This window comes from Labrus bergylta, chromosome 2, assembly GCF_963930695.1.
Source record: "Labrus bergylta chromosome 2, fLabBer1.1, whole genome shotgun sequence".
Taxonomy (NCBI): Eukaryota; Metazoa; Chordata; class Actinopteri; order Labriformes; family Labridae; genus Labrus; species Labrus bergylta.
This window is the reverse complement of record NC_089196.1, coordinates 891,485-962,038: the sequence shown is the minus strand read 5'-3', so window position 1 is coordinate 962,038 and position 70,554 is coordinate 891,485. Positions and strand designations below refer to the sequence as shown.

Here is a 70,554-nt window from a genome sequence, read left to right as displayed (position 1 = left end):
GTAGCAGTAATGATAACAGGTGCAACGCTTGTGGAGGTGGTAGTATTTAAAGTAGGTGTTTGCGTGTTTCACGTCATATAGAGTTTGAGACGGAACTCAAGCTCAAAATGAAATTCATTCCCATCGAATTAGATATATAAGTGGAGGAGGCAGGTTGTATGGGGTATGTGCCATCACCTTAGAAACAGATATTATGAATATGACATTACATGCTCTTGTTGTCTTGAATGTGAAGAATGATTTTACAAAGCATCAATTATATAATTCACACCTAAAAGTCAGACATCACCATATTCACCGTCTTGCAACTTTGATAAAGTAAACTGTTCCTCAGAATGAGTGAGTCGAGTACTGTTCCAGGATATGTGGCCATGACGTTTGTAATGACGCCGTTGGAGTCACAGACTACCTGCACATTTAAGGAATGTGTATGCTTCCGATTTCTGTACACATACTCGAAGTTTGAGGGGGGGGACAAGCTGCACATTAACTTAATGTACCTAGCCATCCTTCTTAACAAAGCATTAATGACCTGGGATAGCATCCCTTAAAAACTGATCTGGGAGAGGCCAGCAGAAACAGCTACAGTACGCTGGAATGACTCAGATGCTAAGAAATACAGGGATGCAAGGACTTTTGGCATGGCATGTATAGCGTGACTCTTTCGTTGGTTAAGACTTGAATGGCGTGCAAAATGGGGGGTCAGCCCTATGTTCCCACATTTCTAGGACATTTTCAAAATTAGGTCTTGTGTTTCTACATTTCCCTTCAATTTAAGCCCTATCCTCCCATAAGATTTTGTGGAAGCACTTTATAGTAAATTAATGAATGAGTAATTTTATTTCAATCAGCAGCAGCAGAAATCGTCACAATCATTACAAGAAAAAACAAAATAGGCTGATGAAAAAGTACCGTATTTGTACTTCGGCTGAATAGTATATACATGTAATACAATCACATGCTACATATATGCATATACACGAGGACGAAATTATTAGCCCCCCTATGAAAATTTCATTTTTTTAAAAGTATTTCCCAAGTGCTATTAAACAGAGGAAAACATTTTTAACACAGCTTTTTCAAACATCCTAGTTTTATTTTGGATGCTTACATTATTTTACTTTGCACACAGAAACAAAATTGTTTCACAAAAATCAAAAACTACCAGGGTCAAAAATATTAGCCCCCTTAAGAACTGACCTTTTTATTGAACCATAGCACAAACCACTGTTGTGCAATGATGTGCTTTAACTTTGTAATGCTCAAAGCTTGTAAAATCAAGTTAAAATTTAGGGTTATCTCCCAATTTACACACAGTATAAAAACGTCTTTGAGCTGTCACTTGAGAAGCATCATGCCAAAAACAACAGAAATCAGTTTAGACTTGAGAAAAATAATTGTTGATGCTCACAAAGCAGGAGAAGGATATACAAAGTTATCACAGCGTTTCCAAGTGTCAAGAACTGGAGTGAGAAGTATCATCAAGAAATTCAAAGAGAGCCACACAGTACAGAACAAGCCTGGCAGAGGTAGGAAGCGAAAGATTTCAAAGACTCTGGAAAGAAAACTAGTGAGAGATGTGTCTAAAGACCCCAGAACAACTGCCAAGACACTAGTGAATGACTTAGCCAAGTCTCAAAGAAGACAGTCACAAGAGCTCTGCACAGGAATGGACTGCGAGGTTGCAGACCAAGAAAAACTCCACTTCTGCAGAAGAGACACCTTCAAGCCAGACTGAAGTATGTTAAGGACAACCTGGAGAAAGATTATGCATACTGGAAGCATGTCCTTTGGTCAGATGAGACGAAATTAGAGCTCTTTGGCCATAGAGACATTGCTTATGTTTGGAGAAAGAAGGGAGAGGCGTATAACCCAAAGAACACCATCCCCACAGTGAAACACGGTGGTGGGAGTATTATGCTGTGGGGATGTTTCAGTGCGTCTGGAACTGGGAATCTCGTCAAAGTGAAAGGATATGTGAAGATTTTGAAAGAAAACCTCAAGCAGTCAGCAGCAAAACTGGGTCTGGGTTGTTGCTTTGTCTTCCAACACGACAACGACCCAAAGCATACGTCGCTCCTGGTGAAGAACTACCTCCAGAAGACCAAAGTGAACATTATTGACTGGCCTGCACAAAGCCCTGACTTGAATCCCATTGAAAATCTGTTGGGTGAACTGAAGACCAAGGTCCATGCCAGAAGGCCATCAAATCTGGAGGAGCTTGAGAGATTTGCCAAAGAAGAATGGGCTGGGATTCCTCAGGAGACGTGTCAGAGACTTGTTGAAAACTACAACAAACGACTGCAGGCTGTTATCCAGCAAAAAGGATACACAATTGACTATTAGCATCAGGGGGGCTAATAATTTTGACCCTGGTAGTTTTTGTTTTTTGTGAAATAATTTAGTTTCTTTGTGCAAAGTAAAATAATGTAAGCATCCAAAATAAAACTTAGATGTTCGAAAAAGCTGTGTTAAAAATTCTTTGCTCTGTTTAATAGCACTTCGGAAATACTTAGGGGGGCTAATAACTTTGTTCTCATCTGTACATACCTGCATAACTTGTGAGTCTATGAACAAGCAAATATCAAACAAAACAGAAAAAAAATAAAGAATCGTAGAATATTCTTTATTTCATTTTATTAAAAACACTTTTACTCTCTTTAATATCCACTGGTAAACTATTCCACTGTTTCACTCCATAGACTGATATGCACATACTTTTCAATTTGGTACAAAAACTTGGTTGTTTTAAGTTCCTTCTCTGTTACATTCAGGGAAAATGCAGGAACTGGACCCACGTGCAGAATTAACAAAGTATTTAATAATCAAAAAGGCCAAAGGCAAACAAAAACTTACTTCCAAAAATTCAACAACAATAAAACACAGGGATCAAAAACAGGGAGCCACACAGGAGCACGAGCAAAAACTGATACCAACATACAATGAACTGACATAGAGGACAAGAAACACAGAGACTAAATAGACATGGGTAATCAGACACAGGTGAGACTTATGACACAGGTGAAGACAATCAGGGTAATCAAGGCAGGGAGAAACACAAGACCAGAAACACTGACAATACAAAATAAATCATGAAACACTAAAGACACACAGAACTCAAGAGTCTAACAAAAGACACTAGAACACAGAGATACACAAGGATAATAAATGACAAAATAAAACAGAAAACACTGAAGACAAAACTAGGAAACCATCAACACTGGGAAACTCAAATACAAAACCAAATCATGACATTCTCCCTCTTAGGTTGTACCCTCCATCTCTACCCAGGGTTCCCACCCTTTCCTCAATGTCAAATTTAAAGACTTTTCAAGGACTTTCCAGGTCCTCGTCGCCCAAATTTAAGGACCCCTACACAGCCTTATAAGACGCTAAATCAAGGTCGATTTTTTCAACATGGCACTAATTAATTCGTAGTTACAGTAATTAGCTTTTGATGATGTCCAAACAGATGAGTCAGGACACATTTGCAATCTTGCTTGAGTGTTACTTTACTAATGATTGATGACTGAGAAAATTTAGAAAATTGTAGCACACTGAATGCTATTTTAATACAGTTTCAGACAAAAACTTTCACTTTCAATGACTAATGTACATTTATGTCTAGTTTCAAAAACTTTCCAGAGCCTTGAAATAATTTTTTTCAAATTCACAAACTTTCAAGGATTTCAAGGACCTGTGGGAACCCTGTCTATCCTCTAACATTTTTGGAATATTTCCTGGAAGTAAATTCTGCCTTGCTTTATACACAATTTGTACAATTTTGCAGTCAACCAGGTTTTCAAACTTCAATACCCTTGATTTTAGAAACAATGCATTGGTGTGTTCGTAGTACCCCACATTGTGCATTATTCTTATAGCTCGCTTTTGCGATGGCTTATAAGTTCCCAACTTCTTATTATGGATGGTTACTATAAAGTGCTTCTGAGTTTTCTCAAAATGTTGCCACATTTCTAAGATTTTTTCTCTGTGCACATGTTATTATTGTGACAGTTTGAAAAACCAAATGCACAATTGCTTAAATACTACAACACAGATTTCCACGACATTTAGTGAAGAGCTAAAGCAAACAGGACCGACCCCCTGGTCCACAGTGTTTGCTCAAATGGCTGCTATTCATGGAAGCTTGATCCTTGGAAACCGTGGAGGAAAGGTTTAAGTTGTTCAGAACTTTCGTTTCCACAGACATGAAACAAGAGACGAAAAGATTCATTTCCATTTTGCTGGCGCCAGAACTGCAGAGCAAAGGTGTACACTAACCTGCTGAATGAAGAGGATGACGATCCAGTTATCAGAGTGATTGGGTTCCATACCCATTGAGGACCATACCCACCACCAGGATGAAGCCATGGTCAGCAGAGCTCAATTACGACAAGATGTTGTGGCTCAAGTGAGGCAGGATCCAACGGTGCCAGTGAGACGAGTTTACGATGCAGAAATTGTGCGACATCGTCGGACAGTCCAAGAAGGAGGTGATAGACCACCAATACAGGCGTTTCAATGCCAGAGATCCCAGCCACTGTGGATGAAGTGGAGGTCACAGGCTCATGGGCCCAAACATGGGCCAAAGACCTTTTTTGCTACATGCTGACAATGATTGGGGCATACTGGTGTTTGCAACAAATGAGAATCTGACCCTGCTGCAACAATGCAGAACAACTTACATGGATGCTACCTTTAGGAGTTGCCCTCGACCATACAGACAAACCATCATGGCTTTGTACTGCCTCTTGTTCATGTGCTTATGGAGCAGAGAACCATTGGACACTACAGGCAAGTGCTCCAAGCTGTCAAAGTGGCCATCCGACGAGTAACCCACCCCAATTGGCACCCTCAACTTGTCGTCTGCGACTTTGAAAATGCCCTGAAGACAGCACTGGAAACGGAGTTCCCTCAAGCCACGGTTGGAGGTTGTTATTTTCATTTCAACCAATCCAGATCCAAGAGCTCGGATTGGCTGTTCCCTACCACAAACACCGCACCCTTGCTCGGGTCATCCGCAAACTCATGGCACTGGGTTACCTACCACTTGCTCTGGTTCAAATGAACTTTAACACACTTGTCAATGGCAGGCGCTGTAGACGTCTTGTGAGACACTACGCTGAAATGGAAGAGTTCATCACCTACATGAGGAACACATACATCCGCCACCTTTCCACCAGTTATGTGGAATGTCTTCAAGAGGGACATGGACCAAAGAACGAACAACCATGTTGAATGTGTGCTGTTGCAAAATGTCTGTGTGCAAGTCATTTTAATGTTTGGTCTTTCTATAATTGTTTAATTCTAGCTTACCACCGGACGATGAATGAGACAGTGCAAGTGCGCCATCCCTCTCTGTGGCTATTCATCCGTCACCTGAAAGACCGACAGACGCTGACTGAAGAAAGCATCATGCTGGCAGAGAGAGGTGATGCACCCCGATGGTGATGCAAGTGGAGGATCTTAGAGGCCACACTGGTCAGACTGAAGGGACAGTATAATGGTGGCAAACTAAATATTGAGTCCTACTGGAGCACTATCAGCCACTGTGTTGTGGAAGCTGTTTAGAGTTCAATTCAATTCAATTTATTTTTGTATAGCTCATAACAAGTGTTATCTCAAGACACTTTACAAAAAGCAGGTAAAATACTTTACTCTTTGTCTGTTAACATTACGAAAGAGCAGGTAAAAAGACCTTACTCATTGTTATGTTACAAAAAGCAGGTAAAAGACCTTACCTTATGTTACAAAGATCCGGCCTATCCATCATGAGCACTTTAGCAAAGCAGCAAAAGTTACAGTGGTAAGAAAAAACTGCCTTATTAAAAGGCAGAAAAGAGTTGCCCTGGCTTGTGGACATGTGCTGTTCCCTGGCATCATTTTGACACGTCCTTTGCTAAAGTGAAGCTCATTATAGTAAATTGAACTTTGTATTTTTTTGTTCTTGAAATAGTCTTCAGAGGACATCACTTGCAGAGTGCCTGTTCCTGGCACATATAAGGTTGAAAAGTACTAGAGCCCTTTCCAGTTTTAAGTGAACTGCATAAATAGTGAAACTTTTTACTTATTTAGATTGTTTGAATGTGTACTGTTCATTAAAGAATTATAGAAAGTTAAATGCGCTGTGTCTAAATTGCACTAACTCATGGAGGTGAGTTTAATTTCGTTATGAGGGTTCGTCACTCCACAGCAACTCCATGTTGGAGTAACGGTGTTGAGGTCGAGAGAGTTTGGAAGCTAGCTCTCTCCTTCAAATCGCCAGCTGTGGGATTGAGCGGCGAACCCTCAGCTACCGGGAGACGATTGATTTCAAAACACAGGACAAGATGTAAATATCCTCTATGTGCCAAAAACACTCACCAAGAGAGTAGCGCAGTAGACTTGATGACACTGACAGGTTGACACAGAGGAGTTTTCAAATAGGCATCCTCCTTCCTTAACGTTTCCTCAATGAACCTATGATGCCTCCAGAGGGCTGGAAAGTGACTCCAAGCATCCCAGGAGCACCCCCTCTCTATGCCAACCCGGCTTTCCAGAGGTATTGATGCACTACAAACTATGGTTTGCGTCCAGTTGCTGCGCTTCATTCGACTGATCTGACCTGAAGCTAGTCAATGCGAGGCCTCTGTGCTACTTAGTTTAGTTTGTTTATTTAAAAGGACAATGTGCACTAACATTAAATGTTTGCAATAAACAAAGAGATGGGAGCATCAGATTTAGCTAAAAGCTACATTCCATCTGTAGTCCATTGCTACTGGATAATATGTTGGGTGTAATTGGCTACCAAATTGGGAGAAAGGGGGATAAAATCTGATACAAATTTATGAAAAAGGAAATGTGGGAACATAGGGCCTAATTTTGAAAAAATCTTAGAAATGTGGGAACATAGGGCTGTGGGCCCAGCTATCGTCTCTGTGTGGGAGTCACTAGAGACTAAATATTTTTAAACAGGTTGTTGGTATAAAGTTGTCATTTTTATTGTACTGCACTTTTTTTGTTTGAGTGCCTGTTCCAGTTCCAGCCCTTAGTAGTCCTATAGTGTGGCTGCCAACAGTCAATAATAAATAATATTATTTTTATGAATATATTTGCCTCCTGCGTAAAATGTGTGTAGAAATAGGCCTACAGTGTATTTTAACGTCTACCATAATGGTGGTACTTGGAGAGCCAAATATTTTCGGAGGTGGTACGCAGTCTAAAAAGTTTGAGAACCACTGGTCTAGATCATTTCAGAAGAATTGCTCCTGAAATCCTCCTGATCTGGTTGTTCACACATGCAAGAGACTATCCCTGTCAGACGGGGGGCGTGAAGTAGCAGATGAAGCAACAGAGTCCTCTATACAACACCATTATCAGAATATTTGTCTTTATATCAATGCTATGTGTAGTTCAATTGGAATCACACCAGCAACAAAGTGCAGAGAAGAACATACTGGAGAACAGGAAACATATTGCAGCCGTTTAATTAAGTGCACGGAGATCGTAGCAGTCGCGTGCAGACACTGCACTGTGTAGCAGTCACAGTAGATAAACGTCACCACCCCCTCCGATTGGCTCGAGGTGAATTCTCCAGAGAATATCCTGCTGTCTTCTCACATCAGCTCACTCTTAGTTGCTGCTGAAAAAATACTAGGGGCCCTGCAATACGTGCACATGTTGCAGGCCAGGGAAGCATGCACAGAAGAATTTACTGCTTTAATTTACCATCAACACATTGGACTGCCACTCAAAGTTCTCCTGGAAGACCTCTGATTGGATGAAAATCCACCAGCCAAAATATTCAGTTCCCAAGCAGTGGATGAGTGCACAGAGGTCTCTCTCTCTCTGCTGTTCATCTCACCTCACTCACTTCTCACCTCTCTCCCTCCCTCATCATGATGATTGAGACAGTGGGTGGAATAATTGAAGCCAGGAGATGAATTGCATCAGCTGAAAAAAACTCAGTGGCCTGAATGCAGGATGTGCGCACATCCTAATAAGCTGTGATTAAGATAATGTGGACATGGATGTTGTTGTGTTTATCAGGAGGAGGGGATACAGACACAAACACACTCCTGCTCTCAGTCTCTGCAACCTTATCTCTCAGGGAACATTTGGATATGCGGAGGCTCTGCATTGACATCACCTGTTGCAAAGAACACAAGTAGTGAGTCCAGATAATGACATCAAATTGATGCATCTACAATTCATTTATCAGACGCTTTTATCCAACATCAGACAGAGAGTAAAAACAACACAAGCAAGGATCTAGAGGAGGAAACGACGTCAGTAAGTGCAAACAAACAGCAGAGCATAAGCAGCATGTAACAACCTAAACACATTGTGAAAAGAAGAGAACTAAAAATAATGTGGTATGTGTTGAGCAGCAGAAGAAGTGAGCAGTAGAATCTGTCAGAAATCTGCCTGATCTTGAGTTTTTTTTAAATCCAAATTGTATTACTTGCTGTCATGTATTCTCTGACATCAAGAAGAAGTGACATTTGTGATAGAAAGTGTAAATTTGTGAACAAACTGAAAGGAAACCAGGCTCAGGCCTAGCAGCCTGCTTCCACCACCAGGCCAGGCTAAGGCCCAGAATCAGCCAGCAACCACAAGGCTAAGCTCAACCTCCAGAAGCAAACACCAGGCGTAGGCCCAGAGGCCTACAGGAGCTTTTGTCTTACAAGCTTTCTTGGATCTTTCAACTGTAGTCAAATAAGATGGGACCCAAGAAGATAAACACAATCACAGAGGAGGAAGTGGAGGAAATAAAGAAATCTTTTAATTTCATGCCAGAGGAGATTTCTAACATATCGAAACAACAAAAAGTCATCATGGACTTAATGGGCGAAATAAAAGAACTGAAAAAACAAAATGTCGAAAAGGACAAAAAAATAGCCATGTTGGAGGCCCATGTGTCAGACCTGGAGCAATATTCAAGGATAAATTATGTAATTGTCAGCGGCTTGGATATCAAGCCCAGGTCATATGCCAGGGCAGTACAAGCTGATGGAGAGCCCACAGAGCCGGAGCTTGATTCCCTAGAACAACAGATGATCAATTTCCTTGACAGCAAGGGGTTAAATGTGGAAACCCGAGATATTGAGGCATGTCATCCTCTGCCCCAAAAAAACAAAAGCATGAAACCAGCCATCATAGTTTGCTTTGTGAGCAGGAAACAGAAGATAGCATTTCTTAAACAGGGGAAAAAGCTGAGAGGAACAAATGTGTATCTAAATGATAACCTGACGAAGCAAAACACTGACATTGTCAGGAATGTCCGCATTTTGTGGAAACAAGGCAGGATTCAATCAACATGGTCATACAACTGCAAGATCTTCATAAAACTGAATGGATCACCAGAGGAGGCCAAAGTGTTGGTCATCAAGGACATCACAGAGTTGGAGAGGTACCAAAGGAATCATCCCATGGGAGATCAGTAAAGGTAACAAAAAACAGAAAAACCTGACTTACAAATCAAATGACTGGACTAAACAGCTGTAATTTCCCTCCAACTGGAGGTTTTGATCAATAAGATCTGATGCAAGAATTTGAAACGCTTGGACTAAAAACCTTTGAATTCACTGATCATAAAGATCATGATATTGAAAATGAAGTTGACCCTGACAACAATTTTTACATCAACAGGCAGAAGCACTGTGCATACTATACTGAAGATCAGTGCAACAAAAACTTACAAACAGCAGGGATAATATCAATTGTACACTTCAACAGCAGGAGCCTGATCTCAAACTTCTCAAAAATCAATCGATGTTTAAAACAATTAAACAAGCAGTTCACTGCAATAGCTATCTCTGAGACCTGGCTCAATCAGGAGCAAACTGATATGATGAAGTTAGAAGGATATGAAACAAAAAAGGACACAAAAAGGGGAGTAGTAGCTCTCTACGTTGATAAAAACTAGTAAAAATATTGAAAGTATGTCTTTAGCAGTTGATAAAATCATGGAATGTGTCACAGTGGAAATACAAACAGAATTAAAACCGCAAGTGGTGATGAAAGGCCCTCGCACCCCTGTGCATGTCGGGGTGTGTCGTGACCGCGGGAGTGCAGCAGCTGCGGAACGTGGCTAAGCAGCAGGCCGTGCAGGTTGATTTGTGTAAAAGTCGCAGTACTGGCATGTTGAAATAGGCAACGTAATGAAGATCACATAAAATTTATACTTGGAGCAGTTCAGGCAGTCACTGTCATGACAGCTCTGAAATTTGGAGGAAATTGAGCATTGTACATAGGATGTAGTACTTACTCTTTGCTGTAGGGGGTGCTATGATTAAAGTTGAATATTATTATGTCAATGTGTTCAGAGGCCATCCCTGACCATACCTGGGAAATTTTAAGCAGATCCGAGAAAGTATGTATGATGTAGTACTTAGTCCTTGCATTAGGGGGCGCTATGGTTAAACTTTATTATTGTTTTGTGTCACTGTGTTCAGAGGCCAACCCTGATCATACCTATGTAATTTCAAGAAGATCAGACAAAGTATATTTTACAGCCACTTCCTGTTTGATGGTGATGTGATTTATGGACTTCCTGTTGAGTTTTGGGTGTGGGTTGAAGAGTCTTTTTTGTAGGTTTTGTCATGTTGGAAAGGCATAGTAAAATTCAGAATTGTAGGTTCAACTTCCTGCGGGGGCTGAATGTTTGAAATATTGTAGGGGGCGCCACTGAGCCATTAAGCCACGCCCACTCACTTAAACAGTATAAAATGTTTGACTTTACTACCAGTATCATATGTATGAAGTTTCCGGACAGTACGACTATGTTAAGCATGTGAAAAAATGACTTCCTGTTTGATGGCGAGCAACGCGTCCGTATGGCGACAGCGTTGGACGTAGGCATTTGACCTTGAAAGTGTTGTATGGCCAAGGTGTTAGCATGGTCCACACCAATTTTGAGGGGAAATTGAGCTACCGTGTAGCAATGGCTAATGCTAATTGAGAAGCAGTAACTTCCTGTTGTCAACAGGTGGCGCTGTGACTAATCAAAAAATGTCGGTCATGGATGTGTTCAGGGCGAGTCCCGTATCATGCATGAGAAATTGTAATATGATTCAACACTAAATCGCAGAGATATAAGCATTTACTTTTTTGGCAACTTGCCAAAACACTCCAAAAACTTAAAACGCACGTCACGGCCACGCCCTTTGACGAAATAACGTGCGGAGCACAACGAGATATGCTGAGCCTATCTAGAACGCAGACAAGTGCGTTCAAATAGGAAGGCTGAAATCGGCGATTTTGGGCCATTATCTTGAAATTCAACTTTAATTTGTGGACTTCCTGTCGGGTTTTTTGAAACGCCGCAAGAGGATTTTTAGTTTGTCCCAAGAAGCTTAATATGCGTACCGATTTTCATGAGTGTACGTGAAAAAAGTCTTTATGGGGAGGCCATTTTGAAAATTTCAAGGGGGCACCACTGAGCCATTTTGCAATTTTTTTTCACGAAACCACCAAAATATCAAATTTTCGTAGAAATTTTGGTGAGTTTTCGGGCATGTTCAGGCCCTCAAAAGTGGCCGCAAAGAGGAGGAACAATAAAAAGAAGAAGAATAATCGCTAGGGTTTCAAGAGGGTCCTCGCACGGTTCGTGCTCGGGCCTTAAAAATAATAATCGCTAGGGTTTCAAGAGGGTCCTCACACGGTCCGTGCTCGGGCCCTAAAAATCCCAAAACATAATAATACAGAACTCCTGGGTCATGTGTCGATGTTTTTAGAGATCAGTTGGTGGGTATGTATGAAAAAGTGAATAATAAGAAAAAACTTTTTGTTTGTGGAGACTTTAATATAGACTTATTAAACCCACAGCAGCATAAAAGCACTACTGATTTTATAGATTCAATGTACAGTATAAGCTTAAACCCCACACTCACAAGAGCAACTCGAATAACAACACACAGTGCCACACTAATCGATAACATTTTTACAAATGTAATAGATGAGAAGGTAAACAGTGGAATAATTATAAGTGACATAAGTGACCACCTGCCAGTGTTCACAACCACACAGAGTAACACAGAGACCAAAAGAGAGATTAAGACTTACAATATAATGAATAAAAAAACGAACGGGCAATGGACTTATTTAAAAAAGATCTCACGAGCCATGACTGAAACAAAGTCTATGTGGAAGATGCCGAAGAAGCATATGACAAGTTCCTCTCAATAACAACTACTCTCTATGATAAACACTGTCCTCTGGTAAAGAAAGTAGTGAACCAAAAAACTGCCAAAAAACCTTGGATTACAAAGGGAATATTAAATGCATGTAAGAAAAGAAATGTGTTGTATAAAGAATTTCTAAAGATGAGAACGAATGAAGCAGAACACAAATATAAGACATATAAGAACAAACTAACAAGAATTATCAGAATCAGTCAAAGGAATTACTACTGCAACTTACTGGAGGACAACAAGAATAATATAAAAAACACATGGAATGTACTGAATGAAATTAATAGAAAAAGGTCTGGAAAAACAGGATACCCAAACTATTTCCTATCTAAAACCAATGAAACTATCAATGAAATTACCTTAATAGCAAATGAATTCAATGATTTTTTTTGTTGGCATCGGGCAAGGTCTGGCAAGAGAGATTTCAAGCACTAGCAACATAAATGAAGTAGAGAGTGAAACTATGAATATAATAGATACCATGTTTTTGAAAGGCACTGATGAAATAAATTATTGATGTTGTTAAAGGTTTCAAAAGTAAGAACTCAACAGACTGCAACAATATTGATATGACATTGATGAAAAGTATAATTAACTCTGTGATAAAACCTTTCACATATATTTGCAATCAATCCCTGAAAAATGGTGTCTTTCCAAATAACATCTTGGAGTTATTGTAGACAATAACTTATCCTAGAAATCACACATACAATACATTAAGGCAAAACTATTGAAATGTACTGCAATTCCAAAGGACTTGGTCGACTTTAAAACCACTCGAATCATGTACAAAGTTAAAAATGACCAGATACCGAACAGTATAATAGTAATAATAATGTAAACTTTATTGATCCCGCGAGGGGAAATTCGTTTTTTACACTCTGTCTAGTTAACATGCTACACAAACGTAGGCTGAATTACACACACATGCACATGCACAAACAGGATCCTATGGACATGCACTAATGGAGAGGTTTCAGAGTGAGGGGGCTGCCCACAGTGGGCGCTCCTGAGCTGTTGGGGGGGTTTAGGTGCCTTGCTCAAGGGCACCTCGGTATCCAAAAGTCTTTTCAGCAGAGGGACAGTAAACAAAATCTCAGAGGAATATTTATATTAAAAAAAAACAGAGGTAAGGACCAACATGAAACTACACTGTATTATAACTACGGGTGTTAATTTATAGAACAGCTGCAGTGATGAAATGAAAACATGTAAAACATTAGGACAGTTTAAACACATTTTCAAGAATGACATATTTAATAAATATACAATTGAACAGTCAATGAGAAAAATGGAATCAATATCAGTTGTAAGGTCTGTACCATCTACCAATTAATGTGTGTAATACATTATATCTGTTGCTTTTGTTACTTCGTTATCGGTATTATTCGACTTTATTTTTAAAGCTTAGTCTTGGATTAATTTATTAAGCTAAAAAGATAAAAGGGGTAGGACTGGATAAGTTATTTAACTTCATCCTACACCCTTTTCGAAAATGGACTGGTTAAGGAAAAATAATCGAGCCACTACAGAAAGTATGCTTTGATTGCTGTTTGCTTTGTTTGTAATGTATATTTTTATTTTATTTTTAAAACATGTTCAAAATAAAAAATAAATTAAAAAAATTAAATATAAAGTGGTGCTGCTGGCCTAGTGGTTTGTTTGCGCGCCCCATGTACAGAGGCTACTGTCCTCAAAGCGGGCGGCTCTGGTTTTAAAACCAACTTGTGGTCATTTTGCTGCATTTCATTCCCCACTCTAGAGATAGAGATACAACATAGGTCTCTTCACGTCTACATCATGTTAACCCATGGTGTGCTGTCACACCCAGCATCCCATCATTGTCTGTTCACTAACACTTTTTCCACCACGCTATATATTGATCAGCTGGTATATTGAGGTATGTCGTATCGGTTGTTGGTGTCAATCATACACTGAAACAACTTCCTGCCTGGAGCTGCTGAGTCCTTGTTTGCCTGTTATTGAACCAACCTTTAAAAGAGAGCGGCAAAGAGAGAGCGAGTCAAACAGACACACAGGGACGAATAGAAAGGAGCTTCTTCTCTCTTTGCTGACTTTGTACCACTCAGAAGTTTGTTGGAGCGCCACTGGCATGTTTCCATTGATGCGACCCTACGAGCAGCAAAGGCATCTCCGGCTTTCACTCTTTCTAGCTGACAACCAATAAGGTAAGATGGCTCATTATTTTTACTTATTTCCATCCATGATTTTTGATTTTCCTCACCCAGCAACTTTTTATTATCCAAGCCATGAGATGATGTGTTTTGATAAGTTATGAACTGGACTATAAGGTCAATCACAGCGTCACAGTCAGTGATGTGTGAGAACGAAATACCAGATGTTTAGGTGAATAAACTCAAATTTAAACAAAAGTATGACCTTCTATGACTGCCAGTATTTGGCTAACAGACAAGACTGTGACTGAATTAATCAAAGATATCAGAAGTCCTGAATAAAGTCTTCATCTTAAAAAGACTAATATCAACTTTGTCAGTAACAGTAGTGAGCATGATTTCTATTACAGAGAGTTTGATGGTTTTAAATGAAGAAGTGTAAGCAGTCACTTGTGGCTATGTTACCACCAGTTTTCAGAATCAACCAACCTAACCAATCTACTGGAGTCCTTTCAAATCAAAGACACCAAAATATCATATTTCTGTTTCAAATAATACCAACTTTACAACACTGTGTCGGCTGATGAGCCTCAATGCTTCATGTTAATTAAAGCAGATTGGTTTTTAATTGATGCAAAACAGAAAAACCTTCTCTTGACTTTATCAGTACCCAGGAGTGGTCCTCCCTGCTCCATGAAATATTGTATGTATGTATTCATATAGCCTCAGTGTTTGTAATGAGTTTTACTGAAGATGTCTTTAAATTAACGATCTCTCTGATGAACTAGCTGCATTATGTTTCCTGTTCTCCAGTATGTTCTTCTCAACTCTTTAGTTCACATTGAGATTCTGTTCAACTTCATGTAGCATTGATAGAAAGACATATTCTCATTATAGCGTCGTTTAGAGGACTCTGCTGCTTCACCTGTTTCTTCTGTTAGTAGTTGTTTTGTTACATCATGTCTGGCCTCAGGAGACCTCTCCGCCCCCGCTCTTCCCCTGGGATAATCGCTCACTGTGAGGTTCATGTATGAACTGCCTGGTCAGGAGCAGTTTGTCCTAAATTATTGATTTCCAGGCGTGCGTATGTGAAAATGGCTCCTGACTGGATAAACAAAATGGCCCATGTTCTCTTCATGAGAGTTTGGTTTGGTCTGTTGGTATTTCAGAGACTTGTTCCCGTTTGCAATTCTATTAGAAGAGCACATGAAACCCATTTCCAATGTTTGCACATTGGCATGTGAGTCTGTGTTTGTGCATGCGCATGTCTTTATGAAGCAGTGGGTTTTGGAGGCAGGACAAGCCCATTGATCAGGATGGGAGGGGGGGCAAACCCACATCCCTCGCTCCAGTTGCCCACTGGGTGTGAAGGGCACTGATGTGACAGCAATAATTACAGAGGCAGGAAGCCAGCACTATAAACATTCACAGCAGCAGCTCAGACATTTTACAACTCTTCCCTCCTGGCTGTATTGTATTTTAAGAATGGCATGCCAATGTGAGATATCACCCCCAGCCAAAGAGAAGAGACAGCGCTTTAACTTAAAGAAACCAGACATGCTAGAAAAAGTGAAACTTCAACAAAACGGAAATAAAAAAAGAAGCCTCTGCAAATCTGAACAATTGTTTATAATTTAATCGTTGAATATCTGTAGGATTTCAATCAGGTGCAGCAGCAGTGGAAATAAATCCAAAACCATTTGATCCAAATCTCCCACTACATTCAAACACATGAATGTTGGGTTTCTAAAACATAAACACATTTTGTCCTCAAAATAAAATCAATTTGAAATCAGATTCAACCATTACATCAGCAGTACTCGTTCATTTTTCCTGTAAGAGACCAGGACAGATGTTTCAAGCATTTCTCATGCTTTTAAGTGTAAAAGAGCATAACAATAAGGTCAAAGTTTCCGGCATAAAACGGCCTCAGCACTTAAATGAGTATTAGGCTCCAGTGTTTCAGCAGCACTTTAAGTTCACTCCGGCAACAAAACCTCAGATGAACGTTATGGTAGCAGACAGGTGGTCAACATCAAAGTTGGTCAGATGAGCTTCACTAAAGGAGGCTGACAAAAAGTATTCACTTGGAACAGGAAGTAATCAAATCATCTTTTGAGCTTTGGTATGTTCGTTGATGTGATCTCAGGCCTGGTTGGCTATTTTGTATTAGCTTGAGTCATTTCAATCTTACATTCAGACTAATGTAAATAATAAAATGCATCAAGTCTGCATTAAAACCAGTGGGGATACCACTCTGTATAAACGTTCTTATGACATCTCTCTAGTGATGACTGGTTGGTCTTTAACCTCGCTGGTGGCATTCGATGTGTGAACTGGTGCCATGTGCAAAAGGCTCCAACCGTTTGTTTTAATTATGCACATTTCCATCGACTTGGTCCCCTTTTAATTATTTCCACTTCGATCTGCATCGTAACTCAACATGCAGGTCAGTGAACAAGAGCTCCCAATGCTGGAGGCTCGAATCCCAGAAATAGAGCGACGACTATTCATAGGCTATGTGGGAGTGCAAAAAACTGCAGTATAGATAAACAATATACTTATACATTTACACACACACATATATATATACTGTATATCTCAACTTCAACTTTATTTGTCCCCGAAAAGCGATTGGCTTTGCAGCAAGGCAGAACAACACAGCAAAAAGACAAAAGTACATCCAAAACACAGCAAAAATACACTGAATACAGCAGCCCTCAATCAATTCAATCAATCAATTTTTATTTGTATAGCGTCAACTCATAACAAATGTTATCTCAAGACACTTTACAAAAAGCAGGTAAAAGACCATACTCGTTATGTTACAAAAAGCAGGTAAAAGACCATACTCATTGTTATGTTACAAAAAGCAGGTAAAAGACCTTACTCTTTGTTATGTTACAAAAAGCAGGTAAAAGACCATACTCATTGTTATGTTACAAAAAGCAGGTAAAATACCTTACTCATTGTTATGTTACAAAAAGCAGGTAAAATACCTTACTCATTGTTATGTTACAAAAAGCAGGTAAAAGACCTTACTCATTGTTATGTTACAAAAAGCAGGTAAAAGACCTTACTTATTGCTATATTACGAACAAGAAACTCAAGAAACCACCGAGATCCTTGACTGAGGTTCCCAGCAGCCTTCAATACCTACAATATCTCCGTCTGTCCTCCTGTCTGTAGTCCTTCAGGATTATAGACCTACAGGTCCTATAAGGACATCTTCAACACATTCAGACACCCACAGCTGTGACTCATGTTACATCACTTGGAACTGTTTTTTCACCTGGACTCTCTCTGTCCTCTTTACGGTAACTCTTGGTCTGTCCTCTTTACAGTAACTTTTGGTCTGTCCACTTTACGGTAACTCTTGGTCTGTCCTCTTTACAGTAACTTTTGGTCTGTCCTCTTGGTCTGTCCTCTTTACGGTAACTCTTGGTCTGTCCTCTTTACGGTAACTCTTGGTCTGTCCTCTTTACAGTAACTCTTGGTCTACACCAGGATGGAGCATGGAGACAGAGGGATGGGTGTCTCCCATCTTCGCTACGAGGAGGAGGAGGGTGAGTGTGTGGATCAGATCTTTCCTCTGCAGAGATGACCTTCAAACATTACACTCACATTGTTTCTTACTATTACCAAGAGCCAGCTGATTACTCTATTGACACTGTTTTATTTTTTTATTTTATTTTAAAAATGTTCTCTTAGAACGTGTGTGGGCAGATACTGTCAACTGGCTACAAACCCAGAGTTATTAAAAGTTAGTGCATTGAAGGATGTCTTTAAGTGTGTATTTTAGGTGTTTGGTTTATTTGATTTGTATGGTCATCAGGTTAGCACGTTCACTTCTTTATCCAGTATTGATTAACCTCAGCTTTCTTTTATGTTTAGTTTTGTGTGCAATCTTGTAAAAGTGGAATCTTAATTTCCAGAAGATAAGCTGTTCCACAAAGTCTATTTTTCATAGTTATAAAAGTATTCCCTGGGTATAAGGCATTCATTCAATGCACTGCACATTAGACAATCTTTCAATGCTGCTGGCGGCTATGAGTCAACTCTTTGAGGCATTTCATGAAACATTCATTCAAGACACTGATTCAGACAAAAAGTGTTTCTCTCTATGTTTCCATGTTGTTCTTCTTCTAACCCATCTTTGCTTAAACCATCAAGAAGTCTAGTGTGTATTCCTGTTAACATCCAGGAACTTTCCATATCTGTCCCCAGACCATCAGTCCATCTACATCGGTGTCCCAGTGCCTCGAGGATACAGACGCAAACGCAGAAGACGGCGTTCTAGTCGTGATGTGCCTGACATGGACAGGGAGCGACACTACAGCCATCAAAGACACCACGAGCAAGACCACTACAGAGACATCGAGGAGGGACTCATGGACTCAACTGAGCAGAGTCTACAAGACATTCACCGCACAAGTGAGTCAGACTAGATCAAGCAGCAGCTTCCTCAGAACCATGTATAAATGATGATGATGACAAAGAGGATGTTGATATGGATTCTTTCCTCTGGATTCTTCTGTTATTTAAAGTATTGTCTTGTTATGGGTGTGATGTGAATATGGTGACTACTTTATGGAGAAGCTCAGGAGTCTGCTCTACATGACATATTCACACACGGCTGCCAGGATTTGACTTTACTTCATATGTGTTTAAAAAAAAAAACTCTTAAAAGATTGTCCACACCTGAGCTGACATCTTGCTAAATTGTTGTTCTTAAAACAATGGCAAAGCAGCAGTGAAGTTTATCTTGTCTGGATTTTAGCACTCACATGTTGAGTATTTAAGATTTATTTCTGGGCTTTTGTGCCTCTATTTCTGAGATAGGACAGTGGATAGAGTCAGAAATCAGGGAGAGAGAGTGGGGGTTGACATGCGGGAAAGGAGCCACAGGCGGGATTTGAACCTGGCCTGCCCGCTTGGAGGACTACAGCCTCTGTACATGGGAGGCGTGCACTAACCACTTCACCACCAGTGCCCCACATGTTCAGTATTCTAAAGTGTGATGGACATAGTACATGAATATTAGTCATGTGTATGATGTCATCAGCAGCCATTGACCAACAGAAACAGATAATTTGACCTTGAACACTCCATGTGTCGCGATGGAAAAATACTTAATCCGGTAAGTAGGATAGAAGTGGGGATAGCTGGACAGCAATGGGTGACTTACACTACTTGGAGGCCGTAGAAGGAAAAAGAAAAGTATCATCCTCTCTCCAACAGTGAGGATGAAGGTGCAGCTAGAGGAGACTGTAGACCAGCATTTAGTCCAGTCCTCTTTCTCAGTTCAATGCCCACAGATCTGGATCACCCGACCATCAGAAATAAAACATGACCTGACTCTAAAGTTTAAAATAACAAGGTGAAGCGATGAACAAAAAGGGAAATGTATTTATCCTCTTCTTGTTTCTTCTTAGTTTTTATTTCAGTTTTTGTTCTTCATTCTCATTCTTAGTCTTTATCGTCAATCTGCTCTTCTTTGTCTGCTTTACTGTTAGAGTTTTCACATGTATGTCGCCGCTTGTCTGTCTGCTTTACTGTCAGTTTTTTATGTCTGTTTGTTATTTCCTAAAACCCAGACAGGGACCAGGTTTGCATATTAGTCATGGCTAGTATTTCCTACACACATCACATCCGTCTTTAATTAGTACCACTGGCTCCATGTATTGTCCCTGACAAATAAACTGATAAATAAATACGTTCAGCGAGCATCCAGAGTAGCAAGAAGAAGTAATCTCTAACATAGTCAAACATTTTGTTAACTTTAATATTTTTACAACTGTTAATCTTCATTTTCACAGGATCTTTTCCTCTCTCACATTTCATTCAGAACAACATATAAGTGGAATTTACTGTTAGCTGCTGTCAATAAAGCACTTCAATATTATTGACCTGCGCTGTACCATACAGCCTCGTCTATAGGTTAACAGCACAAGGCCAGCTGACAGATAATAACCCTGCAGCCCCATTCATGAATATGTGTTTACACTGAAGCTAGCTCCATACCATGACATGGATTGTTCAGTGATTGAATTCCTATAATCCGGAAGCAATGTGCGATCAGGATGTGAGCTGCATGAGCCAACAGCTGGATGTCAACAAAGTGTGAAAATGACTCAAAACATTCATATTTCTTATTCTTATTCACATCCATCGTTTGATTTAGACTCTGAGCAAAGGAAAGGGAATGAAACTGCAGATTTGGGACTTTGTGCCTGTAGAGGTTTTGAGCACCATCATCTCGTCTCTCTTGTTTCCAATGAGGAAAGAGAATATGTGGCAGAATGCAGCCGCCCGGTGAACAAGCTCTCCAATAGGGATGCAACTATACAGCCATCAATACATGGATCAATACGCACCTCGGTTCTGTGGTCGCAGTTTACGGTTTGGTTCGGTTCTGATGGTTGTAGGAGTGTTTTGGTTTTATGTTTTCAGATTGGTAAAAAACTGATAAAATACTAACTGAAACATTAAATAAACAAAGTCTATACTATTTATGAGCATTCATTATTATATCAGACAGACAACCTCTGAAGGAGATCCTGAAATAGAAAAAGCACCAGCGCTTGGAAAAATTGGAACAAAAAACAGATTTGAATCGATACATACAAAAAGCATAAATGGATGGGAAAAAAAACAATATAGTTTGTTTTCATGGAGTCCCAGTTATGAGTCTTATCCCGGTGTAGATCATCAATTAGTCTTAATTTGTAAAGCTCCATTTCATAACAAGTGTTATCTGAAGACGCTTTACAAAAGAGGGATTATATGCAGGAAGGATTTCTCCTTTGTATTCCTCACTTCCTGGTGACACAGTCTGATGGTGGAGGCTGGGCGTTGGTTGTGGGGACGACATAGCGTATGGTGTTTACCTGCACTCAGAGACACCTGGTTATTTATATCCCTGTACAGTATACATGATGTATGTATCCTGCTTCATGATAAGTGCATCTTATTTGTTCAGGTGCCTGTAATGTTTATTTTTTACAACACGATGCTTCCCCTCCCGACGCCATGTTTGTTTGCTGATGAGTCACTTGGGGCCGGGGGGCTGTGCAGGTAGTCGGCAGCTGTAAGAAACCGGGGTACGGAATATACATGCCACAGTGCCAAAGTCTTCTTTTGGAGAGCTCCAGGTACCAAAATCCGGTTTCCCAAAATCAGCCAGACTTCTTCTGGTTTCTTAAGTCCAGACATGTAGTTTGCATGTACAAACAGGATCCTTAAAAAAACTCATCTAGACCAGGACTCTGAAGTCCATGTGAACTCATAGTCAATGCTGTGGTCCTGTTCCTTCCACTTGACCTTGATACCTTCGGTTACTTCCAGTTGGGGGTCCTCACTCCACATCTCTGGATCCCCATCTTACCCCCCCCAGGAACATGTTGTCGACCATTTAAACTGTGTGCATCCTTGTGTATTTAGTTTGTTTTGAATTGGCCTGCTGGTTTTTCTTTGTCTTCTCTTGTCTTTGTCAGTGCTACTGCTTTCTTCGTTGTTGCTTCTGCACAGCACTTTCTTTGCACAATTAACAAAAAGAAACAAAACTCAGGTGCAACATGTCTTTCTCTCAGCGCACAAACACTTCACCTGAGAATCTGTGCAATCGTTTTCTGCCTGAAAAAATACACTTAAGGGCCAAAAGCCACCAAGGCTTCAACGCCGAGTATACGACCACGTTAAAGCAATGTTTTACTTTTCATTTCAATAAAATGTTTTAAGATTAAAATGATATACAGATTGTAAACTTGTCCAATACATTCCTCTGTTCCATCGATCAAGTGTCTCCAGCGGCAGAGAGGCTTCGTTACATTCTGAATGAAGAAGACGATGTGCCCACACCGACCCTCTTCACAGAGATGGACACGTTACAGCGAGAAGGAGATGAGCTGGAGTGGAAGGAGTCTGCCAGGTTGGTGATGCTATGGGATACTGTTTGACTCAGCACTGTCCATTTTAAAATTTATTGACATGGATTGTGAAAACAGGAGAAGTTCATCAGTTATCTAAGTTACTCCTCAATGTTTGCTTCACAGAAAATAAATGGGATCTTGGTTTACCAAACTAGTGGTAGATTGAGCTGGGATCAAAAGAGAGACAGAAGTTTTGGTTGTTTAAAAGATTCATAAAAGTAACTCATCTCCTGCTTCACGTTCATGTAGTGACATACCTGAGAGCTCAAGTCAGTGGCCAGCTAAGCTAAGATACCAGGCTCAAAGATATCAGCACCTTTGTGTGTTATGTGTTTTGCTGTCTCCAGGTGGGTGAAGTTTGAAGAGAAGGTGGAAGAGGGAGGAGAAAGGTGGAGTAAACCACACGTGTCCACCCTGTCCCTGCATAGTCTTTTTGAGCTCAGGACCTGTCTCCAGACAGGAACGGTGCTGCTGGACCTGGAAGGCTATTCACTGCCTCAAATAGTTGGTGAGATCGTTAAATTCCTTTTCTGATTACTTGATGTGTGTCAGGATGTAGTAGGCATCGCTGATATTTACGTATATGTTCATTTTGGACATGCAGGTCCCATCAGGTCCTTCGTATAACCCATGGAAACTTGTTAAAGATATCAGAGAGAGGTGGGGAAAAGATTCTTATCTTATTAGATTTTAAATAGATTCATAACTTCCAAAAATCTTCCTTTTTTTTGGGCTAATCAGTCCCTCCATACTAAGTGCTAATGCTAGCTCTGTAACTCAGTAGAATGCCAAATGGAGCAACAAGAAATTCAGCCAGTCTCACAGACGACTGGAGTAGATCCTGAAGTAGAGACAAATTCAAAAATAGACTTTGAATCATGAGTTCAGAATCAAAGAATCAAAAAATAGATTCTCAATCGAATCGTTACCCCAAGAATCGAAATAGAATCGTTAGACACCCAAAGATTCCCCGCCCTGCTATCAGCTGGAATGAATACGTTAACCAAACTCCTCCCTAACACTGTTTAGGACTTGTCGACTGAACTCTGACTGGAAATTACATCAACAAACTCTTTCAGATTTGTTTAACCTCAGGACACACCTGTAGGAAAAATAATGATTCAGCATGATGAACCTTTTGCCTCAACCTTTCTAAATGACACTTTACATTCATTAAGTGGATTTGTTAAAGCCATGTGTGTTCTTGCTCTGAAGCGATAATTTGGGCTTAATCCCAGAAAATGAGGGATAACCCTTTTTATTAGATTTGAATAGTGTCACACATTTACTTGTTTTAACTATTGGAGCAGTTCTTTCATGTTTATTCACTTTAATTAAAAAGGATATTAGTGTTATTTTCCATAGGCCTTTCTATACAGAACAAACCAAATTACGTGTTTTTGTAGGCCAACCCAGAAGTAGCATCACCATGGGGTCTAAAGAGAATTCTCCTATGGGATTTTTGTATTGGATTTTGGATCATTGCAGAAAATAAGCTCTGTGGCAAACTCACGTTTCTGAAGCGTAGGCATTTTGTTAAGCAGGATAATCTTCACAGATGAACACCATTTTTATGATGTTTGAAGCGTTAATGCAGACGACAGAAGTAAAAAGCTAACGTTAATGCTACAAGCTAACTACACCACGGCCGGATGATGGTGAGGTCACTACCTTTATGCTTTAGACGATTTCTGATAAACTAATCCGCAGTTTTGACAAGCTAGTGAAACCGTCTGGAAAATATTATAAATTGATAAATCTACAAGACTTTTGCAAGAGCCATGAAAAACACTTCTAGAGGCTGTAAGGCGGACTAGTGAGAGGCGTTTATGTCCGCCGTGATGACGTTTAATGTCCCCGACAACCACTGTAGTCACATTTAGCCACTTGTTAGCAACCGCCTTTTTAAAGACGCGTAAAAACTTCAAAATTCACAAGTGGGGGTATTACCTAACATAGTTTATGTGCTCTAACAAAACACCAACATCTCTTAACCACAGACCTTATTTCAGGCGTCTAACCACAAACCCATTCAAAATCCCCGTTGACTTTTAGATGTTAGACCCCATGGAGCTCAAATGCTAACTTACTTCAGGGTTTTAGGACTCAGTCCTGTGGTGCCCTAGTGGCACCATACAGATTGCACACAAATTGGTTTCACACTGGCTCTACATGCACACCTTTACAGTGATAGTATGATTTTAAGAGAACTTCTGCAACATCTAGTTTTGTAAAAACAAGGGCTTTGCTTGAGTCCAACACGTAGTTCCCTTGTTTCCAGTCACCACCACACTGACCTCCTGGCTCAGCCTCCGTGAGTGTTTTACCTACAAGAGACCTCAGATGTTGGATTGGCATTAGAACAATGACGCTGACCTCAAGTCAATGTCATTATCATCATTTTACCACATTAATAACGAAGTTAGTTCATGAACTAAGATTACTCAGCTCCCAGCCCCAGAAGCTCCTCCAAAGAGGGTCTGAGGGCTCCTGAAAAAAGTCTTGAGGTTGAACAATGAAGGAGCCGTAACTCCTAGAAGAAGTGACAGAGCTTGTTTTTACCAGATTACAAAGCACATAGGATAACTGCAGATGCATTAGTGTTGAATGGTTGATGAATCGATAAGATAATCAAAAGGGGAAAGAATCAATGGCATTGGTTGCACAGTAACCCAGGTTACATCCAGGGTGGAGTAGGCCGGTACGGTCCGGTACACAGTACTGGACAGAGGGGAGAGCAGCTGCTTGATAAAACTCACATTCAGAACCAGACCCAGTCACACCTTCAGCAAGAAAGCACATCTGCTAACGTAATCTTAAACAACACTTTGTCTCCTTTCTAATTCTTTCTGAAGCGTCAGTGGTTTAATACCTACCTCAGCTTCATGGTCATGCTTTTCGGTTCACTTAAGTTCTGATTGGCGTTTTCCATTTTTAGGAGTTTTAGGCAAATTTTTCAGGAACAGCAAGGGTAAGGAGGACTTATTTTTGTTTTGTTGTACTTTTAAGAGAAAAACCCCATTTCCATTCATACACATTCTTGATCAATCAAACAATCTTTATTTGAAAAGCACATATTCAAAACACCTTGTCTCAAGACACTTTACAAAATAGCAGGTCAAAGACTTTACTCTCTGATGTCATAAGGAAATGTACAAGTAGGAAGACATTGAAGTATTTTAAAATGTGTTTTTGTTTAATATTTCAGACTTTTACACAGAAAATGGTCTTGTGTTGATATTTCATTTTGTATGTTGACTGTGTTTCAAACGTTGTGTGACACGCTGCAGATGTTAGCCTGCTGTAGTCTGTTTCTGTAAACTTTGAGCTAAACTCTGTTAGTGTTTCCATTGAGAGTGACGATCATGCAGTCCTTTTTTTATTTTCCGTTTTCACTCTCTTGTCAGACTCAATGTAAGATGAATAATCTCCTCATATAGATGTTTGGTTTTTTTTCAGATGACATCATTGAGCGTCAGATTGAGGAAGGCATGATATCTCCTGATCTGAGAGAGAAGATCAGTTTTGTTCTTCTGAGGAAACATCGACACCAGACAAAGAAGCCAATCCACCGCTCACTCGCCGACATGGGAAAGTCCAGCTCAGCTACCAGTGAGTGTCCACTTCCTGGTTATTAAGAACCATCATCGAGTACTATAAGAGGAGAAAACCATACATCATGTGTACTCACAGTTTATGGTAGTTCAACCAGGAGAGACAAGTGAATTAAGAACATTATTTATTACAATGAATAACATGGAAATGTGACTTGGCTGGGCGATGTGCAGAACAATGATAGGTTGAAAATGAGGGAGGAACGCCATGCCAAAGGTTAGATGAGACCGCTGACGAGACAGCTGATTATCCAATGAACGCCCCAGAAAATGACAGCTCAATAATGACAGGAGTGAGCGTGCAAAAAGGATGAATGAGAGAGACCCGATGGTGAATTATATAGTCCTCCTGACTGAACTTACTATAGAGCTTAATTTCACTGACTTTTATCTGACATAATAAAAATGTTCAGGTGAGTCATCAGACACTGCTGGGTTAATTTGTTACTCTAAATGTTTTTTTATGATTAATGATTGTACCTATAGTGTTTGACACCAAGTTATATGACATGCCATAAAACCAAATATCACGTTTGTTGATATCAACATTTCATAATAAAGGATGTGTCCATAGTCGTCACATCAACGCCTCGCAGAAGGCTTTTTGCATATACAGTTACATATACATATGAGTCAGTTGGTAAATGAGTGAACACACTCCTGCAGCCAACGAGGGGACGCATTAATGTTTGATGAGTTCATTACAGCTGAAGCATTTCCTCATCTCATCCAGTCAGGACTCTGTAACAGTTTGAGTCTGTTTCTATGTTCCTTTCCTCACAAGACCGCAATGTAGGGACCAGAGGAGGACCGGGTCCAGGGCCAGCTGCGGGACCACTGCCCAACTTTAACCGATCCACAGAGGACCTCAGGATGAAACAGCAGCCTTCCAACTATGGTCGCCTGCGTGAGTGTCAAGGGTTCACATGTTGTGGTATCAACTCACATCAGTGTTTTTTAAAGGTTTTACAATATCTCCTATGATTCCTAATTCTTTATAAGGAACCAGGGTTTGTTTAATATTCAACATTTAAATCAGCCTCCAAAAACAACACTATGAGCGTCACAGAACTCATGATTCATGACTCATGAAAAACTTTATTGTCCATCACATAGTGACAACTCTGAAACTAATTATAAAACTTTTGTCAATCCTTCACACTGAGTAGTGTTTTTCTTTGGGTTAGATGTTTATTTCAAACTAAACTCTGATAGAAATGGAATAACTGTTTCCCGACTAAACGAAGTCAGGAAGGAGCCTTTATCTAATCTGTGGTGTAAGCCAGAGGATCTCAAACTTTTAACAATAATAATAATAATACATTTATTTATAAGCGCCTTTCTGGACACACAAGGACACTGTACAACAATCAACATTTAAAAAACAGCGATGGATAAAATCAGCATACAATAAAAGAAATGAAATGTAGGACAGTGTAATCGCAGTTAAAATGTTAGAGTGAGTAGACGATTTTGATCAGATGGGTTTTGAGTCTGGATTTGAAGATGGGGAGAGAGTCAATGTTTCTTATGTCAGGTGGCAGAGATTTCCAGAGCTGGGGAGCAGAGCAGCTGAAAGCTCTGCCCCCCATGGTGCTGAGGCGGGCAAAGGGCACGGTGAGGTGGATGGAGGAGGAGGATCTGAGGGTCAGACCGCGGAGGCGGTTGATGTTTCGTAGGTGGAAGGATGCAGACCGGGTAATGTTATTGATATGGGATTTGAATGATAGTGTGCTGTCGAGGATGACACCTAGACTCTTAGGTGTAAGAAACTGAGGAGCTGCCAACTTTGGATAATATGGATTTATTTCTTGAAGCAATAGAATATTTTAGTCTCCATCTTTCAATAAATCAGTCAATCATTATTTGTACAGCGCCAATTCAGACGCTTTACAAAAGAGCAGGTTAAAGGCCATACTCATTGTTATGTTACAAAAGAAAATGTGATAAGATGCATGAAGGATTTCTCCTTTGTCTTCCTCTCCTTTGTATTCCTGGCATTCCTGCGTCTCTATCTTTGTATCTGTTCAACTCAACAATGCTAACCATCCCTTTGGGGATGAGGATGGTTTTTGGTTTGGACACGGGGATGTATAATGTATTTGTTGATAGTTAGTGTAGGAGATGGACAGGGCCATTACTGAATCTAGAGTATTTCAAGAGAAACCCATATAGCTGTAAGTGAGCACGTTTTTTAACTTTTTTATTAGCGCTTTACTTTGCTGTCAGCAAACCCCTTTGTCTAAAGACCCTGACACACCAAGCAGACGGCAAAGAACTGGTGGTGGGGAAGACCGACTCTGGCGTCGCCTCACATCTTTGTCAAAAAGTTGCACTAGAACACACCGCAAAGACTACAGCCAATCACCACGTATGTTCTGCTCATGAGTTAGAGGAAATAAATGGCGCTGGCGTTGTCAGAGCTGGAGAGAAATTAAACCTCCCAACAGCCAATCAGAGAGATTCCTCTCACCAACGCCACATGTTGAATCAGCCAAAAAAAGGCAGACGGGGGCCGACTGGTAGCGATGGAGCCGGACACACCTCAAAAACTAGGGGGACGATCGCTCACAGACGGTCCAACTAGGGCCGACGATCTCCTTGGTGTGTCAGGGCCGTAAGCCAGTGGTTCCCAAAGTGGGGGTCGCAAGACACTGAGAGGGTCGTCGCGAGATTCCTTTCAAAAACGTATGAAAACAATTTTACCCATGTAAAATGTATTTAAAAAAAAAGCAGTTACAAGTTGAAACTCGCTGACAACTTCTTCATTTTGTTTTTACTTCAAGCATGTTGAAAATATACTGTTGACCTGAACCTAGAAAAATGACAAAAGGACCTCTTTGTATCCGACACCTTTTTATTTCTTAGCTGCTGCGTACAACAAAAGGACAATCTCTCTCTCTTTCTCTCTCTCTCTCTCTCTCTCTCTCTCTCTCTCTCTTTCTCTCTCTCCCTCTCTCTCTCTCGCTTTCTCTCTCTCTCTCCCTCTCTCTCTCTCTCTTTCTCTCACCCTCTCTCTCTCTCTATTTCTCTCTCTCTCTCTCTCTCTCTCTCTCTCTTAGTTTTAGTGTATTTAAATATTTGTACGATATTTTGACTTTGGACTGTTTAAACTGTTGGATCACATTATATCTTAAAATGACTCTAATTAAATCCAAATATCCATCTTCTGTCCTGATTGTTGTTTTTGTCTTCCAGGTCACGCCCAGAGTAGAAGTATGAATGATATTGCAGATACTCCCAGCACGGACCAGGTGACTCCTTTTTTTTTGTCACGTCCAAACATACAGTAAGCATAGAGCGTGATATCAAATGAGATATTACAGGTTTGTCCTTGTTTGAGGGTTGTTTGGATATGGCTCGATCCCCCAGTGTGTGACTTTGAGCTCAATGTTTCTAAATATCTGTCAGATATGGAGTCATAAAAGCATCCTCACATCTTCCCCTGATCTGTCTTTAATAAGAGGTGACATGATTACAGTACTTGAATAGAATCTTGAGCTCCAACTTATTTATTTAAAGTCTGCTCCTCTACATCAGTGACTGAAATATTTACATTTTTCATTGATCTGTTGTCATTAGTAACTCATTAAAAATGGACTAAACCTATGTTATATATATTTGTTGAGTTCTTACATCACCTCAAATATTTCCATCAGTTATCAAAGCCATCATTTCAGATTTGTAATGGGGCGTATCTTATCACGCTGGACACATCGACAGAGCTGCCATGACACCATATGTTTCTTGTTGCTGTGGAAACACTTATCCTGACGTTAAATTTTGTGTTTTTTGCTACTACCCATGATCAGCCCACTCACTCTGTGTGCCATACGATCAATCAAGTCTGTGCTCTCTCCATCAACACAAAATTCCCCGTTATAAAAAACTGTAAGCTAGCAGGCCAGATGGCTCAGCATCTTCCTCTTCTGCCTGTGTTGTGTCAGTAAGGCCTTTACTCAGAGCCAGCTTTGTCTGATGAGGTCACTGCAAACACAGCTGAAGGTGGCAGCTAGTGCTACACATGACTCATCTCTGGTTTCAGCGTCACAATGTGGCTTCAACTCAGCGACACTCGCTCAGACAAATGCAGGAGTGAGCTGTTGTTGCTTTGATTAGGCTGTAGTCTTTGAAACACAGAGGTCAGGATTAGGTGTCGTTACAGTGATGATGAATGCCCAAAGAAGAATGAAAGAGAGTTTGTTTTGGAGTGTATGATATGGACTGTGATATTTGCTCGTGTGTTGATTTACGGAGAAAAGCACTGGCTATGCAGCGCAGTTCCAAGTGCCCCAGTTATGAGTGCTAACTCAATGTTCAACGTGTACCGTCCAACAGTAGGTCAAATGTGACAACGGACAAGTGATAGTTTAATACTCTGTGTGTGTGTGTGTGTGTGTGTGTGTGTGTGTGTGTGTGTGTGTGTGTGTGTGTGTGTGTGTGTGTGTGTGTGTGTGTGTGTGTGTGTGTGTGTGTGTGTGTGTGTGTGTGTGTGTGTGTGTGTGTGTGTGTGTGTGTGTGTGTGTGTGTGTGTGTGTGTGTGTACCACATTGTTGGTGTCCATATTGAGCTGGCACTGGATAAAAAATAGATCTCATTGTTCAGTCCGCGTGCCTGGCCCTCACATGTAACCACAGATTGGGGTTGTGGGTATTCAGCAAGAGCCTCATTATTGAGTGTTATTGTACTGTTGTCCTATTTCCTGCCACACCTTTACATGCAATCACACTGGAAACATAATGGTACAAAAGACAAAAGGGAAATACGATCTCAAATCTAAATGCTTAAAATCTAAGCAGAAGCATAACATGTGACATATTCCATTGGAATAACACAAAATCCTCTTATTGAAGATTGTTTTCTCACCATAGTTTATTTTTTTATCTTCACTTTTCTGTAGCTGAAAAATAAATTCATGAAGAAAATTCCAAGAGATGCAGAGGCCTCCAACGTCTTGGTGGGTGAAGTTGATTTCCTCACCAAACCTTTTGTAGCTTTTGTTCGCCTGGCTCAAGCGACAACTCTTGGAGGTCTGACTGAAGTCCCTGTTCCCACCAGGTGAAACTACCCACACTCGTCCATCACTGCCCTTTTCACAGATTCCTTTCCAGAAATACACCCCTCACATGTCTCTCCACTGTGCAGGTTCCTGTTTATTCTCTTGGGACCCCAAGGAAAGGCCAAGTCCTATAATGAGATCGGCCGAGCCATAGCCACTTTGATGGTGGATGATGTAAGTCTCTGACGTGTTTCAAAATGTCTCCACTGCATGCCTTCTCTTGAAAACAGAAAAAATGTGTTTAGACTTTAGGCCGGTTCATTGCAAAATGTCAAGTGTGAGTTTACAGCTAGGGTACATGAGAGTCAGAGGAGGTGCAAAGTCTTTGTTTAGCAAGTCAGAGTTAAGTTTCAAGTCCAGAGTAATGTCCCAGTAATGACAGGCAAGTCTCGAGTCAAGTCCTAAGTGGAGACAACCAGGTCCACACTCTAGTCCCAACTAAAGACAACCAGGTCCACAGTCAAGTCCCAACTAAAGACAGCCAGGTCCACAGTCAAGTCCCAAGTAAAGACAGCCAGGTCCACAGTCAAGTCCCAACTAAAGACAGCCAGGTCCACAGTCAAGTCCCAACTAAAGACAGCCAGGTCCACAGTCAAGTCCCAAGTAAAGACAGCCAGGTCCACAGTCAAGTCCCAACTAAAGACAGCCAGTTCCACAGACAAGTCCCAAGTAAAGACAGCCAGGTCCACACTCAAGTCCCAACTGAAGACAGCCAGGTCCACAATCAAGTCCCTCTTTAACTGAAAGTCCGAGGCACTCTGATATTGTATAAAAATCCTTTATTGAACAGGGATGTGTCTATGCGTTTCGACTCTACTGAGTCTTCATCAGGACATAATTGACAGAGATAAAACAGGTGATTAAATAGGATGTCATGTGACAGTCCACCTGGTGTACCAGTGATGACAATAACTAATCAGACCTATTTTTTTTGTACCAGGCTGTAAACAGGTTTATTTATGCTCTACAAACTGCTTTTTTGCTGGTCATGTGTATGTGACTTCCTGTGTTCCTGGAGCCAGCCTCTAGTGGACACTCGACAAACTGCATGATTTTTTCACTTCCTGTTTGCCTTCATTTTTCACAACCGGAGGTGGTCGCTTATTCTGAATTTGTTTTGGGTTTTTTATTCCTGTATCAGTAAATGGCAAATGTAGATACAAGTTATGGAAAGCCACAATGTTTTAAAGTCTGATTGACAGCACATAAACTTCACCAGCTAGAACCAAAACCCCAAGTGTTAAACAAGTTCCTGAAAAGATCAGGTTAAAGAGAAATGGGTTTTTTATATCCGTTTAAGAGTTCTACCAGTGTATTAGAGCAGTGCATGATGATCACGTTTACCATCATGGAAGACTGGTGAACGGGCTGAATCCTCTCCCTTTGTATGTCCCTCCCTCTCCCAGCTCTTCAGTGATGTCGCCTACAAGGCCAGAGATCGCGAGGACCTCATTGCAGGCATAGATGAGTTCTTGGATGAGGTGATTGTGCTGCCACCTGGAGAATGGGATCCTAAAATCAGGATTGAGCCCCCCAAGAAAGTCCCCTCAGCTGACAAAAGGTTAGAGTTTTTAATTATACACTTCTTTTCGGCACATCTTTGTGTGTTGAAACTAAGTCATCAGCCTCAGCAGTAAAAGGAAGTGAATCACCTGCCAAAGGGAATTTGTTTGGCTAATATTAAGAGTGACTAAAAATTATGTTTCCTGAATGTAACCCTCGCATCAAAGTTGAATACATCGTACAGAAACAGATCTTACAATATTTTGGTCCAGCTGGTTAATAAACACAGGTGAGTCCCTGTTCACGTCTCCTTCCTGTCTGATTTCCTGTCTTTTCTGCAGAAAGTCTGTGTTTTCCTTAAATGAACTGGGGCAGATGAACGGGACAGGTGGAGGAGGAGGGGGCCTTGCCGAGGACGAGGAGATGCCAGTACAACATGAGCTCGGAGAGGAGCTGGCATTCACTGGACGGTGGGTAGTCAGGGTCACATTGTAAAAAAAACTGAATATGAATTAATGGATAATTGGTAAAGTGGACAAATATCTTCAGACAGATAAAATTTCCTGGGAAGCACTTCAGCTAAGTGAACAAATATTGGCAGAGTCTGCTGTGCCAGCTGTGCCAAAATCTTAAGGATGTTCATTTCATTTTGATCTTGAACGTGTGCATTTTATTTTTCTTTACAAAGTTGAAATGTGGAAATAAGAAAGGGTCAGTCTTTATTATCTGCTGCTCCATTTTGACAAAGTGTAACACAATGCAGACCTTACTGAATCCACATGGCTTCATGCAGGTCTCGTTCTAACCTTCAGTCCTGGTTGGCATACTGTGTTCTCTCCTGCATTAGAAAAGTGTTTGAAGCCTGGCTGTGTTTCTGTGCATAATAGTTTCTGCGGTGGTCTGTACCTGGACATAAAGAGGAAGCTGCCGTGGCTACCTAGTGATCTGTACGAGGGTTTCCACATTCAGTCAATCTCCGCAGTGCTCTTCATCTACTTGGGCTGCATCACCAACGCCATCACGTTCGGCGGTCTGCTGGGAGACGCTACGGACAACTATCAAGTAAAAGCATTGAGCCACAGGCGGGGACATTGTAGTCCAGCGTGTCCTTTTGCTTTCCTCTATGTGAGCTAGATCAGACAATCTCGTACAATTACAGCCAGCAGCCAATCAGATCGACAAAAAACAAAACATGTGACACTTATGTCAGGATTTTGTTACCATTACACAGAGCCACGCTGATTAGTTTCCCCCTGTTGCCATCTTCTCATTTCAGAAAGTTATTTCTTGACAGAGATAGGAACATACAGCTGGAGAATGATTAGTCACAGTATCATTTTATTAACCTGAAAGTTACTCACAATAAACAGAAACAACTTTTCCTCTCATAGGTCACAAACATCTTTAAAAGAAGCAATCCATATGAGTTTGATTTGTTTTTCAAGATTGAAAATGTTTTTTTCAGAGCATGCAAAGATTTCCAAATGACATTCATGTTTAATAGCGATGCACCCGTTGTGAAGATCGGGGCCAATAGCGATGTCTGTTTTTTTAAATAATTATGAGATTTGATGCATTTTGAAAGGTCATGAGAACATGCCTCACAAACTGCATGTCTCACTCCATATTATTTCACTCACAGTTATCATGAAAACCAATAGACTTTGTCCAACACATTATTTTTCTGCCCAGTCAAAAGCATCTTCTCTGAATTAGTCTATAGCTGTGCTAGCTTGTCGGTATTAAATTGATGCAACACAACCAGTACACATCAGTGTCTGACAATAGGGGAAGTATCCACCGATACCGATGGTCAACTGATACATAAGTGCATTCTTACATTCTTACATTTAACATGACCCGGAAATCCACTTTTAAAAACAAGCCAATAATAGCAGTAGGTTTGAATGAACTGGTAACCAGTGGCCTCCCAGAACGTTCAGTCAGGTTAGATTACATTTCTTTAAGGTTTTCACCTGTGGGCATCCAGTTGTTTTTCTACTGCTGTTTGTTCTTCAGGAGGTCAATCATCCAGATGTTTCTGTTGTTAATCACTGATGCCTTTGATATCAACTTAATCTTTACAGGAGTACTCTTCAGGGTCCACTAAACTGTGGATTTAAACTTATTATGTTGAACTTTTCTAGGCAATATGTTTGCACCAACACAAACGTATGTATAGAGCAAAGTCATTCACTCAAACCTTCTTTGCATTGAATAAACTTCTGTTCCTCCCCCCTCTCAGGGTGTGATGGAGAGCTTCCTTGGTACAGCTCTGGCTGGCTCTGTCTTCTGTCTCTTCAGTGGTCAGCCCCTCATCATCCTCAGCTCCACTGGACCAATCCTCATCTTTGAGAAGCTCCTGTTTGAATTCAGCAAGTGAGACTCTTCAGACGAACTTAGTTAGTGACTGTGGAGTGTTGTAGACACCTGTTGACGTGTCAGAATATTATTTGATGAACCTAGTAAGAATGAAAAGATGTGTTCTTTGAGTGAAGTAAAGGAGAGCAGGGACGTTAGTCGACCACGAGCTCAACCCAGTGACCTTTGTGATTGGTCACACAGTTAAGTTTAATGACTAAGTATAGAATAGAATAGAATAGGATAGAATATAGAATAGAATATATAATAGCATAGAATAGAATATAGAATTGAATTTAATTGAATTTAATATAGAATATAGAATATAGAATATAGAATATAGAATAGAGAATAGAATAGAAAAGAATAGAATAGAATTACTTTATTGATCCAAAACTGGGAACTTGTGGTGTTACAGCAGGTTATCAAAGCAAATAAAACAATATAAGAATACAAACATAAATAAGCACTTAGAAAATAAAAAATAAGAATAGGAAGAGATTTATACATTTATTGAGGCTTGTCAACTGAATGTAAAAATACTTGCTGGAGGTAAGAGATGTAAGTTTGACAGTGTGATGACAGTGGTAAATGTGCAATAACGATATAGGGAGTTGTCCAGAGCTGTGCAGATTAGTGGCTGTGCAATCAAAGATACTGTATATATGTTAAAGTGCAGGAGTGTAGATACATTATCAGTTGAACAGTGCACTCTGTCGAGGTAATGACAGAGGTGGAACATGTTTATTTTCTTTATAAATTGCTTCTCTGACTTTTCATTCCCAAAGGAGTAATGGAATAGATTACATGGAGCTGCGTCTCTGGATCGGCATGCACTCCTGCCTCCAGTGTTTAATCCTGGTGGCTACAGACGCAAGTTACATCATCAAGTACATGACACGCTTCACTGAGGAGGGCTTCTCCAGCCTCATCTCCTTCATCTTCATCTCTGACGCCATCAAGAAGATGGTCGGCTCCTTCAAATATTATCCCATCAACACAGACTTCAAGCCTGACTACATCACCGCTTACAAGTGCGAGTGCCTGGCGCCAGACCCGAGTGAGTTCATCCCTTGGCTCAGGGAAATACTGCCAGATTGTCCACAAGGAGGCAGTGTGACAGAGGGCTGGTAGACTGACTCCCCCAGGTGGTAGAGGAGGGTAAAGTCTTGTGTATTGGGTTTAGCCGACGATAAACCTGTAGTCACAAAAGTCACAGCTATCTTACTTTGACCAGTGAAGATTTGAGGGGATTTAATGTAAAAAATAAAAATAAAAGAATTATAATCATACAGACGATATAATTAGCAGAAAGAGACCCTGAACAGGTAGGAATTATGATATATGTAATGTCATGTTTAAATGATTTTCCTTCATTGTGTTCACTTCTGTTCTCATTTATTGCAGTCATTTCTTTACACATTGATTTCTGTAACTGATTTGTGTCTTGTTTGTCTTTTCGCCATGCAAAACAATATGGCTGCCATCTCTTGTAAGTGACTTCCTCTTTCTTTGTCTGCATTGGCTTCAGAGAGCTTTCTTTTCTTCTTTCCCACCCATCCCTCTTAACATATTCTTTTATTACCTTCCCGTCTCATAAACAGTGGCTGCAATGATCTTCCATGATTTAGCTCCAATGCCAGATAACAGCTCTACTGTCTCTGGGGTAAGTGCTTTTATTTATTCCATTTCCATTTTGCTGCAAATTTATTCAAAGCTGACTGTTCAAAGTATCAGCAACATTTAAAGGCTTTATATGCAATTTTTCACACTTCAGTGTAATATAAATCAAGTATATCCTCTGAAAATAACTCTGTGAGTCATGACTGTCTACAATGGGTGTAACACCCGAGTCCCACTGTCTGTGATGTTTTCAGAGTTTTCTGAGTCCTATCTTTAATTTGTTTACATCGCCAGGATGGCCAGCCGACTCCTCCCCTCGCGTATGAAAGTTGTTTAATTGAGGGACTAGAGAAAAGAAGAATAACATACTGTACTCACTGCTTAACTGTGCTTCTAGATCACGCTCATTTCAGGTAAATTTACATGCAGTGTGAAGATACGAGCATAATAAAGATTAGCATTAGCATGCTAACACGACAATGCAGCGCAAGTTGTTTTGGTTTCATGCTGGTGCTCATGGGCAACATCTGCTGTATCAAAAAATTGCATATAAAGCCTTTAAGCTACTGGGAGTGGGGGTATTGAAGCTCAAAAGAGGACAATGCTACATGTTAGCATAATGCTTTGTTGACAGTTAATCCAGGTATGACTTCTGACAGAGACGTTGATTGAGTTTCCTTTCTTTCCTTTGTCCATCATCATCTCCTCTGTCATCCTCTGTCGCTCTCCTTTGGCGGATAATAACTTCACATTCATGCCTTGTTGTGTCTGTTTCCACATTTTTCCTCTACGTCTTTTTCAAAACACGTCTCATGTCTCCCCAACGCTGCCATCCACCACCCAGTTTAATGTGACAGCTCTGGACTGGAGCCAGCTCAGCAAGAAGGAGTGTCTGAAGTATGGAGGCTCTCTGGTGGGAACGTCCTGCAAGTACGTTCCAGACCTGGCCCTCATGTCGTTCATCCTCTTCTTTGGCACCTACTCCATGACCGTCTCCCTCAAGAAGTTCAAGTTCAGCCGCTACTTCCCCACCAAGGTCACCAAAACCATCTGTGTTTTTATGTCAGTGTTTGAAGTCAGGTTTGAATAAAAACAAAGGTAAAGGTCCAACAAAAGATATGGAATATAGATATAGAATTAATCATTTCTCAACCACAATCCAATTCTAAAAAAGGTCCATCATACCACGGACGACACTACAATATCAATCATAGAGTTTGAACTCTTAGGCTTCATCCACATGCTGCTCGTCAGCTGCCTGTATTAGCTCTGAAGCTCCACCCATCCAGGAAACAGGAAGACACGTTGAGAAGAGATATTCACATTTGTTTGTAGAACTTCCTGTTTCTTAAGATTTATGAAGTAGCTTAACTACACTTAAAGGGCGTCCTGTTCAGCTACATCTGTCTTTGATTTTATGTAAGAGGGTCAAAAACAATTACCAGTGTGGTTATAGTAGTGCTGCATTGTGAGGAGAATAAAAACCTGCTCAGGTCATGATGAAACTAATGGGATCAAAATAATATTTTGTTGCATTAAGCTTTGATTTTGAATGACTTGTGGATGTTTTACAATGCAGTAAATGTGATGTTCCTCCAGATATCAGTCCTGATTTGATCAAGAGAATAATTCTTTGGATGATTGAGACATTTTAATCATCACTGACTTTGTCCTGCAGTAGATCCTTATATTGTTTACGATCCTCTCAGCAGCTTCTACACAAGCATGTACATGAGAGTATCGTGCTAAGAATCACATGAACCGTTACTCACACCAGAATAGAGCGCCATAGGAATGAGTCCTAAAACCAGGAAGTAAGTTAGCATTGTAGTGTCATGGGGTCTAAAAGTCAATGTGGATTTTGAATGGGTTTGTGGTTAGACGCCTGAAATAAGGTCTGTGGTTAACACAAGCTGAAGAGATGTTGGTGTTTTGTCAGACCACATAAACTACGTTAGGTAACACCCCCACTTGTGAATTTTGAAGTTTTTACGCGTCTTTAAAAAGGCGGTTGCTAACAAGTGGCTAAATGTGACTACAGTGGTTGTCAGGGACATTAAACATCATCACACAACGCTTCAAACATCATAAAAATGGTGTTCATCTGTGAAGATTATCCTGCTGAACAAAACGCCTACGCTTCAGAAACGTGTGTTTGTCACAGAGCTTATTTTCTGCAATGATCCAAAATCCAATGAAAAAATCCCATAAGAGAATTCTCGTTAGACCCCATGGCGATACTACTTCAGGGTTGGCCTACAAAAATCCGTCATTTGGTTTGTTCTGTATGGGTTTACAAAAGATTCATGATAATACTACTTTTAATAATTAGACTTTATTTGTACTGTTCATTAGGTAACAACGTGCTTCCCAGTGTGCATAGATATGTAGATAGACACTTTATGGTAACATCTGTATCTGTTCATACTGGAGCTCTAGTGGCATCACATCAACTTTTCTCTCTGCTTTAGTTCTCTAAACTCACATTAACAATTTGTTGTTTAATATTATTGCTGTTGTCTGTTCTTGGATACAGTTGAGGAAACTCATCAGCGACTTCTCCATCTTCATGTCCATCATGACCTTCGTGGGCCTTGATATGCTGATTGGACTGAAGACTCCTAAGTTAATCGTCCCCACAGAATTTAAGGTAGCGTGGTTCACTTCCAAACTTCTGTGTGTTGTTAGGGAGCTGTATTTTTAATCTTTCCTTTGAAAAGGATGCTGGAACCAGGAGGCAGCACAAATAAAGAAAGAAGTGGAAGCAGCTCACAAAGTGCTGTCCAAAGCATAAATTAAATATTATATAAAATCAGCTGAGAGCCCCTCTACAGGCCCAGCTCGAGGTTTAAACGACTTCTTGGCTGGGAGAAGTCCCTTACTGGGGTCAATGTGAGGACAACCATTTAGGACATCTTTAACTGCAGTTCAGTTCAAGCCCGCTGACAACACTACAATATCAATTATAAACATTTGAATAAATGGCCGACCTTGACATTTGACATTTTGTCGATGGAAAATTTAACTTATCAACTTTATGGTCTTGGAATTTATTTGTTTATGAAGAGTTATTTTCTGGCTTTTTACGCCTTAATGTAAAGATAGGACAGTGGATAGAGTGAACTATCAGAGAGATAGAGAGGGAGAGAGAGCGACAGAGAGAGAGAGAGAGAGAGAGAGAGAGAGAGAGAGAGAGAGAGAGAGAGAGAGAGAGGAGAGAGAGAGAGAGGGGAAGGAGGTAAAGAAGCTGCAGGTCAGATTCAAACCCGGTCTGCCGCTGTACATAGAGCGAGCAAACTCACCGCTAGTCTACCGACGCTCCATGTAATTTTGAGTTTGGGTGTTGAACCTAAATATGTAATGAGCTTCTTACTGAGGGGAAGAGATTCTGATTGAAAGACTGTAGTTATTGTCTCTGCTTCCTGGCTCTACATCATACTGACTTCCTGATTTACCATCGATGAAATACAATCTCTACCTAGCTTTTTATCACAATAATGTGAAACAATGTAAAACCACTTTGTGAGAGATCCTCGTCTTTAAACTGATATGATCCACACAGTCGTTATTCTGTAAATGATAAAACCTCTTGTTTCATTCCAGCCGACTCGTCCAGAACGTGGCTGGCTGGTGATGCCCTTTGGAAAGAACCCGTGGTGGGTCTATCTAGCCAGCTTTGTCCCGGCTCTCCTGGTTACTATTCTCATCTTCATGGACCAGCAGATCAGTGCCGTCATTGTCAACCGCAAGGAGAACAAACTGAAAGTAGGTTTATATGTTGTTACAAATCTGATGACTTAATCAAAAACATCTCGACTGAAGAACACTGAAAAGCGATATCTGTCTCCGTCTGGTGTCTCTTGCAGAAAGGCTGTGGCTACCACCTGGATCTCTTCTGGGTGGGCGTCCTGATGGCCGTCTGCTCCTTCCTGGGCCTGCCCTGGTACGTCGCTGCCACTGTCATCTCTATTGCCCACATCGACTCCCTGAAGATGGAGAGTGAGTCCAGCGCTCCAGGAGAGCAACCTCAGTTCCTCGGGGTCAGGTTAGTCCACAGAAACAGAAATGAACATCGATCTGTGCTACACTTCACAAAGTTCTTTTGTGGTTGAAACAGAGAGAAGCTTTGTGACATTGATTTGTCTTCCTCTTTTGTTTATTGAATCCATTTTCAAATGACAGAGAACAAAGAATGACGGGCCTGGTGGTGTTCGCTCTGACTGGAGTCTCCATCTTCCTTGCTCCAGTACTGAAGGTATGAATCAGCCTGAAAGACCTCATGGTGCTGATTTACATATCTAAACACAGCTTCAGATTCTATCATCCTGTGTTCTTATCTCTGGTATAGTTCACCCTCTACCTTATTATGTGTACACACTGTACAGGGGCTGAAGGTTTTATAACTAGCCAAAGGGCGTTTCATACATTTGATTAATTTAGTGTGTGGCTGAGTTGACTGACAGGTGGATGTGTTTAGAGGCTTTAGCTTAGCATCAGCTCAACGTCTTTGTCTGTTTCTAGACTGATGGTTGAGATAACTTTTCCTTTCCCATCATTCATCTTCAAAACTTCTCTTAAGGACTAATGGCTGACGTCACTGAGACTCTGTGCATGTTTTATATTGTTCATGGTTCGGCCTTCAGACTTAAGGGAGCGTTCATGTCGGCCATCTTTGAAGGCTGAAGCCCACCATCATCTCATGCTCATCTTAAGCTTGTAATCTTAAAAATGATCCAAATGAAGCTCGCTGTTTCCTGTAAATTAAAGCAACACCATGTTGGAACACAGGGCACCAACATGGAACTGAAATGTAGTTTCATTACTGAACAAGACGCCACAGCGAGGTCGTCATGTTGGTTAGGACACAAGAACCCTGCAAGACTGAGCGCTGCCACAGGTTGTTCATCCCATCTGTAGTCAGACTGTTTAATCATCACTGATGTACACATGTTTGATTTTTAACTTCTTGTTATTTTTGATAATTATATTCCTGTTTCTTGTTTCTTGAGCTGAAAAAATGTCCCCCATGGGGGATCAATAAAGTTTATCTTTATTTTTGATAACTGGTCAACATGAAGAGCGAGTGGGATGTGAGGATGTGTACTTCAGAGTCACTTTGTAGCTTTCTTATTTTTATTGTTTGAGAAATAAAAATCCAAATGTTAAAATGATATATGCCATGCTACCATCTGTCCGTGTGTGATTAAATACTGTTTTGTCTTCCTCCTTGTAGTTTATTCCCATGCCTGTCCTGTACGGTGTCTTCCTCTATATGGGGGTAGCTTCCCTCAGTGGGATCCAGGTAGGTAGAGTTTGTCTTACCATTGATTACTTATTGCTTTCTTGATAGCGTATGTGTTGTTATTGAGGTGGGTGGTGGGAAACAGGTTTTCTAGCTATCAAGCAAAGCAGCATCCTTTTCCAGCAGACATGATCTAGGACTCTTTAAGGATGTTATGGACTCCCGGAGAGGAAATCATCCAAGGTGGACAAACCAGATATGAAACCATATATATATACTCACCTGCTTCACTGAATGTGTCAGTCGTTTATTTCTGTTTGTCAGGTGTCTGGTTAATGTAGCAGAATGCTTGTAAATGAGCTGATAAGCCTTTTAAAGTCTGGAGGAGTCTCTGTCCCTTTCCTCTGTCATACTTCACAGACAGGTCAGAAGTATGACCTGCAAATAATCCACAAATAATTTAGGGTTCGAGATTTAGATCAGCCTACATGGAAAAGAAGTTGCCACTCAGACCATGTTTTATATTCAACATAAGGATGACAATATTTTACATTTTTTTAAGTGGTGTGGTGTCAAAAAGGTTGTGTCCCCCCAGTGATGTGGAAATACTAAAAATAACACTTACAATACAGAAACATGTATCACAGTTTGTTTAAAGTAGCTTGGATCTGTGTTACATAAATTCATAAATGTTTCCCTCCATCAAGGCTTCCCTTTCTCTACGATATTTAACATCTTTAGGAAAGGCAAACAAACAAATAAGTTATATAAAATGAAAGAATACAACTAAATTAAAAGAAAGAAAAGAAGAGTCAAAAGAGAGAGAAGAGAGAAAGAAAACCAAAAAACAACAAAAAACACAAAACCACAAAAAACACAAAACACACAAAACAAACATGTTTTCTGTTCTATGTCGTCAACGTCGTCCCCCCACCATCGTCTTCCACAGTTCTGGGACAGGATTAAATTGTGCATGATGCCGTCCAAGCATCAGCCTGACTTCTCTTACCTGCGCCATGTTCCTCTGAGAAGAGTACACCTCTTCACACTGGTCCAGATCATATGTCTTGCTATCCTCTGGGTCCTCAAATCCACATTCTTGGCCATCATCTTCCCTGTTATGGTATGTGAAAAAAACTTCTTCAAAAAGCTTATGATCAATCCTTTTGTTGCTGTAGTGGGAGGAGAATGTGTGACGACTGTTTAACTATTTCAACACATGATGATATCCGATCATGTGACAGAGTGTCAAACTAAAGGCCTGAAATCACGACTTGATAAAAGCATCCTGCATATTCTGATCACTCTCAGAGCAGAGGGTCGACACTAATGCACATCCAGTCTGTGCATGAAGTTATAGGAACAGAAGTCCGCCTGCCTGTCACTGAATCTTGGTGTGTAAATCCTTCAGATTCTGGGACTGATGGTTGTCAGAAAGATGCTGGACATGATCTTTTCCCAGCATGACCTGGCCTGGCTGGACGACCTCCTTCCTGAAAAAGAAAAGAAGAAGAAGGATGACGATAAAAAGAAAGGGGGGAAAGAGAAGGAGAAGAAGAAGGCCAAACCAAATGACAGTGAGGACGAGGTGAGAAACTGCAGGCTTATACCGCCCTCTGCAGGTTTAGAGGAGCATTACTTTAGTTTCTGTTTCTACTAGTAATACAAGCTCTGTCTGTCTGTCTGTCTAACCTGTCTGTCTGTCTTCTTGCAGGACAAGTGTCATAACTACTCAAACCACTCTCCGAGCTCAGAGTCAGACTTGGATCGCAGGTACTGTGTCCTCAAACTGCACATCCCCTACAAAGATCTAGTCTACCCTGATGTTGTTCAGTCTCAGTGGGGGGCATACTGCCAGCCGGCTACCACACAGGCTGCTCCCTAACACACACACACACACACACACACACACACACACACACACACACACACACACACACACACACACACACACACACACACACACACACACACACACACACACACACACACACACACACACACACACACACACAAACAGTTTGCATTCATTACAAAAAGTCTAAAGTGTCTAGTGGTGGTTAGCCCTTCAATTATCGTGGAGTACTTTATGATGTTATTGTAAAATATAAAGAAGACTCTGGCTTGAAATGGGGATTTTGAAATGTCACAGGAAGTGACATCATAACTTTCAGGTAAGCAGAAAGGCAACATGAGCGGAGCACTGGTATTGTTCTTACACCACCTTGATTAAAAAGATGCTGAGTCAGCCACATGATGTAACCTAACTAACGCTTTCATTTATTTCACCACCTTTTGTGAATTAATTCACTTTCATTACCATGAATAGAAATCTATGATGCAGATTTGAGAAAAGCAATTAGAGTTCAAACTTTAGTCTTGACTTTATGCCAAGATGAAATATGTTACTTGGAATTTGAGTCATTTAAAATGTTGACAAAGGCTAACCTTTACTTTGTTCAAAGTGTCCATATAAGCACATTTAGTTGTAGTATCTTTCTTTTTTGTTTCTTGTCTCATAAGCTTGGTTTCATTTTGGCACATACAGATATATAGTACACACACAAACTTTTTCCAGTCTGATTGTAGAGAGCATCAAGTCTCTCCTGCCGTGTCTTTGTAAGATTAGATTAGCTTTAGGGAAGCTCAAATGAAAGGTGACAGCGGGCTGGCCTGTCACAGGTATTATCATGTTTCTCTGGGGTTGATCATTAAACCGGCTTTAGTGCATGAATCCCTCTGTGCTCTTTGCTCCTTAATCATTATATTAAATGCCTTTAACAATAAAACACCCCCACATTCTTTTCATTTGTTTCCAGGATCTATAAATAATAACAATGATAAAAGTAAATGTTAATTGTGCCCATCTTCCCTTTTCATCCATGATTGGACACAGGTTACTTAAAGTGTCCTCATAGTCCAGCTGTCTCTCTTTGTCATGTTTCGATCACTCTCCTCTCCATGCACTTGAAGGCAATGCAGATCATTGTATTGTTATTAACTGTGTTATCATCTCGCCACTCTTCCTGTTGAACAGTATCTGCACACTCAGCATATTGTACCTCTTAATGTTTAGTTAGCTTTGAAGGGGCAGTGAATGTGAGTAGAAATGTGATGTCCTGAAATGCCTGATGTATAGTCTGCTGTGTGTCTTGAAGCAGTTGATCAGGGACTGTAAACAGATGAACCACATGTGATATATTCAGAGTGTTTTATATGTAGTACATAAAGATGATTTATAGTAGCTCAGTTTGTATACGACTGTGTAATCATCTACATGCAACAAGCATCATTGTTTTGGTTGTTTCTTTTTCTTCATGAGCTGATTTTCTTCATCAGATCAATGCTCACATCTGCACAGGAAATGTAGCCTTACTGTAGATGTGTTTGTTTCTGCACTCTCCTCTCCTGTGGCAGCAGCCGTTACAATGGGAAGGCTTGCATTGAATGCTGCTGCTTAGGCTATTTTTTGTTACCTTTGCTAAATATGCTACACATTAAACACAAAACACAAATGCTCTGTTTGATTCTGCTTTTCTATTTTTAATTTGGGGGTTGGGTTCAAAACTACCTATCAGTTCTGCATTGCTTGAAAGAGGCATGGTTAGGAATTGACAATGGCATTGATTTCTGATTCATAACTGTACTCTGATTTGGCACTATAAAATATATGTGGCATAGCATGCTTTGATCAATAAATAAAGTGTAATTATTAAGGCTTACCATTACTTTAGTTTTAGGTATCATTATAGCCCAGTTTCCAAAAAGAGTCCTGTCTTCCCTTTAGCCTTGAGTAATATCGGTCTCCTTCTTGATGCGTCTGAAACAAAATAATTCTGTTATTTTTGCAAGAATTACACTTCTTGCTCGATTGTTAAGATACTATCAGATGAGGTTCGAAATGTGGCTCAGTCTGTAGCGTTAAACAAGTATCCCTTGGGTTTGCAAAGGCTCACAACAAACTGTGTTTATGTTCATGACATAAAAAAATGTTTCCCAGCCTCAGAGTATCCCAGTCTTCACCGAAAGACATTGTGACCTCAGTGAAACTCTACAGCAGCTCATTTCTTGTCTCACTCATCTCTGAATGAACTGCTGTAGTGAACAACCTTGGTTATGATGTCAGATGGTGGAGCTCCTCCACCCTCCCCAGCCTCTCCTTCCTAAGCCCCTCAGTGTTTCAAGCTGTGGGTGTGTATGGTAACTGGAACTTGCCCTTCCTCAGCATCACCCTCCACCTGAAGATCTCTTGCCCGTCGTCTCCTGCTGTGCCAATGGGCCGAGGGATGGCCTGTCCTGTGCCCCAGGTCAAGATCGAGATGGAGTCAGACTATGACTCAGACATCGACCACCACCGCCCCCGGGACATGAGCAGTGAGACCACATTATAGAGCTGAGACTCAACATCTTGTTGACAGAACAACACAAAGCAAGGTGTGGGAAACTGCTTGATGCAGCTTGTGCTGACCCACACAGAGTTCAAGAGTTCATGGACTGACTGAGCAGCTGATATGGGACTGGTACACTTAATGGTTTAGCTGCAATGTGCTCATAAACCAGCACATTTTGACAGATTTAAATATGAATTATTTAATAAATATAAAGTTAATTTATTTATGTGTATGATGTATATAGCTAGAGTGTACATATATAACTGTATGGGGGCTGTAATATAATATCTTGGATGTGAAAATGTGAACCTTTATGAAAATTATTTCTATATTGAAAATATACTACTTTCCCCTCAAATCAAATTCATCGGAAATCTGTGCAATGTCAAAACATTTTGTCCAATAACACAAATGCCTGTGTGTGCAGAGTTCGATGTCCAGGCTGGAAATGAATCCATTAAGTAATTATTTACCGTTAGGTTGTCAAGTCTACCTTCAAAGCCATGTCCACCAATGTATGTAAGTGCTTGCATATTTGTGTTTTGGTGTTTTAATAAGCTGTAGTGTGCCTCTGGCTCTGGAGAAACATTTCTCCTTTCCCTTTTCCCTTCGGTTTAACTCTCCAAAGTGGCACAATAACCTCAAACAAAAAGAAACAACCAAAAGTCCTGATGTTCTAATGTTGCTCAAACTGAACGCTTTATTGTGCAAGATGTTGCAGTCAGGTTTATTTAGTTATTTGACTCTGTCTGTATGGCATAAAATCAACTTCCACCAAAACACTTCATGCATAATAAAATTAAAGGAAATGCACACACCATGTGTATATTTATGACTTGTCATGATGTTATTAAAACTCAATAATGACAAATAATGTGTCTTGTCTTGTTGAAAATGTCTATGGCAACTGAAGGCTCTACCTCCCATAGTACATTTAGAGACCGTAGGTACCACGAGCAGGCCTGATAACTGAAGGCTCTACCTCCCATAGTACATTTAGAGACCGTAGGTACCACGAGCACGCCTGATAACTGAAGGCTCTACCTCCCATAGTACATTTAGAGACCGTAGGTACCACAAGCAGGCCTGATAACTGAAGGCTCTACCTCCCATAGTACATTTCGAGACTAGGTACCACGAGCAGCTCTGATAACTGAAGGCTCTACCTCCCATAGTACATTTAGAGACCGTAGGTACCACAAGCAGGTCTGATAACTGAAGGCTCTACCTCCCATAGTACATTTAGAGACCGTAGGTACCACGAGCAGGCCTGATAACTGAAGGCTCTACCTCCCATAGTACATTTAGAGACTGTAGGTACCACAAGCAGGCCTTTAATCCATGCATCGAATACATCTTGTCTCTAAAATAAGCTGGTGCCTGGCCATTTAGAGCTTCAATTCAATTAAATTCAAACAACTTTATTAATCCGTCTAGGGGCAATTGGTGTGGAGCAGCTTGTACACATGAGAAAGAAACACGAACAAAGACAAGTTCATGTACAAGCAATAGATTACACAAGGAGTTAAAACATAGATAAGACCTAAAGGAGACACTGATATTAGACAGACTGATTAAAAGTCAGCCCGACGAAATGAAAACACACTAGAGTGATCAGTCAAATAAAAGAATAAATAAAAGATATGTGGCGCCAAAAGATAAGATCATTGAGGAGCATTCAGTAATCTGATCGCAGAGGGGATGAACGATTTTGAGTAGCGGTTAGTTTTACAGGCAGGTAAAACATAACAGCAACGTGATGGCAGCAGACTAAATTCACTAAAGAGTGCGTGACCAGAAGAAGCTAAAATACTCTCAACCTTCCTGAGGATCTGCTGGTTACAAAAAGAGTTAAAATCTCTCTGTTTCACTCCTCTCTTAGAACGGATTTGAACAATTCCTATAAGACTATTTCTGTCGTTAACTGAGAGGCTGTGAAACCAACAGATAACAGAGAAAAACAAAGGAGACTCTCAATAAAAGACTGGTATTACAGGACTGACTGAGAAAGAGTTCAGTTTCCTTAAAAGGTGAATTCTCTGTTGCCCCTCTTGACAACAGCCTCAGTGTTAGCATCAAATTTTCAGTTGGTCATCCAAATATGTGCCCAAGTATTTGTATGACTTTACAATCTCCACATTTTTACTATGTATCATGCACTCTGTCAAAGTCGAAGACGAATTCATTGTTTTTGAAACATTCAATTGCAAAAAGTTGTCATCACACTATAAAATAAAATCAGGGAGAGCTCTCCCGTGGTCTTAATGGACTCTGGACCCTGGAGGAGAGACAACAAGGCTGTGTCATCAGAAAATGTGAACCTGGTCACATTTTCTGATGACACATGATCTGCCCTCCTGAGAGCTCCTGTAAGCATCAGTATACATGATGAAGAGGAGGGGGGAAAGGACACACCCCTGTGGTGAGCAAGTGGAAATGGTTAAGGAGTCTGATAAATGGTCATTTACAGACACCCTCTGAGTTCTGTCGGTCAGAAAGTCCATAATCCACAGAACAAGCTGACGAGGCAGTTTAAAATCACAGATGATTCTTTCTATTAAAAGCTGATAAAAAATCAGCAAACAAGAGCCGAGCGTGAGCTTGTGGCTTTTCTAAATGTTTCTACAAACTATTCAAGATAAGAAGTGTTGCATCCTCCACACCTCTCCCTGCCTGGTAGGCAAACTGAAGTGGATCAAGGTTACCCTCCACTGTTGAGAGAACAAGGTTCTTTACCATTTCTTCAAAGGTCTTCATAATTAATGAGGTAAGTGCAACCAGTCTAAAATGATTTAGTTGCCTCGGACTAGTGATCTTTGGAATAGGCACCACAGCTTTGTAAGTGAGAAGAAGGATCTTAAATTCTATTCTAGATTGTATAGGGAGCCAGTGCAGAGAAGCCAACACAGGAGTAATGTGGTCCCTTTTCCTCGTTCTAGTCAGTACACGAGCTGCAGCGTTCTGGACCAGTTGAAGAGTCTTTAGAGACTTACCAGAGCACCCTGACAAAAGAGAATTACAATAATTCAACCTGGAGGAAACAAATGCAAAACAGGTCGTACATTGTTTGCGACAGGATATGCCTGATTTTAGATATAATTTGAAGCTGAAAATAGGCTGTTCTTGAAATGTGTTTTTATGTGTAAACAACATATTGAACTCCTAGATTCCTAACAGTGGTGCTAGATGCCATTAGGGACAGTTATAGTTAGTCTCTGTGATACAAACGAAACATTCATGAGTTTCCATTCATCCAAATATCTTTTTTTTTTCTACTATGGGTCAAATCGTCTACATGTTACCTTTTATAATAACCACACAAACTGTATGAGGAAAACAGCACAGGTATGAGAGTGGTACTCAGAATAAAAAGTGTCCTGATTTTTAATGTTGTATTTGTTAATGAAAGGTTTATTGCATATCTGTGACACAAAACTACAGTACAAACATACTAAACCAATAGACAGGGACTTTGTTTTTAGACAATTGTGTCATAAATATGAAAGTACCATATTATAAGAAAGCAGTGTAAGGAGGACCCCCCAATCCACTCAGTTTGGACTAGTACAATCTGCTATGGAAAATAGAAAAGGTTGATTGACTTAAAAACCCATCACAAAGTCTGAAGAGAATGGACGATTTCAAAAGAGGACTCTTGTTAACTGACACTAAAGTTAGTATTCAAGGTTCATTCTTTTTTTTTGTTGTAACCTCATCAGTTAAAAAAAGTAAATACAAAATAGATTTTGGTTAAATACAATTCAATGACATCTTTCTACAGTTCTAGCACTGATTATTCTAACTGCTTCAGTCATTGATTTTCAAATATATTTGTAATGTAACATGCCCGGCTGTCAGACACTATCTGAGGACCCCAGGCTGGCTGGCTTTAAATCCAACAGAGAATGGCAAAACAAAAGCACTGACAGCGAGCAGACACATTAAGGTTTTTACTTTTGTTTGGTGAACCCGTCAGCAAAGCCGTCCCCTTCCACTAAAGTCGGCCTCCTGTTGCACATCGGGCACAGTTTGTTGCGTTCCTGCGAGGCTCTCATCCAGATGATCAGGTTCCAGCGCTGACCAGAGGAGATGGGGAGGGCTCCGTGCATGTGTTGGCCCCGATGGAGGAGGCCCTCGGTCACCACGTGTTTCACCTCTGAACACTCCGTCTCACCCAAAGGCACCTGCAGGAGGCGTTCAAACCATGATGTAGCATTTATGAGATGGAATTAACATTGATTTAACATGAATCATTTGGTCCAAATTACTACTGTGGATGATTCTCTCAGCAAGTGTTTATCGTAAAGATTGTTCTTCTCATCATGGAAATGGAGTCACCCTGATAACTTGTTTAACCATCCAAGGACACACGTGGATCATCACAAGTGATCTCAGCATCAGTCAGGTGGTACATGAAATATTTGTTTCTAAAATTGAAATGATCATGTCTTAAAACAATTCATATCGTCAAGTGTATTTGCTTTTCAAGTAACATAAAAGGTTTATTTCTACAACAATAGACCTTCCTGAAAGTTAAAGAGTAAAAAAAGTAGGTTTGAGAGATTATAATTCAACATGCTTAATGTTACATTGTTTCTCAATAATACAAAAAGTATTCAGTGTGTGTGTGTGTGTGTGCGCGCGTTGTCAATCATGTTAACTGTATGCTGACTCATAATAATATTCTCCCCCTATGCTCACCTGTCTCATATCCCCAAAATAAAGGTTTCCCTCAGTGAAGTCCTTTCCAAGGGAAACATTGAGCGTGACCTCCGCGTTGTCATAGTGATAGCTCAGGTCCAGGTCTTCATTCAGGTCATACTTCACAGCAAAGGCCTTGTGGCTGTCCAGACAGCGCCCCCCACAGTCTGGGTACAGCAGGGAGGTCAGTGGACTCATGTAGTGCTCACGGAAGGGTGTGATGAAGTCTTTATCAAAGCCCATCTCATTAAGGAGGATCTGATGAGAAATGAAAAAGAGAAGGACATTGTGAATGAATTTACTGTTTGAAACCCTCCTGTTTCCTTTTCTGACATCATGTGCAGTCACAATTTAAGGGCTCTTAAAGGCTTTATATGTGATTTTTTTGATCCAGCAGATGTTGCCCTTGAACACCAGCATGAATCCAAAACAACTTGCGCTGCATTGTTGTGTTAGCATGCTAATGCTAGCGATCTTTATTATGCTGGTATCTTCACACTGCATGTAAATTTACCTGAAATGAGTGTGATCTAGAAACACAGTTAAGCAGTGAGTACAGTATGTTATTCTTCTTTTCTCTAGTCCCTCAATTAAACAACTTTTATACACGAGAGGAGGAGTCAGCTGGCTGTCCTGTCGATGTAAACAAACTGAAGATAGGACTCTGAAAACTCTGAAAACATCACAGACAGTGGGACATATTCTGCCTTTAAAGTGGCTTTAACATGAATCTTGCTAATGTTTGTCCTACTTCAAGGTCGAGCTCAAAGGCTTATTGCTTGCAAAGAAAGGTTTATTTCCTCTTCATGTATTCAATGCCTGACATTGTGAGCCCTGAATTGCTCTTTAATTCTTACAGTGTCTGTGACAGTCCTCTTATAAACACCTTCTATATTCAGATCCACATAGTTCATGACTGATGGTGAGAACAGATACATTACCCCGTATTGATTCATGGTGTTAGGTCGTCCTTTAGGGGAAGAAGACTGCTCAAAGTGCTCCAGCTCCTCCAGCAGCTCCTCACAGAAGCCTTTTTCAAACACGGGGAAACGATACACTCTTGTTGCTTCAACAGAAAGAGGAGATAAAATGCTTAATGAGGCATGTCCTACATCATTAAATTAATCAAACACACATAATAAATACATACATATAAATAAAGCACAACACAAATCTATGACAAGTACATGTCTGAGGTCACAATAACTGCTTCATATCAGAAGTCTTAAAAATAACCTTTTATCCAAAATGAAACTTTCATGAACAAGCACCCTCTCTCTTATTTGCTGCCCAGATATCAACATATACTTCCAATGTCTGTGGTGAAAGGAAAGTACTAACTCTTGTAGGTCAGGGTGGAGGTTTGGAATGCTGTCAGGGACATTTCACACTAATTATTGGAGTTTCATGACCCAGAGACAACCGAGGAAATGATCTGAAGAGTCCTCAACAATGGAAGCAGCATGAGAGAAACATCACATGGATGCAGTGCTGAAAGTAAGTGAACCACATATAGAGACCTGTATGTAGTCTCATGAAACGAGCTCAAAATAAAGAGTTTAGTTATTGTATACAGCACAGCAAACTAAACCTTTAATAGATTTTTTTAATGAGGATTTGAAGGTGTTTTTTTGTATCTGCTGTGACTGGACCAAAGTTAGTCAACTCTTTCTATTGAAAGTGAGTTTTCACTTCTCATGTGAACCTTAGTCACTGAGTCAATAAGATTTTTTTCTCACTAAGATTTTTTCTCATAGTCCACATCTCCTACATTGCACCTTTTGTAGATTTTATATATTTTTTATATTTTATATATTGTAATATCTTCTTATTCTGTATTATTTAAGTTGCTGCTAGTTCTGCTTTATTTCCTTGTTAATTGTTTAGCACCAATACACCAAGTCAAATTCCTTTTATGTGTCAATGTACTTGGCAATAAACCCAGATTCTGATTCTGATTCTAAAAGGAGAGCACTTTCCAGCTCACCTGCCTCCTCCACTACCAGGTCTAGGAGACCTTCTATACTCGTGTCCACGCTGCGACAGTACTCAACAATCTGTTTGAACTTTGGTGCAAGGTAGGACTCCTGAGGAGAGGATGTGGGCAGTTATGTCAGAGCAGAGTTTGAATGACATGAGTTCAAAGTTCAAATGTGCAGTGACTGGTGAAGTGCATACCTGCAGGTGGTAGACATGAGGATGGAGAGGCTGGTACTCATCTTTTATAGCAGCAGCTCTCCTCACAGACGTCTCGCTCAGATGTCTTCGCCTGTCCACTTCCTGTGAAATCTAAAAAGAGACGTGAAGAACTCAGAGAGGGAAAGATAGAGAGTGAGTGAGTTAGACAGACAGAGTGAGTGAGAGTGAGGGAGAGAGAGAGAGGGAGAGTGAGTGAGAGTGAGAGTGAGGGAGAGAGAGAGTGAGTGAGTGAGAGTGAGGGAGAGAGAGAGAGAGTGAGTGAGAGTGAGGGAGAGAGAGAGAGAGTGAGTGAGTGAGTGAGTGAGTGAGTGAGTGAGTGAGTGAGTGAGTTAGACAGATAGAAAGAGAGAGAGAGTGGGTGAGTTAGACAGATAGAGAGAGATAGAGACAGATAGAGTTAGACAGATAGATATATATATATAGAGTGAGTTAGATAGAAAGAGAGAGAGAGGGAGAAAGGGAGAGTGGGTGAGTTAGACAGATAGAGAGAGATAGAGACAGATAGAGAGACAGAGAGAGATAGAGACAGAGATAGTTAGACAGATAGATAGATATAGAGAGAGATATATAGAATAACTTTGTTACCTCGTTGAGCACGTCCTTAAACTGTTGCTCCTTAACGCAGCCCAGCCTCCTGAGTATCTGCATAGCAGATGTAAACAAACAAATACACGTCGTTTATTTCATTGAAGACACTTCCTTTGTTTATAGTTTTAGTAATATATAAACTCACAGCTTCATAGTCCAATCTGAACTGCACCTCGGATACAAAGTTAACATGGAGCTTGTAGTCCTTTAGAAAAATATTATCTTCAGTGAAACAATCACACGTCCAAAACTGAACATCTCTGTGTTCTTCGTCCGTCATTTCAAACCGGTTGAAGTTATATTGTTCGCTAAACATTACACCAGAAGGTTGGCACAAATGCATGGTGTTTCACATCCGGTTCGTAAACGTCAAAATAAAAGTCAGCATTTCAAGTTCAACACTGGTTATAACCATCTAATCATTTTACGAAGATTTAAAAAAAGCAGCCAAATCAACATGACAATAGTTAAGTGCGCTAAAACATTTGTGTACGGGATGTGGAGTGGTTAACCCAGAGGTGTTCATGGGCAAAAGGACTTACATGGTGACGACACAGAAACAGAACTGGGACTACTTCTCTCAGGTTTAGACAGAATATACAGTGAGATGGATGGCTTTTAAAAGATAGTAATTTGGTTAAAATCATATGGAGCGCTTCTCTATTATTATTATTGTTATTATTATGTCTTTCTTGCTCCATACTCCTGTCCAGTTAGTGGCGGTAGTGCTCCTTAAAACTCGTTAGCGTTCCACCAGTAAACACCAAAGAAGAAGAAAAAGGCGACGAAGAAGAAGAAGAACCTTCTTAAAGAAAACTCAAGTTAACTCTTTGTGCCTTTGTTATTATTTAGTTTTGGGGGGTTTTCCGTTCAATGTGCGGAATATCAGCGAGCATAAGTATGTTTACGTAAGTGTTAGGTCGCTGTTAGCTTAGCTTGTAGCGTGTCGGGGGGTTGGTGAGCATGGAGTCGCTGCAGGTAGCTGAGGAGGAGGTGGTTGATTCCAGCTCCAATAAACTCTTTGACATTTACACTTTTGTGACTAAAGGCTCCTTTCCTCAGACGATGAATCCTTTACGGAAGAAGAATCTCAAGCGATACGCTCGGAAGTTTATCACTGATGGTGAGTGTTTATTTCATATTATCATTATTTAACTGCACTCTTCATTACACTGATACAATACTGCTGTTTACGGAACATGCTGCTATAAACCAGGTCATTTAACCATCACTTGTCACTTTATCACTGCACAGTGTCTGATTGATCTGATAACATCACTATTTATATAGTACATGTTATCCCTCCTATTTGTATCTATATTTATATTATCTATTGTGTTTACATTTTTGATTTTGTATGATCTTTTCTACTTGTCTTTGTGCTGCTGCAACGCCCGATATTTACCCTCTGGGGATAAATATTAATATTAATATATTAATATTAAATAATATTCTCCTATCCTTATTTCAAACCATTGTATCGTAGTCAACAGCGTCTTGCCTGTTGAAGTAATGAACTCAAGTGTTTTCTTTTTTCTTAGCATCCTGATTAAGTTTCAGATAAGTGAGCATGAATAAAAAAAACTGTTTCATTGAATTAAGTGTGATGTTCTCTGTGTTGTCAGTCTTAAATGTCTAATAATCAAAATACTGTTACACAACATGTCCCCTTTGTTTTTAAGAGAGCAAGCTGTACTATGTGGGATCAAAGAATGAAATCAAGAGGGAGGTCGTGATAGAGGCTGAGAGGAAGAGGCAGATCTTTCTCGACTGCCACTTTGATGAAATGGGACATCACCTGGGCCAGAAGAAGACCGTCCATAGGATCCAGAGCAAATACTACTGGCTGGGCATCATCAGGGATGTAGTGGACTGGGTATTGACATCTTTATTTATTCAGAGTTTGGACATTACTGGGATGTAACAAAAACATTAAGTTGAAACGTTTCTGTTTCAGATAAAATTGTGTGAAACATGTCAACACACAGAGAGAAATAAGATCCTGGCAAGGACTGTCCGGCCTATCAAAGTGGATGCACCGTGGGAGATTCTTGGGATTGATTTCATAGGTTTGGCCTCTATTCAAATCATCACATAACATATTTTCTGCAGTATAATTTTCACACTTTAAGACCCGCTTCTTCTTTTTGTTACAAGGGCCTTTTCCAGTAACCCAACGAGGAAACGCCAGTGCTATAGTCGTCATCGATTACTTTACTAAATGGCCAGAAGCTTTTCCAGTACAAAAGATGGATGTGCTCTCTGTTGCGAGGTGTATTTCTACATGCATATACAGGTGAAAGGATTTTGCATGTTTAATATAGTATTATTCATGTTGAACTAAACCAGCAGCATAACTAGTGTATTTAGAAGTTGTTTCCCAGTGTAGTATTTAGTGCTCTGCTGCTGCATGAGGCTGTTTTTGTGTCTAAAGCAGAATGATTTGTGCTTTTGACAGAATGTGCTCATCAAAATCAATCTCTTTCTTTAACCCTCAGGCATCAGTTTAATTTACGAGCCTCTTAAGTCACTAAGGACAAAAATGTCCACTTACAAAAAAACTGATAAAAATAGAACAGATTGATGTTTTTTCTACTTATTTCTGCATAAATCTCTTAAACAACTTCAGCCCTGCTCAAAACTATTAAATATTCAATCAGTTTGAGGAATTTAACCCTTTAAATGCCAGTTTGATTACTTGATTGTTGTTATTTAAGAAAAAAAACACAAAAATGAGTTATTTTCCATAAAACAAATATTTGGTGGCTGGGGGATTTTTTTTAAATCACTCTTGGATATGTCAAAGATTATCCAAAATATTGACTTTGATGCATTGTTAGTTTTTGTGTAGCATCAGATTTAAAATGTAGTTCCCTGCTTGGACATTGGAGGGCGAAAATGTCCAATTTACAAAAACTGATATAAAAATAGAACAGATTGATATATTTTTTTTTTTAATTCTGCATAAATCTCTTAAACAACTCCAGCCCTGCTCAAAACTACCAAACATTCAATCATTTTTAGGAATTTAACCCTTTAAATGCTAGTTTGATTACATGATTCTGGCATTTAAAGGGTTAAATTCCTGATAATAAGTGGACATTGTTGTGGGTAGTAAACATGTTTCTCAGAGTTCTATTGATCTATTAAAAAAAAAAAAAAAAAGTGCATTCCAAAATTTGTCAAGCGAGAGACTTTCTTACAAAAATGTGTTCCATATGCACTAACACAGACAAAATGATGACCAGATGAAGAGGAAACATTTGACCAAATGGACAAAAATGTCCATAATGATGCATGAGGGTTAAATCACTCTTGAAGTCTATCATCACCATGCTTGTATTGTCATTAGATTTGACTTTGGTGTTATCATTGTTAGTACCTTGAGATTGAAGTGTTTCTGCTCTCTGTTGGATCAGGTTTGGAGCCCCTAAGACGATAGTCTGCATGCAGAATGCACATTTCTGTGATGAGGTGAGATGAACAGATCAACATGATTAAAGCCTTCTCTTGGATCATTTTTGATCAATACTTAATGTTGGGGCCTTTTCAGGTCACAAAGCTGCTGTTTGAAAAGTGGAGCATTGTGCAGAAGGTTTCACCTCTGGAACAACCTCAGCTGAACCCCCTCCACGACTGCACCAGTCCTTTGTTAAAGGAAGCCATTGTGCAGATGGTTTCAGAGAAACAGACCCAATGGGACGATTTCCTCGACCATGTGCAGTTTGTGTTTAGGATGTCTTCTAATCCTACGACCAAGTTCAGCCCTTACTCCCTCATGTTCAACAGGACCGTTAATTTAACTCATGAGGTAGGACTTGATCATAATCCTTTTCAATCCACAAGACATGAAATCACCTACTTATGTCATTTCTTTCCTCTAGACCAGATCAAGCCTGCTGAATTATGAGGACCAACAGAAGGAAAAGTCCTCCCCGAAGGACAAGATCTCAACGCAGGAGCCGAAGAATTCTGTGAAGCAACTGGTAATTCATATTGAGACTGGGAACAGATGCTGCTAGTCAAGCTTCTTCTTGTTTGTGGGATACTCTCAAATTGTTCTGTTAAGGTCTAAAGCTAGCTAAACTTGTGGTTTGGAGTTTTCTGTTACTATCACATAGGCACACAAAAAATACATGTCTCCATGGAGAGGTCAATGTCCTGAACAGAGCACCAATCCATCCTTCTTTTGGACCATAAGGCTTTGTAGGTCACAAGACTTTGGACTTTACTGCTCTGAGTTTTCTGTAGTTCTTTTTGTTCAACTTATTGTGTAGGTCATTCTTTTTGCATAATATTAAAAAAAAAAGGAAATATAAGTATACACAAAATAAATTGCAATGGTGGACCAGTGGAGTTAAAATAATGATCTATAATATCTTTATTTAACAAAGTGTCTTGTGAAAAAGTTGGTCCAGAGTTGTCTTAAATGACGATGTGGTGAGAGAATCTGTCATAATCTGTGCTTGAATTCACTCCTCCCTTTTGAATGAGAAGTCTACCGCCCTGCCTTTAGTCTCCCAAAAGGGGCGGAACAAAAGCTAGATCCACGACGTGGCACAGACTATGAGCTGACTATCTGAATCATCTGTGTACCTGATCTATTCTATCAGTGTATTTCAATCTGCATTTCAATCATTCACTCAACAGTTGGGTAATTAAACACAAATATGACTGATTTGATAAAATTGAGAAACTGAAATATTGATGTCCAACTACTTTCTTAGAGCTACTTTTATGTTGGCCAATATTTCTTTCCTTGTATGACATATTAAACAGCAGCTTGGAGCTCGATCAACAGAGCTGTTATTTATGATATCAAGTTTATATAACCTGTTATGACAATAGCCTTTGAACCACGTTCAACCACGTTATTTTATCTCTGACACATCCATCACACTGCGTGGGCAGAGTACTGGATTACACACCAAGCATCAAACACAGAGTGCTAGATTACACATCAAGCATCAGACACAGAGTGCTAGATTACACATCAAGCATCAGACACAGAGTGCTAGATTACACACCAAGCATCAGACACAGAGTGCTAGATTACACACCAAGCATCAGACACAGAGTGCTAGATTACACATCAAGCATCAGACACAGAGTGCTAGATTACACACCAAGCATCAAACACAGAGTGCTAGATTACACATCAAGCATCAAACACAGAGTGCTAGATTACACATCAAGCATCAGACACAGAGTACAGATTACACACACAATTATTTAAATGTGTTCATCAGACACAGAGTGCTAGATTACACACCAAGCATCAGACACAGAGTGCTAGATTACACACCAAATCAAATATGATTTAAAATAAGGTTGTGGAGCGTGCGCACTGAACACAGTGAGTCTACTCAGAGTTGATTTAACAAACTCAAATCAGCTGATCTGGAACCGATAACTCATTCAAGTGAAACTAGTTCCACTAAACGTTCATTTGTGAGTATTTTATGATTCCCCATCAGGGTACAGAACTCTTCACAGATCTTCACAGATCACATTTTGAACACTATAATGTGTTTTTAAAGGTGTTCAAACAGATATTTAGTATTTTATGTCTTTTATTTTTTCATCATTCCTTCTGATGTGTCTGAATATATATTTGCTCTTCTTCCAGGTTATAGCCAATATGAATGCATCTTACAAACAAGACAAGAAGAGGAACACCAAACGCAGGACACGCACCCCTTCCATGAACTTTAAAATCCAAGATCCTCTCTTTTGTGCAGGAGATTCACCCTCTCCCAAAAAATCAAAAGATAGTTTGTATTTGTCTTTTCCTGTTGAGACAGTGCTGGCCACTGAGCAGAGCTCCGAACACATGAAGAATGAGTTAGTGTTTCACTTAAGAGAGTCTGAAGCCCACTGAGCAGGACGATGTGGAACGACTGAAGAACCCACAGAGGAGCATGATCTGCCTGATGGCAAAGGCTGGAGATGGGAACCTGCTTTTTATTGAAGTTATTGTTGGAATAAATATTACAAGCATCAGTTCAACCATCTGTCAGAAGAAAAGGCAGTTGACAGTGACCCACATGAACTGCTGTGTTTTCCTCCTGTTCCTGCAGTGACCCTGGTGGTTAACACCACTTCTTAAGATAACTGATGCAAATTATTTAAATGTGTTCATTAACTTAAAAAAAAAGATTCAAGCTTGACAAGGTGTTAAAATACCACCATTCGCAATGTCTCAGTGCTAGACCTTCATCAGACAAAGTGAGGTGGATTTGTAAGTTAATGTGTCAGTTTGCTTGCTCCATTACATTCCCAATTTCTAGACCAACAAATGCATTTCCCTCTTCTTAATCCTACAGAAACCTTTTCACCCAATCATCTTCTTTAATCATTGTTTTGAATTTCATAGAGAAACAAACTAAAATGTACAATTGTGAGTTTATTGTAAACTATTTTATAACAGTGATAATCGTTTTGACTTTATTAACCTGTGTTAAATTATCAGATTGTGGAAAAAAAGGTACATAGTTAGCATAGCATTGTTATCTCTTTTTAACGGAGAAATCCTGACCACGTTTTCTAAACTCACCTGGTGGGAGGAGCCATACAACGTATATTTTGATGCAGTCAAGTGGTGTCGGACACATCGGAAAAAAGAGTTTCCTAGTTGTGAAATGCACATGAACACCTGCTCAAGTCGGAACAACAACTCAGAAAAGAATTAGGTGCCCGACTTCACGTCAGAACCGTCATTAAATGAGGGGGGGGGGGCAAAATATGTTATGTTAATGTTAACATACTTCGTATTAATTCACGTATTGCACATCAACTTGTTGCTCAAATTTAACTTTAAAAATGTAAATTTCACTGATCTTTTTCTTCGTAGCATCAACGTTTTTTTTTGCTATTGTTACAACATTCAGACTTTACGCACTGAAATCAAATGAACACACTGAAGTCGGAAAAACGACGTCCCTACCCGGAAATTCGGAGCACCGGGCAGCATTTGAATGCAGCACAAGTCAGCGAGGTACGCTGGGAGTGTCCCTGTCCCCGCCGAGTTAAACGATTTCAAATGTAAGTACTTTGTCTTAACTCAGTAAACTAGCGACCAGTTCTAATGTTAAATAAAACAAAAGTGTCTTTAACACTTTGAACTTAACAACAGAGTGATAGGAAACGTGACCATAAACTGCAAATACTTGACATTATGTTAGGTTGTTCCGGTCAGGTTCCGGTGCAGCTGTTAAGGTTGCTAGGCGACAGGGGGCGGTAAGGAAAGGGTAAGAGGCGGGCGCAGTTAGTGACGCAAACGCGGAATCTTATGTCAACCGGTCCGGCCAGATTTGAAAGGCTGCTGGGTCTTTCGAAGGGTGCTTCCCCCCCCCCCCCCCTCAATGAGACACAGCTGTAAAGGACAAGAGGTACCGAGTCATAAGACTTAACCTGCTTAGGGTTGAGTTGTTTGGCGGTGAAAGACCACTCGTTGTTCTGAAGATCTCTAACCCCGCGTAGCTTCGGGACAAGGTTAGAGTGGCTCACCGATGACCAGATTTCTTCTACCATGTATTTTATTTCAGCTGAACAAACACAGCTAGCTAGACGCATTGTAGAATCAGCCTGTTGTCGCCTTGTTGCTGGTCGATCATTTAAAGTCTTTTAAACAATAGCCTACTCGTGTGGCAGAACTACTCATCATTTATGTCTGCAGCTATAATCCATGTAGACAGACTGTAGCATATAGACCACAGTACAAACTGAGAAAAAAAACTTGATTATCTTAACTGGCTGCCATGACAATTTTTGAATGGATTTTCTGCATGTAAAGTGTACTAAATGTAAGCCTGATTCAAGTTTTTCACCAGATTTCCTATATTCCATATATTTCCTATATTTCCTATATTCCCATATATTTCCTATATTCATATTTCCTATATAATCTAGCTGCTCACCACTTTAATGAAATGTGTTATAAAGGGTCCGTTCGGTACAAATTATAACTCAATTGATCTTTTGTTTGTCAGCATGGGCCTGAAAGTAGCTGTGAGTTGCACAGTGTTGTATACTCTGCTGGATGTGTGTGTCACCACTGTCCTGTACACACATGGCTCACACCTGAGTGTCTTCAAAGAAGATGCACAGAACTTTAACATCCTTCGGTCAACACTGGACCTTTGGGGGACTGCACTGATGAGATCCTCCATTCTGTTAGGAGCCTCTTTGGGGGTCTCGTTGAATAGAAGAGACGGCCCATTGAGGGTAGCCAAACTCACCACCCTGGTTCTCTTCATCTGTCTCGTCGTCATCACTTATACGTTGGCCAAGCTGCTGATGCTGAACGAGCTGGGTCCTCTGGAGCATCAGCCCTGGTTCCTGAGCCTCGTTTGTTGGACGTGTGCCTCCTGTCTGGGCGTCATGCTGCTGTGGAGGCTGCTGGGGGCGGAGTCAAACTCAGCAAGCCATCACAACATGTGCAACAAGGGAGGTGAAGGAGGCTCTGAGGACACAGAGAAGCTTGTGGAGGCAGATGGTGAGGAGGAGGAGAAGGAGAAGGAGAAGATCAGCACTGAGGCAACATTAGGACGTCTGCTGGCATACTGCAGGAAGGACGGTGGTCTGCTGTCTGTAGCTGTCCTCTTTCTCCTCATCTCTGCTGTGTGTGAGTGTCCTCCATGTAGCACATACTCATCTTTCCTGCTTTAAAAGAGGGCAACACTTACAGTATGTGTCATAGATAGATAGATAGATAGATAGATAGATAGGAACTTTATTAATCCCGTGGGAAGGTTCCCTCAGGAAATTCAGATTCCAGCATCAGGTAGCACCAAAGGATAGAACAGCACACAGATACAAAAAACACAAGTTATATACAAATAATATACTGTACACAGTAGCAGCAATAGACATGTCTAAATAAAATATACCGGTACAGATTTATAATAAAATAGCAACTGCCTTTTGTGTGGACTTTATATGTTTAGTTCATTAACCTGCCAATGATTGGCTCAATTAATAATTTGATTGACAAGATGTCAGAAAGTGGAGTGCCTCTTTATGGTCCTTTCAGAATGTTTTTATTTTCATTTAAAAATACTCAAAACACCGAAATTCTCACGTAAAACTAAGAAAAGCAGCCAGTTGTTACCAGGAGAATCTCCAAGATACTTTTATGTTTGTTATTCATAATAATTTAATATTTGTGTTTTGTTGACATATGACAGCTGTAGTTTAATTCACTTCTTCTTATCCTCGAATTTCCCCTCTGAGGATCAATAAAGGTTTATCTCATCTTAGTGAATTCCTCATGTTTAGGAAAGCTTATTAAATAAAATCAGAAGTCAAACTTATAGTAATGTTGTCTGTCTTCACTGTGCAGGTGAAGCCTTTATACCGTACTACTACGGGAAAGCAATCGACAGCATCGTGGTGGACAAGAGCATGGAGCACTTTGCTAAACCTGTGATCACAGTGTCTATACTGGCTCTGGCCAGGTGAGAGAGAGAGTGTGTGTGTGTGTGTGTGTGTGTGTGTGTGTGTGTGTGTGTGTGTGTGTGTGTGTGTGTGTGTGTGTGTGTGTGTGTGTGTGTGTGTGTGTGTGTGTGTGTGTGTGTGTGTGTGTGTGTGTGTGTGTGTGTGTGTGTGTGTGTGTGTGTGTGTGTGTGTGTGTGTGTGTGTGTGTGTGTGTGTGTGTGTGTGTGTGTGTGTGTGTGTGTGTGTGTGTGTGTGTGTGTGTGTGTGTGTGTGTGTGTGTGTGTGTGTGTGTGTTATATATGATCTGGGTCTATTTATAGAACAATGTATTGATTTAAATGTAGATTTGTTTAAATTGATGCTCAGAAGGATTATGTGCAGGACTTAAATAACAGCCTGACCCTCTCCTCAGCTCACTTGCAATGGGAGTACGTGGAGGAGTCTTCACCCTGACCTTTGCAAGATTAAACCTTCGACTGAGGAACCATCTCTTCACCACTTTGATGAGGCAGGAAATCGCCTTCTTTGATGAAAACCATACAGGTGACATACAAACACTTATCATCCATCCTTCAGCTGTGAAATAACTTCCTTCATTTACATAACAAGTTTTTCTAATATCATGACCTTCCTGTAGGTGACATCATTTCTCGTCTGTCGGCTGACACCACCCAGGTGAGTGACCTCATCTCAGTAAATGTCAACATCTTTCTGCGGAGCACCATCAAGGGCGCCGGCTTCTTCATCTTCATGTTTGGGATGTCCTGGAAGCTCACACTGGTGACCGTCATGGGATTCCCCTTCATCGCTCTCATCTCCAAACTGTATGGAAAATACTACAAGGTAAACTACTGCTGTGCCCCTGTTGATCATTCAACTAGCAGACAGATGTGTAATAACTTCTTCTTGGTATTTTAGAAATTGACCAAAGAGGTGCAGACAACCCTCGCAGAAGCCAACAAGGTGGCAGAAGAAACCATTTCCTCCATGAGGACGGTGAGAAGCTTTGCCAACGAGAGCGAGGAGGCCAACAACTACTACAGCAAGCTATTAGTAATGTTCCAGCTCAACAAGAAACAAGCCCTGGCCTACTCCTGCTACATGTGGTCCAGCTGTGTAGGTACCAGCAGCTCCTTCCAGTATATATGGAAAGATAGAATTTGGATCTTTTCAAAGAAATGTTTTGAAGTCATTACCTGTGTGTTTCAGATCTCAGAGCTGGCTTTAGAGGTTGCTATTCTCTATTATGGCGGTCACCTTGTAGTAACGGGTCAGATGAGTAGTGGTGCCTTGATATCATTCTTCATATATATGCTGGACTTGGGAGAATGTCTTGAGGTATTTCACTAGTTTTATTATTAACTATGAAAACACAAGATCGTAACCCTCCTTAACAAATATCTCCTGGTTCTGTCTGACAGAATATTGCATCTGTTTACACGGGACTGATGCAAGGAGTGGGAGCAGCTGAGAAGGTTTTTGAATACCTGGATAGAACACCTAAACACCCAGCTGATGGCACAGAGGCTCCAGACACATACACGGGTCTGGTGGAGTTTAAAAACATCACATTTGCCTACCCAACACGCCCGGAAACTGAAATTCTCAAGGTTTGTTAAGAAGGATGTAACTGTGTTGATGACTGTTTTAACCCTCAGGCATCAGCTTAATTTACGACCCTCTGAAGTCACTAAGGACAAAAATGTCCATGCCAAAAAACTGATATAAAAATAGAACAGATTGATATTTCTTTCTACTTTTTTTTTGCATGAATCTCTTAAACAACTCCAGCCCTGCTCAAAATGATCAAATATTGAATAATTATCAGGAATTTAACCCTTTAAATGCCAAAATCATGTAATCAAACTGGCATTTAAAGGGTTAAAGTCCTGATAATTACTCAATATTTGATATTTTGAGCAGGGCTGGAGTTGTTTAAAAGATTTATGCAAAAAAAGTAGAAAAAAATATCAATCTGTTCTATTTTTATAGCAGTATTTGTAAACTGGACATTTTTGCCCTCCAATGTCCAAACAGGGAACTACATTTTAAATCTGATGCTCCACAAAAATTAACAATGCATCAAAGTCAATATTTTGGATAATATTTGACATATCCAAGAGATTTTAAAAAAAATCCCCCAGCCACCAAATATTTGTTTTATGGAAAATAACTCATTTTTGTGTTTTTTTTCTTAAATAACAACAATGACATCAAGTAATCAAACTGGCATTTAAAGGGTTAAATTCCAGATAATTCTTCAGTATTTGATAGTTTTGAGCAGGGCTGGAGTTGTTTAAGAGATTTATGCAGAAAAAAGTAGAAAAAAATATCAATCTGTTCCATTTTTATATCAGTTTTTTGGAAGTGGACATGTTTGTTCTTAGTGACTTAAGAGGGTAGTAAAAGCATTCCAAAATGGTGGGTGCCATATGCACTAACACAGACAAAATGATGGCCAGATGAAGAGGAAACATTTGACCAAATGGACAAAAATGTCCATAATGATGCAAGAGGGTTAAAATTCTTAATTAAGTGGAACTGATCAGTTAGAGTCCCGGAGGCAGAGTTCAGGTCACATGTATACATCTTGTTTATTTATATTTGCAATGCCCCTCCCATTCATTCACTACTGATATCATATTTAATAAATGCTGAATTTAATGTAACTTTTCATAGCAGTACATTTGTATGTAAATTCAATAATTTCCTGGGTTGATGTGTGTTACAGGAAGTGTCATTTACTCTGCGGCCAGGCGAGGTCACAGCCCTTGTGGGACCTTCTGGCAGTGGAAAAAGTTCCTGTGTAAGTCTCCTGGAAAACTTCTACCCTCCTCAGGAAGGCCAAGTGCTGCTGGATGGAGAGCCTGTTCACATTTTACAGCATGACTATCTCCACTCCAAGGTCAGTCCTATCAGGCACTTTGATCAACGGTTGATGGTCAAGACTGGTCCTATCTGTAGCGTAATTCTACTTCTTATTTTAATTTATTAAGACATTATATCTTTATTTAATTCAGGGCACCACTTCCCATTATAGGAAGAAATTAACTTTAACTGTATAAGTTAATTCATTAATCAGTCAGTTAGGGTCTTGAAAGAAGTAAATTCTACAAATGTTAAACCAGAAAACACACAGACAAAGTTCTGAATTTTATGTGTAAAATTTAATATAAAAAGGAATAAACAATAAGGTATAGATGAAACAGATAAAGAATATGATTATTATGATCAGGATAATGTAATTATAATGTATGGTAACATTATATATTTAGTAATGAGATAAGATGCGGTATTGTTTGAATGACTTAATCAGAAAATGGTCATAAAGGAAAAAGTTGATAAATTAATTTCGGGATTCTATTTGGATTTAAAGGAGGGCTCTGAATAGACACGACTCAAGACTTAATCTTCCAACACCCCCTTGCAACAAACACTCTTACTGTGAGATGTGTTCAATTGAACTCCGCCGACTGGTCCCGCAGAAGTGATTCGAACTAAAGTCCGAAGAGAAGCGAGCAAGAAGCAAAAAGCTCTAAAACCTTAAAACTAAACTGGAGATCTGAGCTGAGTGTGAACTCTTATCAGCTGCAGGAGAGATGGGTGGGGCCCTGCAGGAGAAGGGTGACTCCCATTCTGACCGGAGGACAATTGTTTAAACTAAACCGAGTTTACTCAATAAGATTTAAGAATAAGAATCTAAACATATATACGTCACCACACATTCATTTCAATATTATTTCTATCAGATCCACATTGATGTAGGTTCACGTCATATGTTTAGACAAACACACGCTCCCCATCAAATTCCTATTAAACATAATATAACTCTTATTCCTATTCTGAAGATCAGATTTTGAGTTTAAAAAGATGATTATAATACATTCAATGTGACAATTACAAATATCTAGATGAAGAAAGACATAAATGTTCATTTGATGCAGAATTTAACGCTGTGGTTTAATTCAGTTCTTCAGCAGCATTTCCACAGATGGTCAATTTTACGACTTTGCAGAGACTGGTTTCGGTCACAGTTCAATTCGTAGATAGCAGAGTGTTCTGTTTCCGCTTGGTTGTTTACTCCAGGCGTTGTAAAAGTTTATAATATCCTGTCCTCCAGAGCCTGTCTGAGAGGGAGACTTAAATCATTGATAAGTTCCTTTGTTTCTTGGTAAAACAAAGTAAGTCAGATGTTAATCCACCTTCCTGAGTCCGGCAGAAAGAGAGGTTGTGAAACTTGTCTGCTAATATCGGCTACATATCCCTCATTTGTGTGATTTTCTATAAATATTTAAAAGACACATGTTTAAGTATGTTTCTCAGTCATTTCCTACGTTGGATATTTAAAATGCACAGGACTCTTCTCTACTGTTTGAGTTGACCTTCTTGTTCTTTCTGCAGGTAGCTCTCGTGAGCCAGGAGCCTGTGCTGTTTGCCCGGACAGTGAAGGAGAACATCACCTATGGCCTGACTGACATCCCCTTGGAGGCTGTAGTGGAGGCTGCTATCAAAGCTAATGCTCATGAGTTCATCACCTCCTTCCCTAAGGGCTATGAGACACGTAAATACACTTTTCTTTATTGAAATAAGAAGAGGATTCTACCCCCATGCTGTGTTTTCTAATAGTGATGTCTGTTTCCACAAAGAGAAGAACACATCAGAGCAGATATACTCTTCAGCCGGTAAAGGTTGGGTTAGATGTGATTCATAATCTTTATCCATACTAATGCATTATTCACTCGTTGATTATATTTAAAAAAATATATAGGCTTATATATTACATAATAAAGTATTTCTTTCCCCTACAGCCTGTACGGCTTTTGAGTAAAATGAACGTTCACCTACTGTATAGGGATCTTTGTTTGCATTGCTTCCCTTCTCTCTATCGTCAAGTATTCAAAAACACTTCAAATGTACCCTCAAAATGTTTTAAAGGCCCATTAGATCCAACTTCTTATTAAGTCACTACAGAAAATTCATTGAGATAAAGAGCGCTATCCTACACTTTGGTACCATTGCTGTGACATCAACAGCCATACATTACTGATCATGATGCATCATGATGCTTAATGATTTGTCCTTCCACAGTTGTTGGTGAGAAAGGAACCCACTTGTCTGGGGGGCAGAAGCAAAGGGTGGCCATTGCAAGAGCTCTCATCCGTAATCCTCGCGTCCTCATACTTGACGAGGCGACCAGTGCTCTGGATGCAGAAAGTGAGCACTCTGTAAGTGAAAAGCTACATTTACTAAAGCCAACTGATGTACAGTCACATGGTCCTACCATGAACTCTACAGTATAGGACTTTGAAATGTGTGTTGGGTTGACTCATTGTGTTCTTCTCTCCTGCAGGTTCAGCAGGCTCTGAATGCAGTCATGAAAGAGTGCACGGTGCTGGTGATTGCTCATCGGCTCAGCACGGTGGAGAAGGCAGACAACATCATTGTGATCGACAAGGGCCGTGTGGCTGAGCAGGGTTGTCACAGTCAGCTGATGGAGAATGGGGAACTGTATTATAAGCTGGTGCAGAGGCAGGTGTTGGGCATGGAGACAGGTTTGGAGGTCGCCAATGCTCCAAAGAAACAAAGCTGGAAGTCAGACGGTGGAGGGCAGAAGAGAAGACAAAGCAGCAGCAGTGAGTCAGAGTGCACTTTACGCTACTGACAATGAAAGACCGGTTATCACACACAGACAGACACACACATGTGTTTAAATACCTCATCGTGCTCCAAAAAGAATGAATTACTCTTTTACTTTATTGTTTCCATAGGAAAGTTTCTGCTTTATATTGAATGAATTAAGTTTGACGATGCTTTGTGTAGTTTGCTTTTCAACCATATAACTTGAAACTGGTAGTAAAGTGAAGGGGAGGGAACATATGTGCCTTTATATGTGAAACTCAGTGCACTTTAGAAAGCTAATGTTGTGTGGGGTGAAGACAAATCAAAGCAGCACAAATAGAGATAACTCATGTCAGTTTTAAAATCACTAGAAATGACAAACACTAAATAATGATAATCCATATTAGCCCTTAGCTTCAAGCTAAATGCTGCATTTTTCTTTTACTTCTAATGTGATGATCTGATTTACTTGTAAGCATGGATTGTGACACATTTTGTGTTTTGAAGCTTTAAATATGATGAGCTTTCTTCTCTGTTGTGTTTTTAGAATATGATTTGGCAGTAGCCCGTTTCCTGCACGTGACAGATATGTGTGAACTCTGCGTGTGTGCTTGGTTTGGAGGAGTTTTGTCCATTCAACCAACTCTCCTCAGAGATGTTTAATTTTAGAGAAATCAGCAGTACAAAAGCATGATCTGTTACGGAGAGGTTGATTGGATCCTGAGCCTGAAAGCAAAGCTCTGGATTTACCGCTCGATCTCCATTCCAACCCCTCACCTGAGGTCATGAGCTTTGAGTAGAGACTGAAAGAATAAGATCAAGGATACAAGCGGCTGAAGCGAGTTACCTCTGGAGGGTTTCTCAGCTTTAGAGAGAGGGGGAGGAGCTTAGACATTCAGGGGCAGCTCGGAGTAGAGCCGTTGCTCCTTTGCATCGAAAGGATCCAGGTGAGGTGGTTCAACATCTGATCAGGATCCTCCTGGACCCCTCCCTTTAGAGGTTTTCCAGGCCCACCCAACTGGGAGGAGACCCCGGGGTGGACCCAGAGTTCACTGGAGGGATTATATATCCCGTCTAGCCTGGGAACGCCTCAGTTTACCCCAGGAGGATCTGGAAAACGTTTCTGGGGAGAGGGAAGTCTGGGTGGATTTACTGCTCCTGCTGCCACTACGACCCGACCTCAGATACAAGGAAGATGATGGATGGATGATTGGATCCTGTTGTGTTGTTCCTGTGCTTACCTCAACAAAGAAGTTAAAACCCCAAAATGTCTTTTGTTATTTTTTTAACAAGATGCGTCTTCAAAGGGGTCAGAGTACCAAGATCAACAAGGACTAAGAGATTTATGTTACACCCCCTAAGAACTTCTATTAGGCTAGTTCACTAACCGAGACCGAGTTATTTCATGAAGACCCCCTTATACAGAGGTATGAACTAGGCATAGATAAGACCCTCTAACTGAACTTTTATACTTATTACATTTCATTCTGACACATGACAATTAGGGTGAATTAGCCTAATGTGGGACACCTAAGCTCCAGTGGGTGTAGGTCTTCCTCAAACACATGAAAGTCAATAAAACGAAGGATTAACACAAATTGTGACGTCATGTGATCAAAATCACGAGTTCTCACAGATTAGGATGTGCAATCTTCCAACAGGAAGTAGACAGCGGGAAGACCACCCACAGGTCAGTGACATACTGTTTAGACAAACTTAATGTTAAGGGTATATTTCTTAAAAATAAAATAATCCTGATTTTTTTTTTTATCAGGATGTGTTTATGATATGTTTGTTCATCAAAATATATTATAATATGTTTAAAAAAAAAGCTATTTGTTATTTTTAATCAAATTTTCCATTGTCACACTTTAGAACACGTGTCCTAAAGTGTGACAGTGTGATTTGCCTAATGTGGGACACTTGTAAATGTAAGCCTACTTCAGTCAGGCAAAAAGTGGCATGACAGGATGTCAG

General features: G+C 40.2%; 4 protein-coding genes across 8 annotated transcripts; 3 read left to right on the top strand and 1 right to left on the bottom strand.

Moving 5' to 3' along the window:
• Window positions 1–14,208: 14,208 nt before the first annotated feature.
• On the top strand, window positions 14,209–46,341 carry slc4a5a (solute carrier family 4 member 5a). Its single transcript, XM_065962625.1, has 26 exons — window positions 14,209–14,362; window positions 17,796–17,874; window positions 18,536–18,742; window positions 22,109–22,238; window positions 22,587–22,747; window positions 25,699–25,851; window positions 26,638–26,760; window positions 29,052–29,107; window positions 30,754–30,911; window positions 30,999–31,086; window positions 32,319–32,473; window positions 32,757–32,885; window positions 33,303–33,477; window positions 34,661–34,794; window positions 35,565–35,836; window positions 36,408–36,442; window positions 37,244–37,435; window positions 38,936–39,049; window positions 40,003–40,164; window positions 40,266–40,444; window positions 40,582–40,654; window positions 41,633–41,701; window positions 42,591–42,764; window positions 43,053–43,229; window positions 43,356–43,414; window positions 45,867–46,341. The coding sequence occupies exons 2-26, from the start codon at window positions 17,817–17,819 to the stop codon at window positions 46,030–46,032; spliced, it is 3,399 nt and encodes a 1,132-aa protein (XP_065818697.1). The 5' UTR covers window positions 14,209–14,362; window positions 17,796–17,816; the 3' UTR covers window positions 46,033–46,341.
• A 3,039-nt stretch (window positions 46,342–49,380) lies between these two features.
• Window positions 49,381–60,195, bottom strand: ogfod2 (2-oxoglutarate and iron-dependent oxygenase domain containing 2). Of its 2 annotated transcripts, none has more exons than XM_029277821.2 (7): window positions 60,077–60,195; window positions 53,518–53,574; window positions 52,912–53,022; window positions 52,721–52,820; window positions 51,675–51,799; window positions 50,734–50,991; window positions 49,381–50,216 (listed from the first exon to the last, which is right to left on the bottom strand). In XM_029277821.2, the coding sequence occupies exons 1-7, from the start codon at window positions 60,167–60,169 to the stop codon at window positions 49,983–49,985; spliced, it is 978 nt and encodes a 325-aa protein (XP_029133654.2). In that variant the 5' UTR covers window positions 60,170–60,195; the 3' UTR covers window positions 49,381–49,982. The 2 variants fall into 2 exon arrangements, with proteins under 2 accessions (XP_029133654.2, XP_020492046.2); XM_020636390.3 differs by lacking the exon at window positions 60,077–60,195 and adding an exon at window positions 53,666–53,992.
• zgc:113436 (uncharacterized protein LOC503528 homolog) lies at window positions 54,303–59,956 on the top strand. Of its 2 annotated transcripts, none has more exons than XM_065962630.1 (8): window positions 54,303–54,643; window positions 55,203–55,396; window positions 55,478–55,589; window positions 55,678–55,816; window positions 56,940–56,994; window positions 57,083–57,331; window positions 57,405–57,506; window positions 59,150–59,956. In XM_065962630.1, the coding sequence occupies exons 1-8, from the start codon at window positions 54,484–54,486 to the stop codon at window positions 59,399–59,401; spliced, it is 1,263 nt and encodes a 420-aa protein (XP_065818702.1). In that variant the 5' UTR covers window positions 54,303–54,483; the 3' UTR covers window positions 59,402–59,956. The 2 variants fall into 2 exon arrangements, with proteins under 2 accessions (XP_065818702.1, XP_065818701.1); XM_065962629.1 differs by having other exon boundaries at window positions 54,306–54,643; window positions 57,074–57,331.
• Window positions 60,196–60,396: 201 nt separating the features above from the next.
• On the top strand, window positions 60,397–69,105 carry abcb9 (ATP-binding cassette, sub-family B (MDR/TAP), member 9). 3 transcript variants are annotated; one of them, XM_065962626.1, is made up of 12 exons: window positions 60,397–60,564; window positions 61,512–62,146; window positions 62,864–62,978; window positions 63,371–63,501; window positions 63,596–63,801; window positions 63,877–64,074; window positions 64,168–64,296; window positions 64,380–64,568; window positions 65,690–65,863; window positions 67,360–67,519; window positions 68,047–68,183; window positions 68,309–69,105. In XM_065962626.1, exons 1-12 carry the CDS (start codon window positions 60,431–60,433, stop codon window positions 68,618–68,620), a joined length of 2,520 nt encoding a protein of 839 aa, XP_065818698.1. In that variant the 5' UTR covers window positions 60,397–60,430; the 3' UTR covers window positions 68,621–69,105. The 3 variants fall into 3 exon arrangements, with proteins under 3 accessions (XP_065818698.1, XP_065818700.1, XP_065818699.1); XM_065962628.1 differs by lacking the exon at window positions 60,397–60,564 and adding an exon at window positions 60,817–60,911; XM_065962627.1 differs by lacking the exon at window positions 60,397–60,564 and adding an exon at window positions 60,862–61,014.
• Window positions 69,106–70,554: the final 1,449 nt, after the last annotated feature.

What these genes read in the sequence shown, in the direction of transcription:
- slc4a5a (XM_065962625.1), top strand. Translation starts at nt 17,817, where the DNA reads ATGGAGCATGGAGACAGAGGGATGGGTGTCTCCCATCTTCGCTACGAG. An exon ending in TTCACTGCCTCAAATAGTTG is followed by an intron (nt 22,748 to 25,698) that starts GTGAGATCGTTA and finishes GTTTTTTTTCAG; the next exon opens with ATGACATCATTGAGCGTCAG. An exon ending in ATACTCCCAGCACGGACCAG is followed by an intron (nt 29,108 to 30,753) that starts GTGACTCCTTTT and finishes ACTTTTCTGTAG; the next exon opens with CTGAAAAATAAATTCATGAA.
- ogfod2 (XM_020636390.3), bottom strand. Translation starts at nt 53,863, where the DNA reads ATGCATTTGTGCCAACCTTCTGGTGTAATGTTTAGCGAACAATATAAC. An exon ending in CCTGGTAGTGGAGGAGGCAG is followed by an intron (nt 51,800 to 52,720) that starts GTGAGCTGGAAA and finishes TTTCTGTTGAAG; the next exon opens with CAACAAGAGTGTATCGTTTC. An exon ending in ATTTTGGGGATATGAGACAG is followed by an intron (nt 50,217 to 50,733) that starts GTGAGCATAGGG and finishes CGCCTCCTGCAG; the next exon opens with GTGCCTTTGGGTGAGACGGA.
- zgc:113436 (XM_065962629.1), top strand. Translation starts at nt 54,484, where the DNA reads ATGGAGTCGCTGCAGGTAGCTGAGGAGGAGGTGGTTGATTCCAGCTCC. An exon ending in TCGGAAGTTTATCACTGATG is followed by an intron (nt 54,644 to 55,202) that starts GTGAGTGTTTAT and finishes TTTGTTTTTAAG; the next exon opens with AGAGCAAGCTGTACTATGTG. An exon ending in TCTTGGGATTGATTTCATAG is followed by an intron (nt 55,590 to 55,677) that starts GTTTGGCCTCTA and finishes TTTTGTTACAAG; the next exon opens with GGCCTTTTCCAGTAACCCAA.
- abcb9 (XM_065962626.1), top strand. Translation starts at nt 60,431, where the DNA reads ATGAACACACTGAAGTCGGAAAAACGACGTCCCTACCCGGAAATTCGG. An exon ending in TCTCCTCATCTCTGCTGTGT is followed by an intron (nt 62,147 to 62,863) that starts GTGAGTGTCCTC and finishes TTCACTGTGCAG; the next exon opens with GTGAAGCCTTTATACCGTAC. An exon ending in CTTTGATGAAAACCATACAG is followed by an intron (nt 63,502 to 63,595) that starts GTGACATACAAA and finishes ACCTTCCTGTAG; the next exon opens with GTGACATCATTTCTCGTCTG.